Source organism: Cnephaeus nilssonii (assembly GCF_951640355.1).
Source record: "Cnephaeus nilssonii genome assembly, chromosome: 17".
Classification (NCBI taxonomy): domain Eukaryota; kingdom Metazoa; phylum Chordata; class Mammalia; order Chiroptera; family Vespertilionidae; genus Cnephaeus; species Cnephaeus nilssonii.
In genome coordinates this window covers 1,471,805-1,532,372 of record NC_137088.1, presented here as the reverse complement: position 1 = coordinate 1,532,372, position 60,568 = coordinate 1,471,805, and the positions used below count along the sequence as shown (strand labels likewise).

At 66.2% G+C, this 60,568-nt stretch overlaps 6 protein-coding genes across 17 annotated transcripts; 5 read left to right on the top strand and 1 right to left on the bottom strand.

Annotated features, from left to right (window-relative positions):
- Positions 1-442: 442 nt before the first annotated feature.
- On the bottom strand, positions 443-5,908 carry KLHDC8B (kelch domain containing 8B). 2 transcript variants are annotated; one of them, XM_079795711.1, is made up of 6 exons: positions 4,954-5,908; positions 3,462-3,954; positions 2,339-2,503; positions 1,790-2,014; positions 1,605-1,706; positions 443-1,239 (listed from the first exon to the last, which is right to left on the bottom strand). In XM_079795711.1, exons 2-6 carry the CDS (start codon positions 3,835-3,837, stop codon positions 1,043-1,045), a joined length of 1,065 nt encoding a protein of 354 aa, XP_079651837.1. In that variant the 5' UTR covers positions 3,838-3,954; positions 4,954-5,908; the 3' UTR covers positions 443-1,042. The 2 variants fall into 2 exon arrangements, with proteins under 2 accessions (XP_079651837.1, XP_079651838.1); XM_079795712.1 differs by lacking the exon at positions 4,954-5,908 and having other exon boundaries at positions 2,339-3,025; positions 3,462-3,589.
- A 1,634-nt stretch (positions 5,909-7,542) lies between these two features.
- CCDC71 (coiled-coil domain containing 71) lies at positions 7,543-11,203 on the top strand. The gene is made up of 2 exons (XM_079794850.1): positions 7,543-7,605; positions 9,568-11,203. The coding sequence occupies exon 2, from the start codon at positions 9,620-9,622 to the stop codon at positions 10,979-10,981; it is 1,362 nt and encodes a 453-aa protein (XP_079650976.1). The 5' UTR covers positions 7,543-7,605; positions 9,568-9,619; the 3' UTR covers positions 10,982-11,203.
- A 156-nt stretch (positions 11,204-11,359) lies between these two features.
- LOC307113295 (laminin subunit beta-2-like) lies at positions 11,360-20,834 on the top strand. Of its 2 annotated transcripts, XM_079794849.1 has the most exons (22): positions 11,360-12,458; positions 12,556-12,767; positions 12,899-13,013; positions 13,093-13,166; positions 13,268-13,456; positions 13,523-13,586; positions 14,975-15,174; positions 15,259-15,379; positions 15,460-15,648; positions 15,736-15,915; positions 16,014-16,126; positions 16,966-17,045; positions 17,130-17,286; positions 17,524-17,691; positions 17,834-17,983; positions 18,065-18,186; positions 18,475-18,595; positions 19,051-19,243; positions 19,326-19,469; positions 19,540-19,771; positions 19,843-20,006; positions 20,282-20,834. In XM_079794849.1, exons 1-22 carry the CDS (start codon positions 12,299-12,301, stop codon positions 20,617-20,619), a joined length of 3,486 nt encoding a protein of 1,161 aa, XP_079650975.1. In that variant the 5' UTR covers positions 11,360-12,298; the 3' UTR covers positions 20,620-20,834. The 2 variants fall into 2 exon arrangements, with proteins under 2 accessions (XP_079650975.1, XP_079650974.1); XM_079794848.1 differs by having other exon boundaries at positions 16,966-17,286.
- Positions 20,835-27,833: 6,999 nt separating this feature from the next.
- On the top strand, positions 27,834-39,625 carry LAMB2 (laminin subunit beta 2). The gene is made up of 33 exons (XM_079794847.1): positions 27,834-27,952; positions 28,029-28,114; positions 28,230-28,402; positions 28,491-28,626; positions 28,707-28,780; positions 29,189-29,377; positions 29,458-29,521; positions 29,748-29,950; positions 30,043-30,163; positions 30,448-30,636; positions 30,825-31,004; positions 31,123-31,235; positions 31,457-31,536; positions 31,614-31,746; positions 31,895-32,050; positions 32,122-32,249; positions 34,309-34,429; positions 34,608-34,800; positions 34,881-35,024; positions 35,334-35,565; positions 35,646-35,809; positions 35,885-36,109; positions 36,192-36,409; positions 36,488-36,584; positions 36,672-37,044; positions 37,137-37,321; positions 37,392-37,633; positions 37,711-38,059; positions 38,382-38,589; positions 38,667-38,808; positions 38,888-39,064; positions 39,153-39,312; positions 39,392-39,625. Exons 2-33 carry the CDS (start codon positions 28,030-28,032, stop codon positions 39,526-39,528), a joined length of 5,391 nt encoding a protein of 1,796 aa, XP_079650973.1. The 5' UTR covers positions 27,834-27,952; position 28,029; the 3' UTR covers positions 39,529-39,625.
- Positions 39,626-39,785: 160 nt separating this feature from the next.
- USP19 (ubiquitin specific peptidase 19) lies at positions 39,786-50,681 on the top strand. Of its 10 annotated transcripts, none has more exons than XM_079794751.1 (27): positions 39,786-39,964; positions 41,256-41,518; positions 41,786-41,824; positions 42,160-42,288; positions 42,378-42,511; positions 42,595-42,894; positions 43,015-43,231; positions 43,350-43,506; positions 43,587-43,658; positions 43,762-43,877; positions 43,978-44,192; positions 44,269-44,464; positions 44,539-44,672; positions 44,780-44,938; positions 45,013-45,123; positions 45,529-45,639; positions 45,711-45,812; positions 46,472-46,612; positions 46,705-46,823; positions 46,964-47,101; positions 47,182-47,498; positions 47,585-47,695; positions 47,782-47,998; positions 48,082-48,234; positions 48,322-48,482; positions 48,570-48,748; positions 49,607-50,190. In XM_079794751.1, the coding sequence occupies exons 2-27, from the start codon at positions 41,392-41,394 to the stop codon at positions 49,832-49,834; spliced, it is 4,083 nt and encodes a 1,360-aa protein (XP_079650877.1). In that variant the 5' UTR covers positions 39,786-39,964; positions 41,256-41,391; the 3' UTR covers positions 49,835-50,190. The 10 variants fall into 10 exon arrangements, with proteins under 10 accessions (XP_079650877.1, XP_079650878.1, XP_079650875.1 ...); XM_079794752.1 differs by having other exon boundaries at positions 42,592-42,894; positions 43,972-44,192; positions 47,182-47,474; XM_079794749.1 differs by having other exon boundaries at positions 39,787-39,964; positions 43,972-44,192.
- Positions 50,682-53,539: 2,858 nt separating this feature from the next.
- QARS1 (glutaminyl-tRNA synthetase 1) lies at positions 53,540-60,314 on the top strand. The gene is made up of 24 exons (XM_079795274.1): positions 53,540-53,694; positions 53,822-53,969; positions 54,250-54,359; positions 54,492-54,567; positions 54,988-55,052; positions 55,603-55,656; positions 55,788-55,848; positions 56,157-56,228; positions 56,342-56,427; positions 56,601-56,687; positions 57,060-57,159; positions 57,269-57,347; positions 57,546-57,654; positions 57,750-57,880; positions 57,966-58,058; positions 58,161-58,298; positions 58,380-58,467; positions 58,550-58,693; positions 58,793-58,897; positions 59,034-59,126; positions 59,323-59,450; positions 59,539-59,605; positions 59,677-59,802; positions 60,183-60,314. The coding sequence occupies exons 1-24, from the start codon at positions 53,578-53,580 to the stop codon at positions 60,231-60,233; spliced, it is 2,328 nt and encodes a 775-aa protein (XP_079651400.1). The 5' UTR covers positions 53,540-53,577; the 3' UTR covers positions 60,234-60,314.
- The last annotated feature ends 254 nt before the right edge of the window (positions 60,315-60,568 follow it).

Here is a 60,568-nt window from a genome sequence, read left to right as displayed (position 1 = left end):
TAGCAGCTTGGCTTTCTCTGCGAGACTTCGCCTCTAGGGCCTGGCGGGTGGCCACAGTCCTGCCTGGGGACCGCTTCCCGCAGCCGGGACAGAGGGAGACTGGCCGCCACACCCCATGAGCCTCTGCAGGCAGCAGGGCTTTGCGAGACGCCGAGGCCCAGACCGGGAGAGCGCCCTGACCGCACGGTGTGTGGTCGTTTCTGCGCTCTTCTCTGCCCGTCCTGTGGGACCCCCACCATCCAGGACGTGGGGACAGCGGCCGTCCTGGGTCCCCACGAAGAATCTGAGGCTTAGGCGGGGCTGAGACACCAGAACACCGGGGGCAGTGGCCGATCTAAAGGCTCTTCTGGACCCTTATGCTTTGGAGAGCTGAGGCCCCCAGGACGGGCTGCGGGTGACAGAGGAGTCCACCAGGGCGTGCACCAGATTTTAGCAGCATTTTTACTTCCACATCTGAACTCCCCGCGTCCTCACAACAGCCCTGTGAGGTGGGAGGGCAGGAAGGTTCCGGAGATCCCCGTTTAGTGAGGATGCTGAGGCACAGAGGTGACATGACTGGCCCAAGGTCACACAGCCAACAGTGTAAAGGGCCCAGAGCTAACATGTTTGACCTTTTGGAGGTTCCTGCGCTCACTCTTCCATTCCCTCTGTGTCCCCCACCCTCTCCAACTCTCCTGGGTCCCAGGGGCCTCCAAGGCAGGCTGGCAGCCAGGACTTTTCAGGAATGGTCACTGGGAAGGCCGGGCCAACTCCAGGCAGGCACTGACCCTGCAGGGCATAGGCCGGCTCTCCCCTCCCCCACTTCCCAGTCGGACAGAAGGCCCAGTAGGTCCCAGAGCAAGGGTGGAGCGAGGCCTGGCCCGTTTGTGAGTGAATGGGGTGAGGGGGTGGAAGCGTAAGGATGCCCTACGCTAAGGATGACGCCTCCCGCCCCATCCCCGAGGCCGTGTCACAGCGCCCACGCCCTGCCTCCCTCATCCCTCAGAGCCACAGGCAGCTGCTCTGGCCCTGAGCTGCTCCCGTGGGAAGGTCCTGCAGGCCTTCAGACCCCATCACGCAGGCACAGAGCCTCCACGGCCTGGCTGGGGCCCTGCGCCACGCCCCCGATGACAAACAGCCGCGGCCCAGCCTGCAGACTGGAACAGGAGCAGCGGGCTGTGGGCATGGTGGGCAGCACCTCCCAGCGCCTCCGGGCGAGGCTGAAGCCCTCCGCGGAGCCCAGAGGGCACGGCTGGTTTCCTGCCGGAGGAGAGGGCGTTGGAAGGGCACCGGCTGCAGGGCGCCCGCTCTCTTCTCCCTGAACCGAGCGTGGCCAGGAGGCAGCGCCAGGACGGACTGTCAGGGCCTTGCTGCTGCTGCCCATGCACCACCCTCCCGTGTGCGCATTCCTGTTTCTATCTGCCATTCGGTCAGTGGCCCGAGGCCCCTGCTGGCACACGACTGAGGAAACCCCAGACCTGGCCCACACAGACCGCCCCTGGCTGGCTCCCACATTGGAAAGGGAAGCTCATGAGCCCCGAGCCCAGAGACGGCAGGTGGTGCTCACGCTGGAGGCCGCTCCTTCCTGCCCTGGGCTCCCTCCCATCCCAGCCCCGCCGACTCACCAAGGCCCCCGACAGCCACAATGTGGCCCCCAAGGGCGCCGACCACAAAGTCAGCCCTCTTATCCCTCATGCGCAGGCCGCGGGGCAGCTTGGTCCAGGAGCCTGGAGGGGAGGGGAGGGGAGGTCAGGTCAGGGCTGGCCCCACGGGCCCTCCACGCGGGAGGACGCCCAGGACCCCTGCTCACCATGCTCCAGGTCGAACGTCTCCACAGTGTTGACGAAGTGCGGGCGCGAGTAGAAGTTGTGCGGCCCAGGCTGCTGCAGGCCCCCCAGGCTGAAGACGCTGCCTTCGGCCATGGCGCAGCCAGCAAAGGCCCGGCGGCTGGGCAGGCTTGGGTGCCGGGTCCAGGTCCGGGCCTCCAGGTCGAAGGCCTCAAAGGCAGTCACGGGGAGCTTGCCCTGGCGGCCCCCTGCGATGGCATCAGGCACCTGGGCGGGAGCCTGGGCGCGGGCAGGCGCCTCCACCACCAGGTTGCTGAGCCTCAGCGCTGCCCACTCCTGCCACCACCCAGCTGTGCAGCCAGGGCCTGTCGCCCACCCTCCGCTGCCGGGCACTGAGGTTTGGTTTTCCAGTTCCAGCAGGGCCGCCAGGGGTTGGAGCCTCGGAGCAAGCCTGGCTCACCCCAACAAAGCCTCCTTGTCCTGCCCCCCCAAACTCAGCCTGATTCTAGCCAACTCACAGGGGTAGGGGCTCTGGACTCCGGGCCCCTTTCCCACAGCCCCCAGGTCCTTACCCAGCACATAGATCTTGTTCCCGTGCAGGAAAGTGGAAGCTCCGTAGCAGGGCGTGGGCATAGAAGGCAGCGAGAGCCAGCAGTCCTGGCGGGGCTCGTACACCCGAACCTGGGCCTGGGGGGCTGTGTCCGGGCCCATTCCGCCCAGAGCATACACCAGACCATCTGCACAGCAAAGAGCGGTGCAGACAGTACCCCAGGCTCCCCAGGGCACCCCACCCCGACAGCTCCCCTGGGGAGGCTGGAGACCCATGTTTGTGGTACCCTCCCCAGCAGGGGAACCCTCCCGCCTGCCTGGAGGGGGCGCTGGGAGAACCAGGATTCCTGCCCTGGCCAGGGCCCCTCCAAGTGGAGAGCAGGAGGCAGCAGATCTAATTATAATCTGTCTCCGTCTCCCTGGAGATGCTATGGCAACCAAGTCTGGCATTCAGGCAGATGCAGACCTGGTCAGACCTGGAGGCCACAAGATGGGGCCCCCCTGGGGGAAGGAGGTTGGAGGATGGTTTAAGCCAGGGTGGGGGAACCAGCTGGGGGGTTGGGAGAGGGGCTGGGGCCTGCAGGAGAGGAGTGTTGGCCACAAGCCTTCTGCCCGGGAGCCCCACCAGCACCTTTGCACCCCACCTTTTCACTAGAGTAAGTTCTTGCCCTCTTATGTGTTCAAGGTCAGCTGGGGGCATGTCAGGGGGCCTGGAGGAGACAGGCCAGTCAGCTGGGCGCTTCCATGGCAACTGTCCCCTAGCCAGGTTGGCCTTTGTCCACTCAGCCTCCCTGATGTGTGGAGGGGACAGTCTTGTCGGGCTCTGAGCCCAGGCTCTGCCCCCACCTGCTGCCCAGACTGTTTATAACCGGAGAGTCACTGGCCACCCCCTTGTCCCTGAGAGAAGAGGGATGGCCGGGCGGGGAAGTGGCTGGTCCTCCCTCATGCAGGGCCACCTCCCACCTCACAGCTGGGAAAGGCGGTGAGGGTCGCAGCCCAGCTCAGAGCGGGCAGGGAGGGCACAGGAGACGAAGCCCTGCCCAGGCACCCAGGCTAAAGCAACAGCTCTTGCCTGGTTCTAAGGGAAGGAGCCAAGTGGGAAACGCAGGGCGTGGGCACCAAGACCCTCCCTTGGGGGCAACTCACCTCTCTCCACAGTGGCGATGCCCATGGCGGCCTGCGGCAGGGCGGCCCGACGCTCCCAGCCGCCCTGGTCGGCCAGGAAGGCCTCCACGGCAGCTACTGGGCTCTGGCCCTCGTCCACACCTCCCACCACTAGCACCTGCTTGCCCAGCACCACAGCGGCCGCGCCAGCCCGAGCAGTGGGCAGGGGTGCCAGTGCCAGCCACGTGTGTGAGGCCATGTCCAGGGTCTCGGCGGTGTCCAGGGGCAGGCCAGCCCGGCCACAGCCCCCCAGCACTAGCAGGTGCCCATCCTGGTGTGCGACCGTGCCGTACACCCGGCACGTGGGCATGGGTGGGAACGCCTGCCAGGCAAAGGCCCGGCTACCCCCTGCAGCCATGGTGTTCACCTCATTGGCAGGCCGCGCTACTGCTCAGGCTGCAGGCCTCGCGATGCCAGCCTCATCCTGACCACCAGGTTAAAGGGGTGTCCGGCCGCCCAGGGCACGGGCCTCCTCCTGGAGGAGAGAGGGAGACAGGGTCAGGCCCCGACCTGCTCTCGGAGGCCAGATGAGCAGCCTGTAGCTCAGGGCCCAGAACCCTGGTGGGAAAGGCAGGAGACCCCTGGCTGGCTAGCAAGCCACCGTGGAGGCCCACCCACCTGGAGGGGGCAGGGGCGCAGCTCCCAGACCCCAGGCAACTCCCCCCTCCCATGGACCTGTGGGATTCCCTCCCGCCCCTGTCCCTGCCCACCCCCCCCTCCCCCCCGACTGTTTATAACCAGGAGAGTCCTTGGCCACCCGTCCTGGCCTCTGAGAGAAGGGGGATGGCCGGGCGGGGAAGTGGCTGGTCCTCCCTCATGCAGGGCCACCTCCCACCTCACAGCTGGGAAAGGCGGTGAGGGTCCAGCCCAGCTCAGAGCGGGCAGGGAGGGCACGGGAGGCGGAGCCCTGCCCAGCACCTCAGAGCTCCCTGGTCACACCTGGGTCCAGATGGGAGGCAGGTGGCGAGGACAGGGCTCTCCCTCTCAGGGCGGACTCCCCCCCCCCCCCCCCCCCCCCGCTTCCTCTGTGCCCCAGGCAGCCGCCAGGTCTCCCACTACGGCCAGGGCCCAACTCCAGAGCACCCCACCACCCCTCTGGGAGCACTGAGCTCGGCCATTCCCACCAGCAAAGGCCAAGATCAGGGTGTTGGGGCCTGGAGGCCAGGGTCCGGCATTTTCCCCTCGAGGTCCACCCTCAGCAGTCGGTCCAGGCCAGGCCCCCAGAGGCCAGCCCCCCGTGTCCATATGGGGGAGGAGGATCCAGCAGGAATGGGCAACGGGACCTCTGCGCCCCTCACAGCAAACCCCAAGTCCCCCAGCCTATCCCTTTGGAGGGGCCACACTCCTGGACCCCAGGCACCAGAGCCTCCCAGCCCCAAACTTCCAGCTCGCGGGAGGGCGGGGGGCGGGTCCGGGCGAGCGCGCTTGGGGTTCACCCTGCGCCCCAAACTTCCGCAGTTCCCGCGGGACTCACCGGCTGGGGCTCCGGCGCCGCCCGGGCGCGGGGTCCGCTGTTCGGGCTCCGCCGGCTCCGGCTGGGGCTGCGGCCGGGCTCCGCGGGGCTCTGGCTCGGCTCCGGCGCGGGGCGGGGCTGGACGGGGTCCGCCCTCTCCCCCCTCCCGACTCGGGGACACCTCCCCCACCCCCACCTTAACCCTGCACCTGCCACGGCTGCGGCGCGGCGCCTACCACGGTCACACGCAAACGGGTGAACGGAGAGATGGACGAGTGGACACTGGGCCTTCCCAGAGCGAGGTCCGACCCTGGGCGGGGGAGTGAGCGGCGGGGAGCAGCACGCACGTGTGCGGTGGGACCGCCCCCGGGAGCAGCCGGTGGAGGGAAGGGCGTGGGGCCTGCAGAACCGGGCTTGAGGGGCGGGGCGCCCACTGCCGTGAACTTGGAGGAGCCCGACCACAGGCTCCCAGGCGGCGCCTCCCGGAGGTCCCTTGGGGCGTGGCCTGATCTCGGGGTGCGGCGTCTGAGTGGCCCTCCCCAGGCACCGAGCGGGCACTGAGCAGGTCCCAATAGGCGGAGGCCGCAGGGGCTGCGGAGCGGGGAGCGCTGTCCTCAGTACTGACGGCCTTTCTGCGGGCCTGCGTGGGGATCCTGGGGTTGAGGGGGAGGGGGGGAGTAGTTCTGACAGGGATGAACTTGAAGAGTCAGAGGCCAAGGGACCTTCCAGGCGGGGCATTGGGCCTCATTCTGCTGGGCCCGGGCTGGCTGTTCTGGGACCCAAGTCATTTTGTGACTGTCCATTTTCAGGGTCCTGGCCCCGCCTCTAGCCAACACTGGGGTGGAGCGAGGGCAAGTTGGCAGACAAAGGACTACCCGCCTCAGACCAGACCCTGGCCATCTCTGAGCACTGGCTGAGTGTGGGAGCGGGCAGGCATTCGTACAGGTCACGGCTGCCTAGAAGAAGCGGTCCTGCCCTGGCCGATTAGCTCAGTTGGTTAGTGTCCCCCTGATTCGCCAAGACTGCAGGTTCACTCCTGGCCGGGGCACATACAAGAATCAACTGATGAATGCCTAAATGAGCGGAACAACAAATCTCTCTCTCAAATCAATAAGTAAAAACGTTAAAGAAAGAAGGAGAGGTGCTGTGGGTGTGTGTGCTTGCTGCGTCCTGTCTCCTCCATGGACAGTGTCTGTGCCTCTGGGTGTCCCTAGAAGCACACCTGGAGACAAAGGTGCAAGTGCACATCGTTAATGAAGGAGGCGAGGCAGGACGCCGCGCGAGGCGTGGCCGGAGAGGGTCAGCAGCTGGTAAAGGTGTGTCATCAGCAAGACAGCACTGCCAGCAGCTGGCACCAAGGCCCGCCGGGGGCAGTGTGGCACGGGCCTCACATTATGCCCCAGAGTGCGGGCAGAGCCTTGTCCATGAGCAAAGAGTCTGCAGCCACTCAGAGGCCAGCAGCTGGAGAACCTGCCCGGAAACGGTGGTGCCAAGGTCAGTTTCAGATCCTGGCCCGGCTCTGTCCTTCCACTCCACTTGGCCCCCGACTTGCTCACCACTTAGGGAACTCTGTTCCCTTCCTCCTCAGGTGGTTCATACTGCTCTACAGACCCCCTCACATCCCCCACTATCCCCTTTCTAGGCCTCTTCCCCTCTCCTTTCCAGCAATTAAGCACTTAAAAGCCGCCTAGCTTTGGAGGCCTCCCAGCACCCAAAGTCCCTCCAGCCTCTTCTTCCTCCCGCCAGTCAAACTCTTGAAGCCATCTGTCCTCACAGGTCCCACCGCCTTGCTACCTGCCACCTCATGTCTGCTGCCACTGCTCCCCCAAACTGCTCTTGCCACAGTCACCATGGAACACCATAAGCCAAAACCTAGGGGTCTGTGTGTCAGCGGAAATGTCGCTGGGATCCTTGTGACTGGCTTCCTCCTGCTGCTGTGCTGTCTCTCTGAGCCTTCGCCAGCCCCGCTTACTCTTCATCCCCAGGAAGTGGCCCCTCAAGACCTGCCCTTGCTTCTTTCCTTTGCACACAGACTCCCTCTGGGGTTGGTCCCTCCCAGGCCACTGGCCTCCCTCATATCTACATCTCCACCAGGTCCCTCTGCTCAGGTGGACATGGGCCTAGGGCCCATCACTCAGGGCTATAGAAGATGCCACACGGAGAGCAAGGCGTGGATTTGGGGAGGACCCGAATCATCCCTCTGATCCCCGTTACGCCTACAGGGTAAGCACCCGCCAAAGTCCAGGCGAGTCAGACTTTGCTCAGACGAAAGCTCCCAGAGTTCCGTCTGGGACATACGGAACCAAAAGACAGAGGGCCAGCCTCCCGGTTCCCAGAGCCCTAATCTCAGCCCCTCTGTCCCCCCTGGTTGGTGTCTGGAGGGGACGCAGCCCTGCCTGGGGTCCCGCCGGGAGCGCCCCGCTCCTCAGGCTCCAGCACAGACGGTCCCCGCGGCTACTTCCTCCAGGAGCCCCCACCCCACCCCTTCCCCCCGTACCCACCGGTCCCGCCCTCCAACTTGGGGGAAACCAGGGTCTGGGGGGGTCAAGGGTCACCAGGGCGGGCCAGGTCCCGGAAGCGGAAGCGCAGCGCACTTCCGGCGCTCAGCGGGCGGCCATGTTGGAGCAGCGGAGGCGGCGCAGAGGTGCGTCCTGGGTCCCCGCGGCGGCGCCGGTAGGTTGGGGCCGTGGGCCGCGCCGCGCCGCGGAGGGTGTGCCCGCGAGACGCGAGGGCGGACGGCTCTGCCGACCCGGCCGCGACCCCCTGCCCGGCCCTGCGGCTGCGCGACCCGTCGGGCTGGCCCCGCGCGCCTCGCCGCCTCACACCCCGCGCCTCGGGCCCCGGGGATCGGGTTCCCAGCCCGCCCGCCCGCCCGCCCGGGGCCGTGGAGGGGCCTTTCCCTCCTCCCCCTCCCGCCCACTCCCCTGCCGGCCCGGGGGCGGACACGCAGGGAAGGCGGGGCCGGGCTCCCGTTTCTGGAGCTTCTCGGAAAGCCCACAGGACCCTCGCCAGGGCGCAGCCGGGTCTCCCCTGTACCTGTGGCTGGGGTCAGCCCCTCCCGGTTCCGTGCCTCACAACCCGCACTGCACCCCGGAAAAGTAAACTGCTGCCGCCACGTGCAAGGGCTGTGCTGGGAGAGTGGCCTCCGGAGAGGGAAGTGCCCGGACACCTGAGGATCCGGGAATGTTTGCACACAAAGCCCAGGCCCCCCTCAGGGCGCCCTGCCTCAGGAGCGGGGGGGGGAGCGCGGCCTGGCCCGCTGGTCCCTTCACCCCCCCCCCCCCCCCCCCCCCGTGCACAGCGAGCTGCCGCCCTCACTGCCGGGCGCTGGCCTTAGTCAGACTGACCGCCTGCAGCTTCTTCAGGAGCTGGGCCGCCCCGTCTGGCTGAGCCCAGGTCGGCCCTCCGCCCCCTCGTTAGGACAGCGCCCATCTCGCCGCCCCCCTCCCTGCCCGCCTGCTTGGGCCTTGGATCCCGCTGCGAAACCGTGGGCTCTTGGTCTGGCTGCTCGGCCCGGCTGCCTGCCTGTTAGAGCTGTGTCCTTAGTATGTGCTGCTCCCCGTCTTTTTAGCTTCTGTTGAAGGCGGGTCTGGCTGGTCTCCATGACTCCAGTCTAGGGCCTCCACGTGGCCTGTCGGGCACTGAAAGCAGAACTTCTGGTGGGCAGGGAGGGTCGCGGGCTCCCGACTAGCTGCAGCTTGAGGGACAGAAATGGGCATGGACGTGGGGTAGGTCTGGACCCTTGGGCGGCATTCAAGGCTTGTGTTGTCCTGCTTCCCCCGTTCTTTGGCACTCAACCTCCCAGCCCTGACCTCAGACTCCAGCCACACCACGGAGTCACTCTTCCTCACGCTGGAGCCATCGCATAGCTGCTCCCCTTGCATTGCCATCGGGTCCTTTCCTAGCCGTCACTCATGTCCCAGGAACCCTTTCCTGACCCCTGGGGAGCTAAGCTGGTTCCAGTGTGCCCTCCCGCCGCCTTGGTGGTGTCTGTCTTGCCTTCTGTGCAGGGCTCCTTGAGGACAGCTAGTCACTGGTGTTCCCAGGGTTGAGTCTAATGCCAGCTTTCTGGCTTCAGGAAATACAGACTTGAATTAAAACAGGCTGGCTGAGACCGAGTCTCGCCAGGGACGCAACGGCGGGTGGGTGGCTCTGAGGCGTTTGTGGGCAAATGTCCCGAAGGAGCTGCCTCTGACCCACCTGGGTCTTCTCCCACCCCCGGCCCCACCCCGCAGCCAGCAGGGGTCAGGAGGACGTTTTGCTTCATGGAGTGGCTCACTCTGGCCAGGCCTCTGTCAGCGGATGCTCTGGAGAGTGCGAGCCCTGACTGCCCCGTCGGCCTGCCCTGACCCCTGCTCCATGCTGTTCTTTTTTTTTATATATATATATATTTTATTGATTTTTTACAGAGAGGAAGAGAGAGGGATAGAGAGCCAGAAACATCGATGAGAGAGAAACATCGATCAGCTGCCTCTTGCACACCCCCCACTGGGGATGTGCCCGCAACCAAGGTACATGCCTTGACCGGAATCGAACCCAGGACCCTTGAGTCCGCAGGCCGACGCTCTATCCACTGAGCCAAACCGGTTTCAGCATCCATGCTGTTCTTACTGACTCGTTTCCTCTTCCTTGGAGGTGCCGAGCGCTGGTTTGCAGAGAACGCGGTCAGCCCTGCAGCGCCAATGCCATGAGCGTGGTGCAGCATGTGGAAGAGAAGGCTGTGCACGCGTGGTCCCGGATCTCCACGGCAGGGAAGAAGGCCCTGGAGGAGGCGCTGCTGGTCTTTAACCCCATGAGCCAGGATCTGAGCGCCACGGAGGCCCAGCTGGTGGCCTTCCTGCAGGGCCTGCGAGATGATGGCTTCCAGCCTACCGTCCTGCGCAGCGGTGACGTCTACGGCTATAGTTCGTGCACAGCCAAGCCCCCAAGCCAGACGAAGCTGCATGCTCGCGCCCCCATCCCAGCCACCACGTCACCCCCAGCCGGTGCTCCCCGAACTGCGATGCGGCTGCCTGCAGGCCGGGCCACGCTGCTTCCCATGCCGCTGTCTGGCAGGCTGGCCAAAGCGTCCACACCAGCCCTCGCCAAGCATGCTACCACCAACCTGCTCCTGAGCTCCCTGAAGGAGTCCAGTGCCAGCCATGCCCGGGGCACAGCAATGGGCTTCCCCACCCACCTCTATCCAGGTGTCTACCCTGCCATGCGGCTCTCCGTTGTCCTAGAGGCCCTGGTTCCACTCAAGACTCCCATGCCCCACTTGGGTGCCAAGCACAAGACACAGCCCCTGCAGCTCTCCCTCGCGGACGCTCCCCTGAAGCTGCGGAAAGGTCCAGGAAAGGGGCTGGGGGCTCCCAGGAAAGTCACAGGCAAGGGCCCGAAGTGTGTGATTCGCAGAGGCCCCAGGGCTGGACCCCAAGAAAGCACTGGGCCTCCGAGCAAGACCTGCAAAGCCGCTGGATCCCTCCTGGGCCCACAAATGAAAGGTGTCTCTGCCTCGAGCACCAAGGCAGCCCAAGCCAAGGCAGCTCAGACACTGGCCAGAGTTGTCTGTGCCCAGGCCAAGGTGGCTCACACACAGGCCAAAGCTGCCAAGGCCCGGGCAAAAACGAAGGCAGCAGAGATCAAGGCCAAGGCCGCACGTGCCAAGGCCAAAGCAGCATGGATCAAGGCCAAGGCCAAGGCCGCGCGGGCCAAGGCCAAGGCTGCTCGGACCCAGCCCGGGGGCCGGGGCCGGGGCCGGCTGAAAGGGTCTGTTCAGGCCAGGACTGCAAGGAAAGGCCAGAAAGGCAGCCCTGGGACTGGGGGGCAGAAGAGGAAAAGGACTGAGGAGGCAAAAGACCACCTTCCCCGGAAGAGGACACGGCTGGGGGCCCGAGGCCCTAAGGCACGCCTGCGTCTTGGGACATCAAAGCTACTGAAGTTCCAGGCCATCAAGGTGGACAAGCGGTCCTCGGACGACGAAGTGCGGCAGCAGGCCCAGCGCGCCCTCCGTGTGAACCTCTCCCCTGTGATCCGGCTCCAGCCCTTGCTGCCGTACCCCGTGCCCTGATCTCCACCCAGCAGTGTTCGGGGACTGAGTCCGTGTGGTCAGGGGCACAGTGTGCAATCCTGTGGACTCCACAACCTTGAGGACTCGGGGGGCCTCTCCAGGGCCCTGGCAGCCACCAGCCTTCCAGACAGCAGGGTGGGGGGCCGGGGGGCAATGCACTGTGACTTGCTGCTCTTCAGGTTGTATGTCCACGTTCCATCCATCACGTTTTATACCTTTCCACCTCCCGGCCTCCCTGCGTCCATGTCTGTGTGTGGCTGCGGGAGGCAGCCTGAGCTCCCAGGGAAAGAAGCCAGGAGGGTCCTGGTAGCCGAGGGCGGGTCGTCCCTGTGAGTGATGGGCCACCGGGGGAAGGTAGCGCCCAGGCCCTGCCCTCTGGATACCCTGCCCTCTGGTGCAGGGCAGCTCCTCAGGGCAGGGCAGAGCCACTCAGATGGTTTGTTACCCAGATTGAACCCCATGCAGGAGGACAATGGGGAGCTGGGGGAACCAGGCACCTTGCCAGCTTCTAGGCCAGGGCAGGGGCTTTGTGGTCCTGCTCCCCAGGTGGTGCGGGCAGCCTGGCTTTGGCTTCCAGCCTCCTTTGGCTGAAACTTCGGGCTTTGCCTGGGTTCTTTGGGCCCAAAATGGCTGGCGGACCTCTGCCTCTCCTCCCCTTGCTCCTTCCAGAAGAATGGCTAGCCTTGATTTCCCCAGTTACCAAGGACTTGGGGTTGAGTCAGAGGTCAGAGCTCCGGTTGTGGGGCCACAGTCCGCCCTCCCTGATCAAGCAGTTTTCTCCTCGGGTCGGTGGATGCTGCATCCCCAACTGCCCCCATGAGCAGTGCTTTCTGCGGGTTCCCGTGCTCTGTCTATCCACCGGCTGGACGGTTCAGATAGTATCAGCTCTTCCTGCTTTGGAGTGGGGGCTGGGCTTGGCCCTGAACAAAACTCCTCCCTGCCTGCCCATCTGCCGGTCTTGCTGGCTGCCCAGCCTGAAGGCAGTGGCTGGGCCGCCGGGAGGCATTCCCCAGAGGCTCCTGGAGACAGCCTTTCAGGGCTGGGGGTGGGGCCTCATTTGAATGAGAATCGGCCTTTTCTGTCTGGGTTAGTCTGAGCCCTGGCCGCACTCCCTGCCGAGCTGGGCCTGCGGCTGCACCTGCAGAAGCTGCTTGCTCCTGTGCCCCTCCCCACCTTGCATCCTTCCCCTGGGCGCCCACTTCCTTGGTTTCCCTGGCTCTGGGGACCCCTTTGCTCCCCGCTGCATGGTGGCCCCACAGCCCTGCGCGCCGCTTGCCTTTGGTGGCCCTGCTTTCACCCACCATGTGAGTATGGGGAATGGCCCAGGGGCCACACAGCTCCTCAAGGGGGGCCGCCAGCGTGGGGCCCACTCTCCTCCTCTCTCTCAGGCCTGATTCCAGCGCCCACCGCCCAGGCCCCCTAGCTGGGCTAGGCCCCCTCCTTTCAGTGCTGCTGCTGCTGCTGCTGCCACCCCTGGGTGAGAAGTCTTCAGGCCGCCCGGTGGGGTGGGGTGGGGTGGGGTTAGGTTGGAGGGGGTGCCCCTAGGATCCCCACTCAGACCTTACCCCTCCCAGTCCAGGCTCCCAGAACAATTGCCCAGGAAGTGCCAGACACGCTGACCCCACCTGGCTGCCCGGGCGGCAGCTGCCACCCGCCCACTGGCGACCTGGTAGTCGGTCGCGGCCAGAGCCTTCGGAGCTCATCCACCTGTGGACGCCGTGGCCCCGAGCGCTACTGCCTTGTCAGTCACCCCCAGGCGGGGGGGCGGGGGAGGCCTCTGCACCAGGTACCTCAGTCTTCCTGGGAGCTCGGCCTGGGGGAGTCAGGTCACTGGGGGCTGGAGGGAGAGGCGGAGCTGTGAAGTTTGGAGCGGGGGCACCGCCATGCACCTCCTCCCTCCCTCCTTCAACACCCCAGGACTCTGAACATTGCTTCTTTTGCGACTCTCGGGACCGGGGTGGCCATGGCATTGAGAATGTGATATCCCGGAGTGGTCGCCGTGGCAACCAGACCTGGTGGCAAGCTGAGAGTGGTGAGGGTGCTGGTGTGCCTGGGTGGGGGTCTGGGGTCTGGGTCAAGGTCTGGTCACGCTGACCAGCCTGTGGTTGCAGGTGTTGAGAACGTCACCATCCAGCTAGACCTAGAGGACACATTCTACTTCACCCACCTCATCATGACCTTCAAGGTGACTGCTGTCCTGGCCTGAAGGCTGGCCATGTGCCTCCTGGCCTGACGGCCACCCGTGGTGCTTGCCCCTGGTAACCCGATGACCCCTCCTGTCCCCAGACATTCCGCCCAGCAGCACTGACCCTCGAGCGTTCGGTGGACCATGGCCGCTCCTGGCGTGTGTACCGGTACTTTGCCCACAACTGCTCAGGCCTCTTCCCTGGCGTCGCTCGGGCCCCGGGCCACAGTGCCAGCGATCTCGTGTGTGACCAGCGTTACTCAGACATTGAGCCTTCCACCGAGGGCAAGGTCAGGCCCAGAGGAGGTGGGGTGGGGGGCTGTGAAGCCAGAGGCTCAGGCTTGCTTCTTCCTCAGGTCATTTTCCAAGTTGTGGACCCAGCCCTTCTGGTGGAGAACCCACACAACCCCGAGATTCAGGGTAATTCTCGGCTGTGAGGCCGGCAGGAACCGGGGAGGGGACGTCCCGCCTGGGGGCCAGCTCAGTACCCCAGCATCGTGCTCCAGCTAACCCTTCACAGTCCTCTATGTGGTCCCTGTTGTGGCCTCCATTCCTGCCCCTCACTGCTCACCACGTGCCCACTGCATAGGGGCCGGCATGGGTAGCAGTTCCATCTCTGCCCCATCACTGGACTCGGGCCCATGTGGTCCCTGTCACTGCTCCCCCTGCCAGCCCCCATGTCTCTGCACCTGTCACTACCTCCCAGCTCCCCTGTGAGCCCCCATCACTGCTCCAAGCATGGCCCCGGTCACTGCCCGCCCCTCTGAGTCGTGATTCTGGCCTTAGTTGGTGCCCTACATTCCGCAGCTGCCTCTGGGTGACTGCAGGGCATCTCTGGGGGTGCCCTTGTAAAGCAGGAGCCCCGTTAAAGAGCAAGAGAGCCGGCTGGCGTGGCTCAGTGGTTGAGGGTCAACCTATGAACCAGGAGGTCATGGTTCGATTCCCGGTCAGGGCACATGCCCGGGTTATGGACTTGATCCCCAGTGTGGGGCTACAAGAGGCAGCCGATCCATGATTCTCTCTCATCATTGATGTTTCTCTCTCTCCCTCTCCCTTCCTCTCTGAAATCAGTAAAAATATATTTTAAAAAACAAACAAGAGAGACATAATTCAACAGGGTGGCCCAGAGCCAGGCCAGGCAGTAACACAGCAGGAGGATAAACCCCAAATTAGCTTTTTCTCTACACGCACCCACCTTGACGGTGATGACCAGCTGCTCACCTGAACCCCCACACGAGGTCCCGGAGCAGCTGTTGCCCGTCCCTTGGATCAGGAGAAAAGGGAAACGTGGCGAAGGAGAGCCGGGAGGTGGCCTTGGCCCGGTAACTGACAAGCTGTGGAGCAGGAGGAGCCTCGGACCATCGGGCAGGCGTCTTCTGGGCAGTGATGAGGCAGAAAGGGAAACCTACCCGTGCCAGTCCCTACGCAATGGGCACAGCATGGGGAACAGTCATGGGACAGGAATGGGGCCGTAAGTGGGGAGCAGGCATAAAAGAGAGACAGCTGATAAGCAAACCAATGCCTGCAGGGTTTGGATGTCAGGTGGGGAAGCAGGTTCCAAGTATCCAGAGACGTGGGACGGGTGTCCAGGCAGGGGGACGCAGAGGGCTCCGCCCAGGAGTGGTATCGGGGTGGAGCAGGGCAGAGATGGGACTGCCACGTTAGGTTGTCCTGACGCGTACCCAGAGGAGCAGGGGTGCTGGAGGAGGTGGCTGCGATGACGGAGAGGGGAGACACCCCGTCCCCCCTCCTGTCCAGCCGTGGAGGAAGGACTGGCGTGCCTGAGGCCTCTCCATCTGTGTCTCCAGAGCTCCTGCACGTGACTAACCTCCGTGTGAACTTCTCCAAACTGCACACCCTGGGTGACAGGCCCCCGGGGGGCCTCAGGGGACACCCCTTCTACTACTATGCCCTCTACGAGCTCGTGGCTGAAGGCAGCTGCCTGTGCCACGGCCACGCCTCTGAATGCAGGCCTGCACCCGGGGCCCCCGCCAGTGCGGAAGGCATGGTGAGCGCGAGGGCGGGGCATCCTGTGGCTGGGGGTGGGCAAGCGGGGGCACGGGGCCGCTCAGCTTGCCCTCCTTCCTGCCAGGTGCATGGCCTTTGTGTCTGCCGCCATCACACAGCTGGTACCCACTGTGAGCGCTGCCAGGACCTGTACCAGGACCATCCATGGCATGCAGCAGAGCCTGGGCACCCCCATGCCTGCCGGGGTAGGTGCCATACCCGACTGCCTGGCCTTCCTGGCCATGGGGCAGCCCACTCCATACCCACCTTTCTCGTTCTTCCCCAGAATGCGAGTGCCATGGGCATGCCCGCAGCTGCCACTTTGACATGGCCCTGTACCTGGCATCTGGCAATGTGAGTGGAGGCGTGTGTGACGCGTGTCAGCACAACACAGCTGGTACCCACTGCGAGCTCTGCCAGCCCTTCTTCCACCGAGACCCCCGGGCAGACCCCCGCTCCCTTCACTCCTGCAAACGTGAGCCCTCGGCCCCAGCCCGACCCCAGCGACCCTTCCCCTCCAGGGGGACCACCCCCTAACTGTCCTCACTGACTCCTCACCCAGCCTGCGACTGTGACCCTGTGGGCGCCCTGGAAGGCGGCTTGTGTGACGCCCACACCGACGAGACCCGCGGCCTTCTCTCTGGGCAGTGTCGCTGCAAAGCCAACGTCTGGGGCCGGCGCTGTGACTCCTGCCGGCCCGGGCACTATGGCCTGAGCCTTCCCCTGTCAGAGGGCTGCCAGCGTGAGTGACCCTAAGCGTGGACCACCCTCCCTGTCCTCCTGGCTCTGCCCTGTCACTGCCCTCAGCACACATGCACCACCTCCCCTGCCTGTGCTCAGCCTGCAGGTGCGACCCCCGGGGCCGGGGCCCTGGCGCGCAGGCCTGCGACCCCTCCAGCGGGGCCTGCCGCTGCAAGCGCTTTGTCTCGGGACGGGACTGCAGCCGTTGTCTGGTGAGTCTCGGCCAATCTGATTTGCTCTTGGGCACGGAGCTTCTAGAAGCTGGCAAGCACGAGGCTATCCTCAGGGTGACTGCCCTGAGCCTTGCACATGGCGGTGCCCTCCTGACCTGGTCACCAGGGTCCAGCGCCGCCATGATGAGCTGAGGCCGCGGAGCCCCGGGCTGGGACCGGGGAAACAGGAGGAAACGGGATGGAGTGAGTTACAAGTCGTGTCCCTGGGGCGAAAGGTTTCACACCTAACATGTCTGAAGGAAGAGAGTCCCGTCCCTCCTGGCCTTCCTGCGAATTGGCAAATGCTTTAACTTTTAACCCTGGCTGTGTCCTTGTCGTTCTTTCTTTTTTAAAAATGTATTATTTTATTGATTTCCGAAGGGAGGGAGAGAAACATCAACTATGAGAGAATCATTGATCGGCTCCCTCCTGCACGCCCCACACTGGGGATCGAGCCCACAACCAGGGCACATGCCCTGACCAGGAATCGAACCGTGACCTCCTGGTTCATAGGTCCACTTTCAACCACTGAGCAACGCCGGCCGGGCTCTCATCCTTTTTCTTACCCCCCTCCATGAAGCCTTGCCGGAGTCCGCCAGCATCTCCGCTTCCCCTCTCAGCCACAGGCACAACTCAGCCTCCTTCTCTGGCAACAGGCAGTTCTGTCCATGACCTCCCTAACCCTAAGGCTAACCCTAACCCTAACTCTAACCCTAATGCTAACCCTAACCCTAACCCTAATCCTAAGGCTAACCCTAACCCTAATCCTAAGGCTAACCCTAACCCTAACCCTGTCCAGCTCTTCCTGTCTTTCCTCCACCACCCCCTCTCTCTTACAGCCCGAGTTCTGGGGTCTGAGCAGTGACTCTCTAGGCTGCAGGCCCTGTGACTGTGACTTTGGGGGTGCCTACAGCAACAGGTACAAGGCTGAGCCTAGGAGTGGGGGTCAAGTGGCAAGAACTGGGTGTGGATTCTGTCCCCTCCCCGCCCCACGCACACTCAGGTGTTCTGCCCGGGAGGGCCTCTGCCTGTGCCGTCCCCATCTCCGCGGCCGCCGCTGCCAGGAACCCCAGTCTGGGTACTTCTGCGCTGCCCTCGACCAGGCCGTCACCGAAGCTGAGCTCGGCCAGGGCCTCCAGCCAGCTGACCCTCGGCTGCCTGTGAGTGTCCAGAGGGGCGGGGGCAGGAGGGAATCCAGGCTCAGACCTTGGGGCTCGGGGTGGGGGAATAGCCAGAGAGAGCTGGTTGGAGGAAGAGGCGGGCAAGGCTGGGAAGGTGAGGAAGTGGGGGTGTCAGCACGGCGGAGGTTTGGTGCCTTTGGAGCCCATATTCCCAGGACAGTGTGGCAGAGGACAGGGCCGGAATGCTGGAGGACACGGTCCCCCACTTGCCCCCAGGGAGCCCCCAGGCCTGCTCTTCCCCACTGTGCACCAGCCTCAGGGGCCTCCCCGGGTTGGCTCCTGTCCCGACTGCGGAGACAGCGTGACCCTCGGTGCGCCCTGCAGCCTGCCAGGCGAGCCCGCTCCAGCCGCCAGCTGCCCAGAGGGAGGAGCCTGCAGAGCAGGGTAAAGCCCCCAGGCCCAGGGTCTCCTGGGGAAGGGCCCGAGCCTGGGTTTGGGTCTCTGGGGTCTTGGGGGAAGGGAACCCAAGTCCTGAGGGCTCTAGGTCCTGGGGGCCTGGGCCTGGGAGTCTGTGCGTCCTCCCCAGGAGTCCAGGGCCCTGCACCTGGGAGCTGGCCCCCCACTGTGGCCTGGCTCAGGCTTCGCACGCGTGGTCGATGGGGCCGGCCTCTCTCTGCTGGCTCCCGCCGTGCCTCGTGCCCTGGAGTATGACATTGTCCTGCGCTATGAGGTCCAGGTCGGTGGCAAGGTGGTGGGTGGTGCTGGGTGGTGGGTAGGGGCAGTTCTGTGACTGCTGACCGCTGACCCCTGACCCTAGGCACCTGAAGACTGGCAGGCGTTAGTTAGGGTCCGCGCCCAGTCTCTGCCCAGCAGCACTCGCTGTGCCCACCCGCTGCCCCCAGAGCAGCTGTTCCAGGCCGCCTTGACCCACGCACACAGGTAGGCAGGACCTGGGGACTCCCAGCACCAACCTCTATTATGCTGCCAACACATTTGAAATAACCACCCAGACAAAATGGAAAATTCCAGCGTCATTCCCATGTCATCACATCCTAGAGCAATAGAAACAGGGACTGATTTAAGTTAAAACAGAGTGGCAGGTAGGAAGCTGGTCTTTTCCCCTTGGTCCCATGATGAAATGTGGGCTCCAATCACTGCACAGTGGAAATGGGGTGCCCACTTGGTCGTGCCCACCTTACCCTACCCTTACTCTCTCCCCTCCCGCAGAGCTGTGGTTCTATCTAGACCTTTTTGCTTTGAGCCGGGCACACACTACTCCGTGACCCTGCGGCTGTGGCGGACCAAAGGGGTGCGAAGGCCTGAGGGGGGCATCATCCTTCTAGATTCGGTGAGATCCTGGGGGCCCCACCCACATCTGGGGGAAACACAGTTCTACAGACAATGAGGGACAGGAGGCACGGAGGCCTGGGGTTGTGCCTGACTGAGACAGGTGGAGAGTGGAGGAGGAGTCCTGCGGAACAGGCCAACGCCGACCTCGACATCGTGGGACCATGTCGCCAGGAGAGGGAGGGGCTTAACCTCTCTCCCGGGAGAGTGGGGGCCATGGAAGGGACTCAGCAGAGAAGAGCTGGGGAGAAGGGACGGTGGCGGGAGGCAGCTGCCATGATTCTGAGTGAGAGGCGGTGTTGCTCGGACTAGACTGGGCCATCGGGGAGGAAGGAGACGCAGACCCAGAGAGAAACGGGAAGGGGCGGGAGGGCTGTGAGGGCCAGTGCGGGGCGGGGGAGTGGCTCCTTGTCTCCTGCCTGCCACTTCCTCCCCCACCCTCCACCCTTCTCCCAGATTGTGCTCCTGCCCCGGGTGAGGGAGCTGCCTGGGCTGCGATTGGTGGACCCCGGGGCCGCAGGGCGCCTGCAGGAGCTCCACGCCACCGGCTGCCTAGAGGCCGCGAGGACGGGCCGCTCCAGCTCCATGCCTGCCGCCTGTGGCCGCCTGGCGTGCAGCATCTCGGCCCTGCTCCACGGGGGCGGCCTCGGTGCGTGTGCCCCTAGAGGGGCTGCGGGAAGGGTGTCAGAGGCACCCCGAGGGTCACCTGACCTTGCCCTTTCTCCTGCCAGCATGTGAGTGCCACCCCCAGGGCTCACTGAGTGCCGAGTGTGCCCTGCTGGGCGGACAGTGCCCCTGCCGTCCTAACGTCACAGGCCGGACCTGTGACCGCTGTGTGCCTGGAACATACGGCCTGGGCCCCGGCGGCTGCAGAGGTGAGCCTCAGGCCGGGCGCAGGCTGGGGACACGCCTCCTGCACGGCTCCATGCCCTGTCGTTCCCACAGAGTGCGGCTGCCACTCCGAGGGCGCCACCAGCGCCGCCTGTGACCCGATGAGCGGGCAGTGCCCCTGCCGGGCCGGCCTGGCTGGTCGCCGCTGTGACCGCTGCCTCCAGGGCCACTGGGGCTTCCCGCGCTGCCAGCCCTGTGCCTGCAATGGGCACGCTGAGGCGTGCCACCCGCTTACCGGCGCCTGCCAGGCCTGCCTCGGAGCCACGGCAGGCTGGCACTGTGAGAGGTGGGTGCTGCCCGGGAAGCGTGGGGAGGGGTGGGAGGAGCGGCCGGGCCACCCATGTGCTGCTGCCCCAGGTGCCTGGACGGCTACTATGGAGACCCTGCCCTGGGCTCAGGCCAGCGGTGCCGGCCCTGCCGCTGTCCCGGGCCCCCCGGCTCCGGCTTCTATCACGGGACGTCCTGCCACGTGGCCAGCACGAGTGGGCGAGTCCTGTGCCTCTGCGGGCCTGGCTATGCAGGTGAGGCGCGGGCGGCGGGCAAACCCAGGGCCTGCTCCCTGTGCATCCCCTGAGGCCCCGAGGCTGGCCTGTGCCCGTGCCCCCTGCAGGCTCAGCTGCAGGCCGGGCACCTCTCCCGGGGCCCCGCAGGGGCGGGAGGGTCCCTGGGAGGAAGTACAGGCGCGGCACTTGGAAGCCAGGAGAGGGGCCTTGATGTAGCGATTGTGCCTTCTGCCCTCCCGGCCACTCCTTGGCCTTTCTGGGAATGGGGGGCCCACATGCACCCCGCTCTCCAGGGCCCCGCTGTGACCGCTGCGCCTCTGGCTACTTTGGGCGCCCGTGGCCGGGGGAGGAGCCCGGGAGGAGCCCGTGCCGGCCCTGCCAGTGCAACAACAACATCGACCCCCGCGATCCTGCCGCCTGCGACCCGCGCACTGGGCGCTGCCAGCGATGCCTGCACCACAGCCACGGCCCCGGCTGTGCCCACTGCCGGCCCGGCTTCCACGGCAGTGCCCTGCGCCCAGGGGGCTGCCGGCGTGAGTGTGCGGTGGGGTGGGCGAGCGGCCCAAGGGGGGTGGTGGGTTCTTTCCTCCGTCCCTGTCAAGCCCGCCCTCTCCCCAGGCTGCAGCTGTGACCCCCGGGGCACCGTCCCTGCGAGGTGCCCACCTGGGGCCGAGGCCTGCTTCTGCGACCCGGTCAGCGGGCAGTGCCCCTGCCGCCCCCACACTCTGGGGCGGGACTGTAGCCGCTGTGCCCCCCTCTTCTGGAACCTGGGGGGCCCTCGGGGCTGCGAGCCCTGCAGCTGCCATGCCCAGCACACTCTGCAGCCGGTGTGCCACCCAGTGAGTAAGCCCATGTGCACACGGCATGTGGCCGTGCCCGGTGTGAGTGTGTGCGCTTGGCGGGTGTTCACGTGACCACCAGCCCCGGGTACGTGCTGCCAGCCGCCGTGTGCGTCTGTGATGGTCACTGTGAGCGGGTGGCCGGGCCTGGGGGAGCCGCCATGAGCTGCATGTGCCCGACCCTGTGGGCAGCCCTGCGTTGGCGAGTCACCGTGAGGGGCCATGGCCCGCGGAATGAGCATGGGAGGGAGGAGGGGGAAGGGCTGGGAAGGAGGCTGAGGGCACAGGAGTGAGGCTGCGGCGGAGCAGGTGGTGGGAGTGCGTTTCCGGAGGAGTGTCAGCCGCTGATGAGGCCTCAAGTGTGTCCTGAGTCCTCGGGAAGGAGGCGGGGGACGGTGTGGACAGTGGGGTGTTCGACTCAGGACACGGAGAGCAAGGGGCAGCAGGCCTGGAGTCGAGAACTCCGAGGGTCCGTGGGAGCGAGGCTGGCCGAGTGGGGAGGGAGGGCTGGCCAAGGCTCAGGCCCAGGAAGCAGGAAGGGAGGTGCCCTGGGCCAAGGCGGGGTGCTGCCTGCGCAGGAGCAGGGCCGGCGGGGGGATGGAGCCGGGAGAGTGGACACCGGCCACCGCCTCCGAGCGCTCTGTCCCCCCTCTCCCCGGAGGCCCCGCTTCCTGCTGACCGGCCACTCTCTCCCCTCAGGTCACGGGTCAGTGCCCCTGCCGGCCAGGATTTGGGGGCCGCACATGCTCCCGGTGTGAGGATAGGTCCTGGGGTGACCCCGAGCAGAAGTGCAGAGGTGAGGGACGAGACTGCCCTGCAGGAGCCACTCGGTGTGGAGTAGCAGGGCAGGGGGTTTTCCTGGGGAGACCACGTATGCTTAGTGCTGTTCCCCAAAACTTCAGGAAGTACTTGTGAAGGCAGCTAGGGAAAGTGTTGGCAAAACCCTGTGGGTGCCCGGCCGGCGTGGCTGGGGGCTGAGCGTTGACCTAGGAACCAGGAGGTCACGGTTCGATTCCCGGTCAGAGCACATGCCTGGGTTGCGGGCTCCATCCCCAGCGCGGGGCGTGCAGGAGGCAGCTGATCCACGATTCTCTCTCATCATGGATGTTTCTCTCCCTCTCTCCCTTCTTCTCTGGAATCAATAAAAATAGATTTTAAAAACCTAGGCGGGTACACCTACAGGAAGGACACATTGGGTGGCTCTTTCCTGACCTGCCTGCCAGTCCTTGACCCCAGGTGACCCCTGCCTGGCTGCAGAGCGCTCGCCTCCCTGTGCTGTTTTCCTGCCCAAAGGCTGCCATGCCAGCGGCTCTGGCCGGGGCAGAGGGCAGGGCCGTGGTGGTCTGTGCAGTGGCTCGCGAGCACCCTCACCCTCTCCCGGGCTGCTCCTGGAGGTGGGGCGAAGTTGAACGCTGCCCGCCCCCTGCCCTGACCCTGTCTCTCCCCCACAGCCTGTGCCTGCGACCCACAGGGCTCCCTCTCGCCCAGCTGCGACCCTCACACAGGTGCCTGCCACTGCAGAGAGGGCATCGCCGGGCCGAGCTGCCAGGCATGTGCCCGTGGCTCCCGAGGTGCCTTCCCACACTGCTCGCCCTGCCCTCCCTGTTTCACCTCCTGGGACCAGCGCCTGGCTCTGCTCCGCCTGCGGCTGGAGGCTGTGGCCCAGGAGGCGGCTGCCCTGTGCCAGGGGATGCCTGGCTGGGGTGCTAGGGGCCCGGGCGGACCCCAGCAGGCCCTGGAGGGGGTACTCCATCAGGCACAGACACTCCTGGAATCTCCTTTACCCACGGCGGGGGCCCTGCGGCAGCTGACAGAGCGCATAGCTGGACTCAGGCAAGGGGTCGGGGTCAGCAGGGGAGAGGTCTCCAGCGAGGTTCCCAGGGTCAGGGGTTCTGAGGGCCATAGGCTGGCCTGTGGGGGCCCTGAGTCAGAGTCGGGGGTGGTTCCCGAGTGAGGGTCGTGGGGAGGACCTCGTCCGCCCTGCTGATGCTCTGTCCCCCGCAGGACAGAAATGACTGCACTGGCCCAGACGCTGTGGGCCCCGGGACAAGCTGTGGCCACAAGTGAGCCATGGCTGAGGAGGCAGTGTGAGCGGCTGGAAGAGCTGTCCCGGGAGCTGGACTGTGTCAAGGGCTTGGCCTGGCCTAGGAGGGCCCCAGGAGTCCCAGGTGAGGCCCCTGGCAGGCGTGTGGGCAGCAGGTGGGGCAGGCGCTGGGCTGGGCCAGGAGGGACCAGGTGCCCTGGCCTATGTAGCTAAGCCACCCTCTATCCCCCTCCCATCTTCTGCAGAGGCTGAGGCCCAGGCCTCCTCCGCTGCCCTGCTTTCCCAGGAGGCCACGCGTGGGGCCCAGGTCGTGGCCACACTTGGAGGACCAGACAGCCTCCTGGGACAGGCCCGAGAGGCCCGGCGGTGGACAGAGCGGCTTCTGCGCGGGACGGGCCAGCCTGGGGGCACCGCTGTGTGGGAGCCGGAACTGAAGGGGCTGGTCGACAAGGTCCAGAGGCTGCACCCACAGCTTCTGCGACTCCTGGTCACAGCTGGAGTGGTGTGTGGAGATGGGGGTCACTGGGGTTTTGCCAAGGCCAGGCCCCTCCCCTAGGGTCCCCTGGGAGAGGCCAGAGGGCGTCTGAGATGAGCATTCTGGGTCTCCTGTCTCGTTGGCAGGCATGCAGGGGCCCGGGCCCTGGGCTGGCCTGTGCCCCTGTGCCCTGCGCCGCGCCCCCGTGCCCGGGGACTCTGCCCACCGCCGGGTGGGCTCTGGGCATCTCCCGCAACACCTCCTCCAGCCTGCACCGCGCAGCCGCAGCCGTGGAGCAGCATCGGCAGCTGGTACAGAGCTACAGGGCCCCGGGGGGGGGCGTGCAGCCTGGCCATCGAGATACAGGAGACACATTTCACCTCCGCCCCGCCCCTCCCAGCTGCAGCACATCCGGGCCACAGCAAGCTCCACGGGAGTCCAGGCCCGGGAGACGTGGCGTCGTGCAAGCGGTGTCTGGGCTGAGGCCACCCTGGCCTCTGTGCAAGCAACTGTGCATGCGACCCAGCGTTTCCTCCTGGGTACGTGTCTGCTGTGCGTCTTCCCAGCCCAGGGCGAGGCAGGGGCATTCAGGCCACTGCGGTGACACTCCTTCCAGAACGAGGACTACCCAGGAGGGCTGAGGCTGACGGGTCGGGTGGAGCAGGGGTGTGAGGTGTGCAGGGGTGTGAGGTGGGCAGGGGTATGAGGTGGGCAGGGGTGAGGGGGGAAGGGAGGTGGGGCGGTAGGGGTGAGGGGGCAAGGGGGTGAGGTGGGCTGGGGTGAGGTAGGCAGGGGTGAAGAGGCAGGAGTGAGGGGGGCAAGGGGGTGAGGGGGGCAGGGGTGAGGGGGGAAGGGAGGTGGGGCGGTAGGGGTGAGGGGGCAAGGGGGTGAGGTGGGCTGGGGTGAGGTAGGCAGGGGTGAAGAGGCAGGAGTGAGGGGGGCAAGGGGGTGAGGGGGGCAGGGGTGAGGGGGGAAGGGAGGTGGGGCGGTAGGGGTGAGGGGGCAAGGGGGTGAGGTGGGCAGGGGTGAGGGGGCAGGGGTGAGGGGGCAGGGGTGAGGGGCCAGGGGTGAGGTGGGCAGGGGTGAGGGGGAGGGGTGCTGATGGCTGGCTGTGGGTCTGGGAGCTGATGGAATGCTTGTCAGTGTCCATGGTGTGAGTGACCCCACCACCGCGGATGGCAGTCTACCTACCATTTATTTATTATTTTAAATTTTTATTTTTATTTTTATTTTTATTTTTTTAATTTTATTTATTTATTTATTTTTATTTTTTTAAATATATTTTATTGATTTTTTACAGAGAGGAAGAGAGAGGGATAGAGAGTTAGAAACATCGATCAGCTGCCTCTTGCACACCCCCTACTGGGGATGTGCCCACAACCAAGGTACATGCCCTTGACCGGAATCGAACCTGGGACCCTTGAGTCTGCAGGCCGACGCTCTATCCACTGAGCCAAACCGGTTTCGGCTAAATTTTTATTTTTATTTTGTATTGATTTCAGAGAGAAAGGGAGAGGGGGAGAGAGATGGCAACATCAATGATGAGAGAGAATCGTTGATTGGCTGCCCCCTGGACGCCCCGCACTGGGGATGGAGCCCGGAGCCCAGGCATGTGCCCTGACCTGGTTCATAGGTCGACACTCAACCACTGAGCCCACCGCTGGGCTGCCTGCCCTTTCACACTGATCCACAGGATTCCTGCAAAGGTCACACCTGCCTGTTGTAAGCCGCCAGCACACCGTGCAGTCATGTCAGAGGCTGAGTCCGTGAGATGTTAGGGTCAGGGTCCGTGGGGTCAGGGATCAGAGTTCACACCCAACATCCCCACACTGACCCCACAGATGAAGGCGCGGATGCTGCGAGTGTGGAGCTGGCGGCACGGCGAGGGCTGGCGGTGCCCCGCCCCCAGGGTGGGGCAGCGGGCATCGCCCTCCTGCTGGCTCAGGTCCAGAGGGCCCTCCCTGCCCCGGGCGCTGGAGGGCAGGAGCTGCCCGAGGCTGACCGTGTCCTGCACCGGGCCCAGCAGAGCAGGTGAAGGGCCCGAGCTGGAGGTGAAGGCCGGGGCGGGGGGAGGGGGTGGCGGGGGAGGGGGGCGGGCTGCCCCTGATCACCTGCACCTTTCAGGGGCAGTACAGCCCGGGCCCAGGGCCGAGCGCTGCACGTCCAGGGGGTGCTGGCTGAGGCGGGAGCTCACACCAGGGCTGCGGAGCAAGGGCTGCAGGTGGCCGGACAGACACTTGGAGGCCTGGAGGCCAGTGTACAGGAGGTGACACCCCACGTACCCCTCTGACCTCTTGTTCAGGGGCCACTGGTCCCACTGTCCTCCTGAGGTCCTTGACACGCATGATACCATGAAGCTACCAAACACCCTGACCCTGGGAACACTCCACTGAGCAGCTGCCCTGCTGTGACCTCCCTGTGACCCCCTGACCTTTGCCCCAGGTGGCAGGGCGCCTGGCCCAGATGACACTGGCATCAGGTGTGACCCCGGACCTGGGGCTTCTGTCCAGTGCAGCGGTGGCTCTCAGGACCCGAGTGGCCCTGTGCCAGCGGCAGGCCCAGGAGGCAGAAGAGCGGGCAGCGCATGCCCTGGGCTTGGCTGGGGGCCTGGGCAAGGTGAGATGGGAGCAGTGGACGTTGGGGTGTCAGGGACCCCCCAGCACAGTGTGAAGTGGGGTTTGGGCTGGGACTGGGCTGTGCTGGGCTGAGGGAGGGTCTTCGCTCTCAACTCCCCACGCCCTGGGCACTGGGCGCCGTGCGTTTGGGTCCAGGGCGGGTGAGGCTTCGGGTCCGGTCCTGCCCCAGGAGCTGCAGGAGGCCCGGGCAGGTGTGGTGGAGCTGCAGGAGGGCACGCACAGCCTGATGGCCACAGTGCGGGACGCAGGGGAGAGGGTGCAGCGGACACGAGCTGAGGCCCAAGAGCTGCTGAAGTGGGTGCGGGACCGCTGGAGCCGCCTGGAGGGTGCGTGTCTGGGCCATGGTGGGTGGGGCCGGGGCCAAGTTGGGGTCAGATGGTGTCCAGGTCGGATTCATCTAGTGATGAGGGCTGGGTCAAAGTTCAGAAAAGGAGGTCAAATGTAGATTAGGGTTAGAACTTATTAGGGATGGGGCCAGGAGTCAGGGTCGTGGCAGAGGGGCAGAGTCGGAGGTTAGGGCCAGAGGTCACCTGGCTCAGAGGACTCGTCCCCAGGGCTGGAGTGCCGCCTGGTGCAGAATGAGCAGACCCTGGGCAAGAAGGTGGCCAAGATGCGGGCCCTGGAGCAGCGGGCAGCAGCGCTGCTGAAGCACCTGCAGCTGCGGGCCACCGCCTACGCCACCTGCTGACTCCTCTGTGGGCACCAAGAAGAGGGGCTCTGGGCCTGCCTGGGTGACTCAGGACCCAGGCATCTCCTGACCTTAAGGGACTGCAGACACCACTGGGTGACCCTCATGTGACACCCTGTGTCCTCCAGCGGCCCTCTGCCCCGGAGAAAGCTGAGAGATCATGTGAAATCCCCGAGGCCATCGAGGCCCCTGACCCTGACAGATCCGCGTTTCCGTTTCCGAGGGATGGAAAATTCGCAGTCACCTTAGTATCCCAGCCCTGGGCCCAGGTTGACTCGGGGCCTGCAGGGAGATGGGAGACCCCTGCTCCAGATTGACTGGCCTCCTTGGAAAGCCTGGGGGTCCCCCTGGAGAACCCCAGCTTTCTTTCCTGGGTCCCCAGCTCCGGGTGTTTTCCCCGGCCTCTGCCCCCCCTCCCCCCCCAATCTGGCCCCTCAGAGCCACCCAGTGAGCTGAGGTCCCAGCCCCGGTCCCTGGAGCCTGGGTGGGGCAGCTCGCAGCACATTCCAGCCGGAATTCAGCGCTCCCGGCAAGCTGGAAGGTCCGGAGCGGATATACGGCCGTAAGATCTGGATCCGCTCGCTGCTTCTCCGGTTGGTCTGTTGTGGCCACCCAGCACCCATTCCCATGCCCGAACGAAGACCGTGCTTCCCTGCCGGCCTGCTTTAGTGACTGGGGGAGCCGGAGGCCCTGGCACCGTGCCTCGGGCAGCAAGCGGCCTCTCTCCCCATCTCCCTCCCTCCGGCCAGTGTCCTGAGGCTGCCCGCCTTCCTGAATAGGGGGCTGGACGCCCTCGCGCATGCCCTCCCGCTCTCTACTGATGCTGGAGCCCTGGATCTGAAGGCCTAGTTGCTGTTGACCTCCACCTAGGTGACCATGACCCTGAGGACAAAGGCCAGGTTCCCGGGGCCGTTTGAAGTCTCAGACCAGACTCCTAGCCTTGGCTCATGCCGTGGCCCTCATTCAGTGCACCCCCTGACCACAGTGTCCTGAAGCCCCCAGCACCCCGCTTCCCCCTTGCTCTGCCGAGGTCTGGGCATCAGGACTCAATAAAAATTTGTAGCTGAGCTGACCCTGGTCTGGTTTCTAGAATGAGGGTCTTTTGCAGAGCGGGGTGGGCGGGAACCTCTGCACGGGGTTGCGATCCTGCCCGAGATCCACTCCATGCTTTCCTTCCTGCCTCGGTTCCCAACTTTGCTCAAAGTCGCCAGACTCCCAGCCAAGTGGAGGGACCTCCGGACCTGACCGAGTGGAGACTCAGCCTCGGACCCTCACGGGCAGGGTCAGCACGGGACCTCGGGGGAGGGTGCGGGCGGGCACGGCCCCAGACCTCTCATACCTACTCCCCTGCCCTCCAGGATGGAGTGGGCCGCAGGGAACCGAGGGAGGGACCCGCGGGGACAGCCGGGGCCCTGGGAGCTCGGCGTGGGCCTGCTGCTGAGCGGTGAGAGGCCTGGTGAAGGCTGGGGGTTTGGGGATGGGATGGCGGGGCTGGGGGGAGCCAGCCCTGGGGCCACCGCCTGGGGAGCACCGTGCAACAGGCTGACCCCTGTTCCCAGTGCTGGCCACCTCCCTGGCCCAGGCCCCAGTTCCAGACGTGCCGGGCTGCTCTCGGGGAAGCTGCTACCCTGCCACGGGGGACCTGCTGGTGGGCCGAGCGGACAGGCTGACGGCCTCCTCCACCTGCGGCTTGCAGGGCCCCCAGCCCTACTGCATCGTCAGTCACCTGCAGGTGCCGCTGGGCGAGGGCTGGGGGCCGAGTCCCATGGGGCTGGCACCGGTGCGACCCTGACCCTGACCCTGACCCTGACCCAACTCAGGATGAGAAGAAGTGCTTCCTGTGCGACTCCCGGCACCCCTACTCCGCTAGAGACAACCCAAGCAGCCACCGCATCCAGAATGTGGTTACCAGCTTTGCACCACAGCGCCGGGCCGCCTGGTGGCAGTCAGAGAATGGTGAGGCCATGGACGGGGCACGGGGTGAACAGGGCTGCCCACCAGTGGCCTTGGCCCCTGACCTCCACCTCCTGCCCCAGGTGTCCCTGCGGTCACCATCCAGCTGGACTTGGAGGCTGAGTTCCATTTCACGCACCTAATCATGACCTTCAAGGTGCCAGCATGCCTGGGAGCCTGCTTGAACCCCTGCTTGGCTCGCCTTTGCCCCTGAGCAGAGTCCCCGCCCTCAGCTCCCCCGAACTCAGATGCTGAGCTCTGGCTGCGTGGGCAGCTCCTTCCCCTCACACCTTCCATTGCCTTCCGCCTCCACGCTGTCCTGACCCCAGGCTGGGCCTGGCGCTGCCTCCCTGGGCCCCACGACCCTGAGCCGACCCCCTCGAGGTGGTTACCCTCCCTGGTCATGGCTTGGCTCCCTCTGGTCTTCCCCACCTGTCTGTGGGCTGCTTGAGGGCAGGGCCCAGTCCGGCAGAGCTCTTGATGGGCCTGGGCTGGACCCGGGTGCTGGGGCCCTCTGATCAGCCATACACCCCCCACCCCCCCCACCCCCCCACCCCGCCCACAGACGTTCCGCCCGGCCGCCATGCTGGTGGAGCGCTCAGCAGACTTCGGACGCACCTGGCACGTGTACCGCTATTTCTCCTATGACTGTGCCGCCGACTTCCCGGGAGTCCCGCTGGCCCCCCCACGGCGCTGGGATGACGTCGTCTGTGAGTCACGCTACTCAGAGATCGAGCCGTCCACTGAAGGCGAGGTGCGGCCGGATCCGGGCTGGGGCCGGAGGGGGCGGCCTGAGGGCAGGTCAGCCTCTCTGATGACCCCGCGCCCCTCCAGGTCATCTACAGAGTGCTGGACCCTGCCATCCCCGTGCCAGACCCCTACAGCCCGCGGATCCAGAGTGAGTGCTCCACCGGAGGCTGGCACAGCCCGCGTCTGGCTGGGGACTGTGTGGGGCCTCGGTGGCTATTTTGGGTGCTTCCCAGGGCAGGTGCCAAGTCCGATTTAGCTCAGAGAACAGCAGACGGGAGGTCTCCCCAGGTGACCTTGGCTGCTGCCGCCCCTGGGGGAGTCTGGGGCAGGGAAAGCCTGCCTGGCCAGCTGGCCCCCGCCCTTCCCGCACTCAGACCTGCTGAAGATCACCAACCTGCGGGTGAACCTGACCCGGCTCCACACGCTGGGCGACAACCTGCTGGACCCCCGGCGCGAGATCCGGGAGAAGTACTACTACGCCCTCTACGAGCTGGTGGTGCGCGGCAACTGCTTCTGCTACGGACATGCCTCGCAGTGTGCGCCCGCCCCAGGGGCACAGGCCCACACGGAGGGCATGGTGAGGAGCGCCGCTGGCTGGGGGCGGGGCTGGGGCGGGGCAGGTGCGGGCACGGCTGGACGGTGCTGACCGCGGCCCGGCCTCCCTCCCAGGTCCATGGCGCCTGCACCTGCAAACACAATACGCGCGGCCTCAACTGCGAGCAGTGTCAGGACTTCCATCACGACCTGCCCTGGCGCCCGGCCGAGGACGGCCACAGCCACGCCTGCAAGAGTGAGTGGAAGCCCGGCCGCGGGCCTGGGAGCTCTAACCCAGAGCCGATGGGTGATGGGCAGGCCCGGAACGCCCAGGCTGTGTCCGAGGGTACCCAGCCTTGATGCCCCGAGGACTCCCCCGCCCTCCTGACCATCTGCTCTGGGCAGGGACCCCGTGTGGTGCTGAGGCCTTCGAGCCCCTCAGCCCCCTGGCCTTGGGAGGGACCTGAGGTGGCACTAGGGCCTCTTATACCCTTACACGTGGGACACGGTCCCTCATGCCCTCTCCTCCCCTCCCCCAAGAGTGCGAGTGCCATGGGCACACCCACAGCTGCCACTTCGACATGGCCGTGTACCTGGCATCTGGCAACGTGAGTGGAGGCGTGTGCGACGGATGTCAGCACAACACCGCTGGGCACCACTGCGAGCTCTGCCGACCCTTCTTCTACCGAGACCCCGCCAAGGACCTGCGGGACCCGGCCGCCTGTCGCCGTGAGGCGGGGCCTGAGCGGGGGAGGCCGCCGTGCCGGGTGGGAGCTGGGGAGCTGGACTGCTATCAGGTGGCAGGGATGGGGGGGCATAGGTGAAGCCAGGCTGGGAATCGGGGGGCGGGGGAGGTGCCAGGTGAAGGGTGCTGGGCTGGTGTGGAGAGGGTGACCTTGCCTTCCTTTTGCCCTCAGCCTGTGACTGTGACCCCATGGGCTCCCGAGACGGTGGGCGCTGCGATCCCCATGACGACCCCGCACTAGGGCTGGTCGCGGGCCAGTGTCGCTGCAAAGACCACGTGGTGGGCCCCCGCTGCCAGCAGTGCCGGGACGGCTACTTCGGGCTCAGCGCCAGCGACCCCATGGGCTGCCAGCGTAGGTGCTTCCTGCCCTACTCATGCTGACCTTAACCCTTGACCTCTGACTCTTGACCCCCCTGAACACAAAGTGCTCCCCAGCTCCCCAGAGGCTGACGGGTCTCCTTCCCCTGCAGGGTGTCAGTGTGATGCCCGGGGCACAGTGCCTGGGAACACCCCATGTGACCCCAAGAGTGGAACCTGTTTCTGCAAGCGTCTGGTGACTGGACACGGCTGCACCCGCTGCCTGGTGCGCCTGGAGGAGGCTGGGGTCGGGGGTCAGCACTTAGCCTCAGGGCAAGGGTGAAGGGGCGGTGTCCGCGCCCACCACGTGGGGGTGCTGAGCGCTGAGGGTCCGTCCTGGCTAAGAGGCAGGTCTGGGAGGCGAGAGGCAGGGCTGAGAGCCATCATTGGAATCTGGGGGTGGCGAGGGGGTCTGTTCCTGGCCCCCAGCAACCTCCTCTCCCCCAGCCTGGCCACTGGGGCCTGAGCCACGACACGCTCGGCTGCCGGCCCTGTGACTGCGACGTGGGCGGCGCCTTGGACCCTCAGTGAGTGCTGGTCAGGGGCTCCGGGCGGGGGGAGGGGGGGGGCCGGAGGGAGGGTCTCTGATGGCCGTGCTCCGTAGGTGCAGCGAGGCCACGGGTCAGTGCCACTGCCGCCCCCACATAGTGGGGCGCCGTTGTGACCAGGTGCAACCCGGCTACTTCCGGCCCTTCCTGGACCACCTGACGTGGGAGGCTGAGGACACGCGGGGCCAGGTAGGGGCAGTGGGGGGGGCAGGACACGAGAGCAGGGGCGCTGGGGCCTTGTGCGGGCTGGGTGTCGGCTTCGGGCAGGGCCTCAGCTCGAGGGCGGGGCCGGGGCGCCGGGCTGGCAGAGCGGCGAGCCCACAGCCGGTCTCCGCAGGTGGCCGTGGTGGAGCGCCTGGCCGTCCCCGGGGGCGCCCCCTCCTGGACGGGCCTGGGCTTCGCGAGGCTGCGGGCAGGCCAGGCGCTGGACTTCCTCGTGACCTCTGTGCCCAGAGCCATGGACTACGACCTGCTGCTGCGCGTGGAGCCCCAGGTCAGACCCCTGTTACTGCCCCGGAGCTGCGCCTCGGGTGGGAGCGCCTCCCTCACTGTCCTGTCCCCCAGGTCCCCGAGCAGTGGGCGGAGCTAGAGGTGGCCGTGCAGCGCCCCGGGCCCGTGTCTGCCCGCAGCCCCTGTGGGCATGTGTTGCCCAAGGACGACCGCATCTCAGGGACGCTGCAGCCAGACGCCAGGTGAGGGCCGGATGGCTGGCCCGCGGATGGCAGCCCCTGGGGGGGCTGGAGGCCGGCCCCATGCCCCCTGTAGGGCTCCCAGAGGCCCTCACTGCCCTTCACTGGCCCCTCGTCCGCGTGCTGCTCCCAAGCGCTGTGTGCCGGGCGCTGTGGGCATGGCCCTGGTCAGAGGAAGGAAGTGGCAGAACAAAGGCAGCTCTCCCGGGCAGGGCTCTGAGTTCCAGCGGCGGGACAGGAACGCAGGGAAGCCGTGCCCCCTGCGGGGACGCCCGGAAGGAGGGCACTGAGCACCAGCAGCTGCGCCTGAGCTGGTTGCCGTCTCGTTACATTTTGTTGGTTTTTCGTTTGTCTGTTTGTTTTATATGTTTTTTATTGATTTCAGAGAGGAGGAGAGGGGGAGAGAGAGAAACATCAATGATGAGAGAGAGTCATCAACCGGCTGCCTCCTGCACGCCCCCCACTGGGGATCGAGCCCACAACCCGGGCACGTGCCCTGGACCGGAATCGAACCCGGGACCCTTCGGTCCGCAGGCCAATGCTAGGGCTGTCTTATTACATTTTGGATGGTGTTTTTTTTATGTCTACTTTTTCGCCACTTCTTTTTAGACATTTATCACGTAAATATTCAAATAGACACCGAAGCAGAGAGAATGGCCTAATGAACCTGGCTGGACCCATTGTAGACATGTTGCCAACCATGACTTGTGCTGCACAGAGACCCCCGGGCTGAGTGGAGAGGAGACGTAGGGGCCGCGGTGACGCTGGAGGCCCGGGGCAGTGGGTGGGCTGAGTGGCAGGGGCTGGACAGAGGCGTAGCAGTCGTGGTGGCAAGAAGAGCAAGGCTCGGGAGGGTCCGAGCGGCAGAGCAAAGGGTTACCATGTGGCGGGGAGGGGTGGACGGTGGAGGTGACTCTGCGCTTTGGGTCTGGGCGTCGGGATGGGGATGGGTTGTTTACTGAGGCGCAGACCTGGGAGGAGCAGTTCTGAGGTCTCAGGCCCCGGCAGCAGGCCGGGGGTGGTGGGGGTTCGGTTTCTCGCGTGGCGGGGAGGGCTGAAGTAGGAGATGTACATTTGGGACATGTCACTAAAGAGATGGGTTTAGAGCCACCAGCGTGGCTCAGGGGTTGAGCACCGACCTAGGAACCAGGAGGTCACGTTTCGATTCCCAGTCAGGGCACAGGCCCGGGTTGTGGGCTCGATCCCCAGTGTGGGGCGTGCAGGGGGCAGCCAGTTGATGATTCTCTCTCATCATGGATGTTTTTCTCTCTCTCCCTCTCCCTTCCTCTCTAAAATCCATAAAAATATATATTTTTTTAAGAAGAAAAAAAAAAGAGATGGGTTTAGATGAACCCACCAGAGGAAGGCAGGAAGGCCGGAGCCAGGCTTCGGGGACCCTCGTGTTAGGCAGCCGGGGAGGAGCCGGGGAGGAGGGGGAGCAGGAGTGAGGCAGGTCCCGGAGCAGAGGCGAGGAGCACATCTTGGGGAGGAAGGTGCGCTGACCTCATTGCTGCTGAATGTGAGCAGATAAGACGCGGCCGTGGCTGCGGGGCTTGGCTACGCGGAGGTCATTGGTGGCCTGGCCACATGCCTGGAGAAGGCCTGTTGGGACAGTAACGCCACTGGAATGGGCGGCTCGAGCGTGGAGGCAGGACCGTAGTAAAATTTCAGGAATGTGTGGGCAGGAGAGCAAAGACATGCTCAGCTGGGGGACACAGGGGTGCGGGGGGGCTGCAGGGGCATGGCGGGCCCTGGTGTGGTCTGCAGCCGGATGGGATGACCCAGGAGAGAGGGGCAGGGGAAGTGATGCCGCCGTGGTGAAGAAGAGCAGAGGTTGGTGGCGGAGGTCAAGGTCAGCGCAAGTGTGAAGAGGCCAGAGGGTTGCGAGGTTGTATGGAGGGCTTCTAGCGAGACTGCTCTGCGCAGGCGTGTGACCCCAGCGAGGAAGACACGCAGGACCCTCCGTCGGCCTGCCCAGCTGCTGCTCTGTATGTGGGGGCGGGCCCAGGATAGTGGGTACGGGACCCTGGGTGACTCCCACGCCTGACCTCCGCGCCCCCAGGTCCACGGTGCTGCCCAGGCCTGTCTGCCTGGAGCCTGGCGTCTCCTACAAGCTGCAGCTGAAGCTGCTGAGAACAGGGGGGCGTGCCGAGCCCGAGGCCCCCAGCCTGCTCATCGACTCGGTGAGCAGTCCCCTCCCCGCCAACCAAGATGGCCAGGCCCCTGGGAGGGACCCAGAGTGGTGGCCGGATGGGAGGAGCCGGGCAGAAGAGGCGGCCAGTGCGGCCACCTCGGTGATTGGCAGGCGGTACCCTCATGGCCCTGAGTCCGAACCTCGTCCGGCCCTGCCCACCTCCGCAGCTGGTGCTGCTGCCTCGGGTCCTGGTGCTGGAGATGTTCAGTGGCGGTGACGCATCGGCCCTGGAGCGCCGGGCCACCTTCGAGCGCTACCGCTGCCACGAGGAGGGCCTGGTGCCCAGCAAGATGCCTCCCTCTGAGGCCTGCGCCCCGCTCCTCCTCAGCCTGTCTGCCCTGCTCTACAACGGCGCCCTGCGTGAGTGTCTGTGGTGCGGGGGTAGGGGCACGGCGCAGGTGGGGGCCCCTCTGACTCCGCCCTGCACCCCCTCCCCACAGCCTGCCAGTGCGACCCCCAGGGCTCGCTGAGTTCTGAGTGCGACCCTCACGGGGGCCAGTGCCGGTGCAAGCCGGCCGTGGTGGGCCGCCGCTGCGACCGCTGTGCCCCTGGCTACTACGGCTTTGGCCCCGCCGGCTGTCAAGGTACCTCCCTCCCTGCCCCTTCCCGACCCACAGTTCAGCCCCGTCGCTGGCTCTCCCTCTCCCTTCCTCCACTCTGCACTGGCCCCCAGCTCTCAGCCCTGGGCCGCCCGAAGTCCTCTGCATCCCCTGACCTCCCACCCGCCCCACCCACACCCCGGCCCCGGCTCAGCCCTGCCTTCCCGCATCCCCTGACCTCCCACCCGCCCCACCCACACCCCGGCCCCGGCTCAGCCCTGCCTTCCCGCATCCCCTGACCTCCCACCCGCCCCACCCACACCCCGGCCCCGGCTCAGCCCTGCCTTCCCGCAGCCTGCCAGTGCAGCCCCGAGGGCTCGCTCAGCGGCCTGTGTGAAGGCACCAGCGGGCAGTGCCCCTGCCGAGCCGGGGCCTTCGGGCTGCGCTGCGACCGCTGCCAGCACGGCCAGTGGGGGTTCCCCAGCTGCCGGCCGTGCGTGTGCAACGGGCACGCGGACGAGTGCGACACCCACACGGGCGCGTGCCTGGGCTGCCGGGACCACACGGGGGGCGAGCACTGCGACAGGTGAGCGGGGCGGGGCGGAGCGGCTGGGTGGGCGGCAGGCCGCGCAGGGACGACACAGCTCCTCCTTCCCCTCCACGCAGGTGCCTCGCGGGCTTCCATGGGGACCCGCGGCTGCCACACGGGGGCCAGTGCCGGCCCTGCCCCTGCCCCGACGCCCCCGGGAGCCAGCGGCACTTCGCGACTTCGTGCCATCGGGATGGGCACTCCCAGCAGATCGTGTGCCACTGCAGGGCGGGCTACACGGGTGAGTGGGTGCGGGCGGGCGCGGGCCGGTGAGGCCGCTGGGCAGGGCACTCACGCCTCCCCTCACTGTGGGCAGGGCTGCGGTGCGACGCTTGTGCCCCCGGGCACTTTGGGGACCCATCCAGGCCAGGCGGCAGGTGCCAGCCTTGTGAGTGCAGCGGGAACATTGACCCCACGGACCCCGATGCCTGTGACCCCCACACGGGGCAATGCCTGCGCTGCCTACACCACACGGAGGGCCCACGCTGTGCCCACTGCAAGCCTGGCTTCCACGGGCAGGCTGCCCGGCAGAGCTGTCGCCGTGAGTGGGGGATGGGCGGGGTGGCCGGGGTGGGGCCCACGGCTCAGGCTCCCCTGACTACTGTCCATCCTGGCTGGCACAGGCTGCATCTGCAACCCGCTGGGCACAGACCCCCGGCAGTGCCCGTCCACGGACCAGTGCAGCTGTGACCCGAGCAGTGGGCAGTGCCCTTGCCTCCCCAATGTCCAGGGCGCGAGCTGTGACCGCTGTGCCCCCAACTTCTGGAATCTTACCAGTGGCCGTGGCTGCCAACCCTGTGCCTGCCACCCCAGCCGAGCCTCAGGCCCCACCTGCAATGAGGTACGGGGCCTCCCGGACCCTGGTGGGTGGGACCAGTGTCCGCCTCAGGCCCTGACCTCTGCCCTGCCCCCACTCCAGTTCACAGGGCAGTGCCACTGCCGAGCTGGCTTCGGTGGGCGAACCTGTTCTGAGTGCCAGGAGCTTCACTGGGGAGACCCTGGGTTGCAGTGCCGCGGTGAGGGGGCCAGCGGGTCCGGGTGGGTGGGGGCCGCCCAGGATGCCCGCCGGCACCTGATAACCCTGTGGCCGCCCTCTCCTGCAGCCTGCGATTGCGACCCTCGTGGGATAGACACGCCTCAGTGCCATCGCTCCACAGGCCACTGCAGCTGCCGCCCGGGTGTCTCTGGCGTGCGCTGTGACCAGTGTGCCCGGGGCTTCTCGGGGGTCTTTCCTGCCTGCCACCCCTGCCATGCATGCTTTGGGGACTGGGACCGCGTGGTGCAGGACCTGGCTGCCCGTACCCGGCGCCTGGAGCAGAGGGCGAAGGAGCTGCAGCAGACGGGTGTGCTGGGCGCCTTTGAGAGCAGCTTCCGGCGCATCCAGGAGAAGCTGGGCACCGTGCAGGGCATCGTGCTCGCCCGCAACACCTCGGCCGCCTCCACCGCACGGCTCCTGGAGGCCTCGGAGGAGCTGCGGTGCGGATGGGCCCAGATGCGTGGGGGAGGGGCAGCGGCCCAGGGGACCGGGGCTGAAGCCTCTACCAACGCCTCCTTCGCCTCTGGCACAGGCGTCAGATCGGGGAGGCCACCGAGCACCTGACCCAGCTGGAGACGCAGCTGACAGATGTGCAGGACGAGAACTTCAATGCCAACCACGCACTAAGCAGTCTGGAGCGGGACAGTCTGGCACTTAACCTCACGCTGCGGCAGCTCGCCCAGCACCTGGACCTGCTGAAGCACTCCAACTTCCTGGGTGCGTTGTTGGCCCGCGGTGCGGGGGCCAGGGCTGGTCTTCAGCTGACTCCTGCCTCTGCCCAACGTAGGTGCCTACGACAGCATCCGCCGTGCCCACAGCCTGTCTGCAGAGGCAGGACGTCGTGCCAACGCATCGGCCCTGGCAGTGCCCAGCCCCGTGAGCCACTCTGCAGGCACCCGGAACCGGACGGAGGTGCTGATGGGTACCCAGAGGGAGGACTTCAACCGCAAGCACATGGCCAACCAGCGGGCCCTGGGGGAGCTCTCTGCCCGCGCCCACGGCCTGAGCCTAACAGGCATAAACGAGCTGGTGAGGCGCCAGGGTGAGGTGGGAGGCGTGGGGTGGCTGCTCCTTCCACGGGGCCCTGACTGTCCTGTGCCTGGCAGGTGTGCGGGGCTCCAGGCGATGCTCCCTGTGCTACGAGCCCCTGTGGGGGTGCCGGTTGTCGGGACGAGGACGGGCAGCCCCGCTGTGGGGGCCTCAGCTGCAACGGGGCAGTGGCCATGGCGGACCTGGCGCTGGGCCGGGCCCGGCACACACAGACAGAGCTGCAGCGGGCACTGGAGGAAGGTGGTGGCATCCTCAGCCAGGTGGCAGAGACCCGTCGGCAGGCCGGCGAGGCCCAGCAGCGGGCCCAGGCGGCCCTGGACAAGGCCAACGCCTCCAGGGGGCAGGTGGAGCAGGCCAACCAGGAGCTGCGGGAGCTCATCCAGAGCGTGAAGGACTTCCTGAGCCGTGAGCCTCCCGCGCGCCAGGCCACGTGGTCGTTCCCCGTGTCTGTGTTTATACCTGTGTTCCCGGGTTCGCGCTTGGGTCGGGACCTGTACTGGACCTGTGTTCATTCATGATCCTGTGTCTGGCCCCTGAGCCCTCGCCCTTTGTGGCCCTCAAGTCCGTGACCCCGAGTCTGTGCCCACATATAGCCCCTGTCCTTGTGGTCACATCCTTATGCCCGTTAGCAAACCCATAGCCCTCGTGCAGCCCCGCGTCCATGCCCCGACACCGTGTCCCCACACCCATGCTGGGAAGGTGTCCCTAAGTCCGGACTGTCCCACAGAGGAGGGGGCCGACCCTGACAGCATCGAGATGGTGGCCACCCGCGTGCTGGAGCTCTCCATCCCAGCGTCCCCTGAGCAGATCCAGCACCTGGCTGGCGAGATCGCGGAGCGGGTTCGGAGCCTGGCCGACGTGGACACAATCCTGGAGCGCACCGTGGGAGACGTGCATCGGGCAGAGCGACTGCTGCAGGATGCGCAACGGGCACGGTCTGACCCCGACCTTGACCCCCATCCTTGGCACCTGGTCCTGATCCTTGCAGGCCCTGATGCCCTCTCTTCCGCAGGAGCCGGGCTGAAGGGGAGAAGCAGAAGGCAGAGACAGTACAGGCGGCACTGGAGGAGGCCCAGCGGGCACAGGGTGCCGCTCAGGGGGCGATCCAGGGGGCAGTGGTTGATACGCAAGACACGGAACAGACCCTGCACCAGGTGTGGTCTCTGGGGCATCCGAGGGCCAAGGTGATGGACACGCCTCTGAGACCTGGTTAACCCTAGCCCCCCACGGCAGGTGCAGGAGAGGATGGCGGGAGCAGAGCAGGCGCTGAGCTCTGCAGGGCAACGGGCTCAGCAACTGAATGGCCTCCTGGAGGCTCTGAAATTGAAACGAGCAGGGAACAGCCTGGCAGCCTCCAGGGCCGAAGAAACAGCAAGCAGTGCCCAGGGTCGTGCCAGGGAGGCTGAGCAGGTAGGCTGAGGCAGAGCCCGCGAGGGGGGAGGGTAGAGGCTGGGTCTCCACTGGGCCACCACCCTGCTCCTGCCCTCCACATCCCCAGCTGCTGCAGGGCCCACTGGGCGACCAGTACCAGACAGTGAAGGCCCTGGCTGAGCGCAAGGCCCAGGGGGTGCTGGCTGCGCAGATGCGTGCAGAGCAGCTGCGGGATGAGGCTCGCGGCTTGTTGCAAGCGGCTCAGGACAAGCTGCAGCGGCTGCAGGGTGAGGACGGGGGCGGGCACCAGAGCCGGGAGTGGGGGGCGCGTGGGAGTGGACCTCGGCTGAGGCCTGCCTCTCTCAGAGCTGGAGGGCACCTACGAGGAGAATGAGCGCGCGCTGGAGGGCAAAGCGGCCCAGCTGGACGGGCTGGAGGCCAGGATGCGCAGCGTGCTTCAGGACATCAACCTGCAGGTCCAGATCTACAACACCTGCCAGTGACCCTGCCGCCGCGCCAGCCCGGCCGGCCGCACAGCGTGCCCTCTGCACGGACCGTTCCCAGCCCGGCCAGGCCCCAATAAACCCGTGTGAACCCCCACTGCGTGGTCTGGACTCATTTGGGGAGGGCGGGGCCTCTGGGCGGGACCGCGGGGCTGCCACCAGCGGGGCGGGGCGGGGCGAGGGCACCGGAGCCCCGCCCCCTCCGGGCCGCCAGGAGCTGCCCCGCGTGCCCGCGCCGCCGGAAGTGCGTCACGGGCTCCGCGCTCGGCCACCCGGGGCCACAACTCGAAGTAGAAACAAAACCAGCTGCCGAGGCGGTGGCGGGGGAGCCGGGGCGGGGGAGGAGCGCGCCGGAACCGGAACCGACTTGACGCCGGAACCGGAACCGAGAGCGGGTTGCCAGGGCCCGAAGGGCTGGCGGCGGCGGCCTCGCTCGGTGAGTGGTTCGGGCCGCTCCCCGCCGGTCCGGCCGGAGCGGGGAGGGCGCGACGGGGCCCCGGGCGGCCTGGTCAAGGTCACGGGTCGCGCCAGCCCCGCCCTCGCGCCCGGGCGCGCCGGGCCCACCGACGCCGGGGCAGTTACGCTGCGCCCGCGGCGGCCTCCTGCCTCCGAAAGGGCTGGGGCGAGCGAGGGCGACTTCCTGGAGGAGGCGGCGGGCGCAGGTTCGGGCTGGCGCCGGGCAGCAGCCCTGCATGGCCCTCCGAGGCCGGCGCGGGAGGGACGCGACCTTCGGCTGCGGCCGGGGCGCAGAGGCGGAGGGTGCCCGCCCGGCCCTGGACCTGTGGTCACGGGAGGCCCGGCCGCCCAGTCTCACATCTGACCCATCGAGTGAGGTCGCCCCCACGTGCGCCGGGACCAGCTGCTCCCTGTCCGGCCGCTGCTCAGCCCCGGGGGAGGCAGCCAGGGGCCCGGATGCACGGCTCATCCGCACCCTCTCCCAGCTGAGAACTTCATTGTGGGTGGAGCGGCAGCCCGGAACTCCCTGGTGGGCCCGTGGGAAACGGGGTAGGAGGTCTCCGGCCCAGCTGATGAGGGAATGGACCGAGACCGGCGGGGATGATCTGTTCCCGTCTCCCCTGCGTGCGCCCTGCGGCCCCGGGCGTTTGCTGCTGACGTCCGGATGCCCTTCTCACCCCGGTGGCAGCCCCCGCTTGGGAGAGCGGAACCGCCCCGGGACGTGGGGGAGAATCCCCAGCAGCGCCGCAGAGGTGCCGAGGAGGGCGGGAGCTGGCGCAGGTGGGGCGTCTTCGCCCGGTCCTTGCCTGGGCAGTGGCAGCACCTGGGCTGGGTCCAGTTTCAGCCTCGGAGCCGGGCGGTCCTGCTGCTCGGTTGCCTCTCTCTGTCCTGCCTCCCTCCTCCACCTCCTCCTCCCGGTGGTGACTAAGCAGCCAGTGAGAACGAAGGAAAAGCGAGGCCTGTGGGCTGGGCCTCGGCTCCTCTCCCGGGTGGTGGAGGCGCCTGGTCCCAGGCCGCGGCTGCCTGGACCTGGCGGCTCCTCAGGGAGGCTCGGGCCGCCGGTCTGGGGAGCGGGCCCCCCGGGGCTCAGCCAGAAGCGGTGGCTGCCCTTGCATTCTCTATTCCCCCTTCAGAGCCGCCTGGGAGTGCCGGGCCGCCAGGGGGTGGGATTGCACTGTAGGGTTAGGGCTATCCCAGGTTGCCAAGCCCTGGCCGTCACCAAGGAGCAGACTGCTGGGCCTTGGTAACGAGACCCGGTCCCTTCTCATTAGGTTGTCACTTCCTTGCTGGCGGATTTGGCCACAGATAGTTGCCAAGATAGCTGGGCCGGGCAGAAAGCGCCGTAGCCCTGACCCAGACGCCGTCGCCGACCCCGGGGCACTCTGGCTGTCGACCAAGCGTCTCAAGATGTCTGGTGGGGCCAGTGCCATGGGCCCGAGGAGAGGGCCCCCCGGGCTGGAGGAGGCCACCAGCAAGAAGAAGCAGAAGGACCGCGCCAACCAGGAGAGCAAGGATGGAGACCCTCGGAGGGGAGGTGACGGCACCCCGATGCTCGAGGCCCTCCCTTCCTGTTGAGCATGCACAGTGGGGGCGGGGACGCGGCTCCCCTGCCCCTTCCGTCCTGCTCTGCTGCTGAGAGGACTCGGGATAAGCGGGGTCTGGGTACTTGGCTGAGATCCTAAAAACGGTGCTTGTGGGGTGGCAGGGCCTTGGGCTGCCTTCTCCTCCTCGTTTTGTCTTTTTTAAAATTTTTTTATTGTTTATGTTTTCCTCCTCCCTTTCCTCTTTCCTTTGTCGTCAGGGTCTGTGTCCACTCCTCAAGAGGAGCAGGCCAAAGAGGGTGAGTGACCAGCTGCTCGGGTGCAGGGTGCTAGGGGAAGGGGGCGGCGGGTGCAGCCCTCACCTGTAGACCCTCACAGTCTTTTGTTTTGTCTCTTTTTAAAAAATGTTTTTACTCATTTTAGAGCAAGGAAAGGAGCGGGAGAGAGAGAGGAAACAGCAGTGATGAGAGAGTCACCCATAGGCTGCCTCCTGCACGCCCCCTGCTGGGGATCGAGCCGCAGTGCAGGCCTGTGCCGTGGCCAGAATGAAACCGGGACCTCCTGGCGGGTGGGTTGACACTCAACCCCTGAGCCTGCCGGCCCGGCCCTCAGTCTGACTGGCCTCTCCCTGCAGAGGTGCTGCTCGACTGGAAGCAGAATGCAGATGAGGTGATGGTCAAGCTGCGTGTGGGAGCCGGCCCCCTGCGGCTGGAGGAGGTGGACGCTGCTTTCACAGACACAGACTGCGTGGTGCGGTTTCCAGGTGCGCCTGCCGTGTGCGTGTGCGTGTGTGTGTGCGCGTGTGCGTGTGATCCCTGACGCCCCGCCCTGCTCACTGCGCGCTCTCTGCAGGTGGTCAGCAGTGGCGCGGTGTTTTCTATGCCGAGATCGAAAGTTCTCGCGCCAAAGTGCAGGCTCGAAAAGGTGGCCTCCTCCAGCTGGCGCTGCCCAAGAAGGTGCCTCTGCTCACCTGGCCTTCTCTCCTGGTGAGTCCAGGGCGGGGCGGGGCGGGGCGGGGCGGGGGCACCCGGGTGTGGGCAGGGCCTGACTGCTGGATCTTTGACAGAAGAAACCTCTAGGGATGCGAGAGTCGGTGCCAGGGCTGCGGTGCCAGGAGAACGGGCAGGAGTCCTCTCCCATTGCCCTGGAGCCAGCCCCTGAGCCCCGCCGGGCAAAGCAGGAGGCCCGGAATCAGAAGCGGGCCCAGGGCCGCGGTGAGGTGGGGGCGGGGGCTGGCCCCGGGGCCCAGGCAGGGCCCAGTGCCAAGAGGGCTGTGCATCTCCGAAGAGGGCCAGAGGGGGAAGGATGCAGAGAAGGCCCTGGGCCCCAGGGCGAGGCGCCCCCCTTCCTGGCTGAGGCAGCCACCCAGGTGAGCGTGGAGCGCTGGGTGGGCGTGGGAGATGGGGGAAGGGTGTGGACTGCAGTGGAGAGGAGGGGGCACCTGCCTGGTTGGCCCGGGGCTGATCTTGCCCACAAACGCCATGCACAGGCGGAGGCCGAGGAGCAGCTCCGGGTCCCACCGCTGGAGCCCCAGCCCTGCCTCCTGGGCTCGGAGGAGAAGCCAGCGCTTGTGGCCGGAGAGAAGGCAGCGTCCCCCAGGAGTGACCCGGTCTCTCCAGCCCTGACCCGGAGCAGAGCCCCCGAGAAAGGTGACCGTGCCAAAGAGGAGGTGGCAGTGGCAGCAGGCGCTGCGTCCTTGGTGGATGGTAACGGTGGGGCTGGGGGGGCAGAGCCCGAGGGGGGCTGCTCGGTTGGCGGGCAGGTAGGGAGGCGAACAGTGACGGGTGGGGCTGGTGGTGGCGCTGAGCCGGGCTCTCGATGCAGAGCCGGAACCCATGGTGAGCCTGGCGTTTGTCAAGAACGACTCGTACGAGAAGGGGCCTGACGCGGTGGTGGTGCACGTGTACGTGAAGGAGATCCGCAGGGAGGCCTCGCGCGTGCTTTTCCGCGAGCAGGACTTCACGCTCGTCTTCCAGACCAGGTGGGTGGGCGGCCGCGGGCAGACCCGGGGCCTCAGGCGGGACTGGCTCTCACGCTCTCCTCCCGCGCCGGCCTCCGCAGGGACGCGAACTTCCTGAGGCTGCACCCGGGCTGCGGGCCCCACACCGTCTTCCGCTGGCAGGTGAAGCTCAGGTGGGTGGTGCCCGGCCCGGCCCTGTGCCTGCCTCCCCGGGCTCGTCTCCCCGGCCCCTCGGCCCTGCCGGCCGGCCCGGCCTGAGCTCCGCCTCTCCCGCAGGAACCTGATTGAGCCCGAGCAGTGCACCTTCTGCTTCACGGCCGCCCGCATCGACATCTGCCTCCGCAAGCGGCAGAGCCAGCGCTGGGGCGGCCTGGAGGCCCCCGCTGCACGAGGTCTGCACACGAGCTCCCTTCATCGCCCGGCCCGCACGACCGGCCCGCCTGCCACGTGCTGCTAACCACCGGCTCTCTCTTCCCCCTTTTTAAGGTGCAGTGGGTGGTGCAAAGGTTGCCGTGCCGACAGGCCCAACCCCTCTGGACTCGACCCCCCCCGGAGGTGCTCCGCACCCGCTCACAGGCCAGGAGGAGGCCCGGGCCGTGGAGAAGGAGAAGCCCAAGCCTCGAGCTGAGGACACGGGGCTGGACGGCGTGGCAGCCCGCACCCCCGTGGAGCATGGAGCCCCCAAGCCAGAGCCGCACTTGGCCTCAGTGAGATCCCGGGTGGGAGGGCGAGGGGGGCGCGGGAGCCTCTCGGGCTGCTCTCACGCCCACTTTGCTCCCTCAGCCCAAGCCCACGTGCATGGTGCCGCCCATGCCCCACAGCCCTGTGAGCGGGGACAGCGTGGAGGAGGAGGAGGAGGAGGAGAAGAAGGTGTGCCCGCCGGGCTTCACCGGGCTGGTCAACCTGGGCAACACCTGCTTCATGAACAGCGTCATCCAGTCCCTGTCCAACACCCGCGAGCTGCGGGACTTCTTCCACGGTGAGGGCCGCCTGGCTGCGCGCGGACCCGCCCCCCGCCCCCACCCCTGCTCACACTGTCGCTGCTGTCCCTAGACCGCTCCTTCGAGGCCGAGATCAACTACAACAACCCGCTGGGGACCGGGGGACGCCTGGCCATCGGCTTCGCCGTGCTGCTCCGGGCGCTGTGGAAGGGCACCCACCACGCCTTCCAGCCCTCCAAGTTGAAGGTGACTGTGGCCACGCCCTCCCTTGGCAGGGGAGGCTGGGAGGCCAGCCAGCTGGGTGCACGGCCGGTGCCGGGGCTCCGTGCTCAGCCCCCCCCCCCTGCTTCCAGGCCATTGTCGCCAGCAAGGCCAGCCAGTTCACAGGCTACGCCCAGCACGACGCCCAGGAGTTCATGGCTTTCCTGCTGGATGGGCTGCACGAGGACCTGAACCGCATTCAGAACAAGCCCTACACGGAGACCGTGGACTCCGACGGGCGGCCCGATGAGGTCGGTGGGGAGAGAGGGGGCGTGGCCCGGGCACCGCCCGTCCCCGGGGCTCGGCCTCACCGCTCTGCCCTCAGGTGGTGGCTGAGGAGGCGTGGCAGAGGCACAAGATGAGGAACGACTCCTTCGTCGTGGACCTGTTCCAGGGCCAGTACAAGTCGAAGCTGGTGTGCCCCGTGTGTGCCAAGGTGCGCGCTGCTCTCCTGAGGCCCTCGCCTGGCCTGGCCAGTCCGGTCAAGCTGAGGTCAGAGGCCGTGCGGCGGAGGCGCTGCAGGCCAGGTTTGGGCAGGGCGGCCGGCGGGAGGCGTGGGCTCCGGTGTGGGCTGCAGAGGCCGGCCCGGCGGGTAGGCTTCCCGGCTGAGGTGAATGATGTTGGGGCTCAAAGGGCCGTGAGGAGGGCAGGGGTGTGGGTGGCCTGAAAGGCACGTGGGGAGAAGGGGGGCCCTTGATGAAGTGACCAGGCTGGGCAGGGCCTCGCGTGCCCGGAGGGACTGTGGTCTCCTGGCGGCCCCCCTGGGCTGTCCGGGGCTCCGAGGGCCCCTGAGGGCCGCCTCCCCTCCCTGTGGGCCACCCAGTGCCACCTGTCTCCCCAGGTCTCCATCACCTTTGACCCCTTCCTCTACCTGCCGGTGCCCTTGCCCCAGAAGCAGAAGGTCCTCCCCGTCTTCTTCTTTGCCCGGGAGCCGCACAGCAAGCCCGTCAAGGTGAGGCCTCGCTCCTCCTCCTGCGCCGCCCGGCCCGGCCCGCGGCCCACGGACTCCCTCTGTCCCCGCAGTTCCTGGTGAGCGTCAGCAAGGAGAACTCCAGCGCCGGCGAGGTGCTGGACGCCCTCGCACAGCGGGTCCACGTGCAGCCCGAGAACCTGCGTCTGACCGAGGTGCGTCCGGCCTCCGGGCTCTGAGCATGTGCACACGGACGTGTGGATGTGTGTGTCACGTGGCCGCCTGGGAGCAGGTGGTGGCACTGGTTGAGGCTGCACCACCAGGCACCCAGTCCCCAGCCGTCGGGGGGTTTACCCCGTCGGTGGCGGCCCAGCGGCTTCCCCCTGAGGAGCCGGGGTGCAGAGGTTCCCCCAGATCGTGCTGGTGCTCCCGCAGCGCCTTGGCCTCCCGCCTGGCGGCGCCCTTGTTCTCTCTCTGAATGTAGGCCCCCCTGATAACCAGGGTGCAGCCCCCAGGGCCCGCCAGGGAAGAGCCGGCAGAGCCGCGGTGCGGAGCGCAGGGTGCTGACGCCGGCCCTCAGCAGCACAGGCTCCCTTTTTATTTCACGCCCGCAACTGAGCACGTGCCCTGGACAGGGACGGAACCCGAGATCCCTCCGTCCGAGGGCCGATGCTCTGTCCACTGAGCCACACCGGCCAGGGCACCAGGCCCCTTACTCCATGGCACTAAGGCTGGAGCCAGCAGAGGCCCACGCTGCTGCCACGTGCCTCCTGCTCCCCTGTAGACCTAGGATCAGAGCCCGGCCCCACCCCCCCCCCCGTGTCGGGCGGGGCTAGGGGAGGTCCGTCCTCACCCAGGACTGCTCCCACGTCAGGTGATGAAGAGCCGTTTCCACCGCGTGTTCCTGCCCTCCCACTCCCTGGACAGCGTGTCCCCCTCGGACCTGCTCCTCTGCTTCGAGCTGTTGTCCCCAGAGTTGGCTAAGGAGCAGGTGGTGGTGCTGGAGGTGCAGCAGGTGAGCGGAGGCCAGGCCGCTGGCACTGGGCCCGGGGGCGGGGGGGCATTCCTGCCTGGCCTGGCCTTGCTGAGCCGGATGACGCCCCCCAGCGCCCCCAGGTGCCCAGCATCCCCATCTCCAAGTGTGCAGCCTGCCAGCGGAAGCAGCAGCCCGAGGACGAAAAGCTGAAACGCTGTACCCGGTGCTACCGCGTGGGCTACTGCAACCAGTGAGCACCCTCGGCCTGCCCAGCCCTCCCCCCCCCCCTGCCCCCCCCCCAGACCCTACCCCAGGGCCAGGGCTAGCCCCCAGGCAGGGTCACCAGAGGCCCCTGGGGCTAAGACTCTCCCCCCTCCCCCCTCCCTCCAGACTCTGCCAGAAAACCCACTGGCCTGACCACAAGGGCCTCTGCCGCCCGGAGAACATCGGCTACCCCTTCCTGGTCAGCGTGCCTGCCTCCCGCCTCACCTACGCCCGCCTCGCCCAGCTGCTGGAGGGCTATGCCCGGTGAGCGCCCGGTGGCGGGATTGGGGTGGGGAGGTGCGGGTGGCCGGTCAGGGTTCCTAGCGCCTTGCTGCCTGTTGCAGGTATTCCGTGAGTGTCTTCCAGCCGCCCTTCCAGCCGCCCTTCCAGCCCGGCCGCATGGCCCTGGAGCCCCCTGGCTGCACCGCGCTGCACTCCGCTAGCTCTCCGGAGGCCGGGGACAGCGAGAGGGACTCCATGCCGCCGCCTGAGCTCCAGATGGTGACTCCCGTGGCAGAGGGGGACATGGTGCCCCGGGCGTGGGCTGCCCCTGATCGGGGACCGGTGCCCAGCACCAGCGGCATTTCTTCGGAGATGCTGGCCAGCGCGCCCGTTGAAGGTGGCTCCTTGCCTGCTGGTGAGAAGGTGCCCCGGCCCGAAGGTACGCGTGTGGGGGGAGGCTCTGCAGCCGGGGCGGGAGGGGAGCGGGGGGACGCTTGCTCGGGCTCTGATGTCGTGCTCTCACAGCTGCTGTGCCCGGGTACCAACACCCAAGTGAAGCCGTGAATCCCCACACGTCCCAGTTCTTGATCTATAAAATCGACGCAGCCAACCGAGAGCAGCGGCTCGAGGATAAAGGTGCCTGAGGCGGGGGAGCGGGGAGGGGCTGCTGGCTGCGCTCCACAGCTGACCCCACCCCCACCCCCCACCCCCCCCCGGCCCAGGAGACACCCCGCTGGAGCTGGAGGAGGACTGCAGCCTGGCGCTCGTCTGGCGGAACAACGACCGCCAGCAGGAGTTCGTGCTGGTGGCCTCCAAGGAGCTGGAGTGCGCCGAGGACCCCGGCTCTGCCGGCGAGGCCGCCCGCGCCGGCCACTTCACTCTGGACCAGTGCCTCACCCTCTTCACTCGGCCTGAAGTGCTGGCCCCGGAGGAGGCTTGGTGTGGACGGGCACGGCCGGGGTGGGGCAGGGCGGAGCGGCGTGGAGGCCTGCGGTCTGACCTCCCCGTGCCCGCGCCGCCAGGTACTGCCCGCAGTGTGAGCAGCACCGCGAGGCCTCCAAGCAGCTGCTGCTGTGGCGCCTGCCCAACGTGCTCATCGTGCAGCTCAAGCGCTTCTCCTTCCGCAGCTTCGTCTGGCGCGACAAGATCAACGACTTGGTGGAGTTCCCCGTCCGGTGAGCAGGGCCTGTGCCGGGAGGCAGGGCGTGGGCCGAGGCGGGCACGGGCACCGGCGGCCTGGCTCACCTCCGGTTGGACCACAGGAACCTGGACCTGAGCAAGTTCTGCATCGGCCAGAAGGAGGAGCAGCTGCCCCGCTACGACCTGTACGCCGTCATCAACCACTACGGCGGCATGATCGGCGGCCACTACACCGCCTGCGCTCGCCTGCCCAACGACCGCAGCAGCCAGCGCAGCGACGTGGGTGAGGGCATGCGGCCGGCAGGACAGGCGGGGGGGGGGGGGGGAGGCGGGGGCGCGGTTTGCTCACACTCTGCCCACCTTGCCGCAGGCTGGCGCTTATTTGACGACAGCACGGTGACAACAGTGGACGAGAGCCAGGTCGTGACGCGTTATGCCTACGTCCTCTTCTACCGCCGGCGGAACTCTCCTGTGGAGAGACCCCCCCGGGCAGGCCACGCTGAGCGCCACCCAGACCTGGGCCCTGCAGCCGAGGCTGCTGCCAGCCAGGTGAGGCCTGGGAGGCTCGCGAGCGAGTGGGGCCCGATTCACAGGCGGGAGGGGCCGGGTGCAGCTTCCTCTCCTCCAGCCATAGGCCCTGCAGCCTTGGGACGGTGAGAGGAAGATGGGTTCCCTCCCATGAAGCCTCAGCCAGAGGGTCACCATGGTGCAGGGACACAGGTGCACACACCACGTGGCCATTGGCACGCACATAGGCACCACGTGGCACAGGCGTGTCTGCTCAACCTCCCTGGGCGCGCTGCCATGAACTGACTGTACCTGCTGGCCTCCCAGCCTCCCCCTGCACCCCTCCCCCTCGCAGCCCTCCCCCTCGCTGTGATTGCCCGTGCACTCGGCACACGGCCTAACCTGGCCGGGGCTGTCGCCCGCTCCGAGGGGCGTGTCTGTCTCCGCTGAGCCTTCAGGGTCTTCTGTCTCCTACGTCCCTGGGTGCCCAGGGCCTGGCTTGTGGGCACAGCCACCTCTCCTGTGCTGGCCGCCTCCTCGCTGCCCTCCTGCCTTGAGCCTTCTCCGCTCGCACTCGGAGATGCCCTCGAAGACACGGTCAGGCTCTGGCTGTGGGAGGAGCCAGGAGGTCCCTGGGCTGCAGGTCTGTCCTCCAAGAGCCAGTGCCCGCGTGGGCGGCCGGCCCAGCCCCGGGCTGCCACGCAAGTGGCACGTTGAGTGGAAATCTTCTCGAGGCCAAAATGCTGCCAGGAGTCGCCCTCGCGCCCCTGGCTCCTGCCCGCTCACCTTCCTGCTGCCTAACCTGGGACGTCGGCTCAGCACCGTCACCCCGGGTGGGAGTGTCGTGCCAGGGGCCTCGGGGACTCTGGGTCACCCCACCTCCCTTTCCGCACACTGTAGGCTTCCCGGATTTGGCAGGAGCTGGAGGCCGCGGAGGAGCCGGTGCCCGAGGGGCCTGCGCCCCGGGGTTCCTGGGGGCCCCAGGACTGGGTGGGCCCCCCGCCATGCGGCCCCCCCACCCCAGAGGAGGGCTGCCTCCGGTACTTTGTTCTGGGCACCGTGGCAGCCTTGGTGGCCCTCGTGCTCAACGTGTTCTACCCTCTGGTGTCCCAGAGCCACTGGACATGAGCCGCCCCCCGCCCCCAGGCACGCCTGCCTCGGGGACCAGCTCTGGGCTCGGGCCTCGGTGTGTGCCTGAGGGAGAAGGGTCTGTGGCTCCTGCAGGGGCAGAGCAAACGAGGGTGGGTGTCCATCCAGCTGTCCGTCCGTCCTGCTGCTCTGACCTTGGCCTGGGCCTGGCCCTGCCCACGCAGCTTCCTGTATTTAAAGCGTTAATAAAGCGAGACTGTCCAGGCCTGATCTTGTCTCTCTGTCTCAATGCGCTGCTGTCCGCGCCTGCCGTGGGGCCCTCGGGTGCGGAGCTCCGAGCCAGCACCCAGGGATGCCAGGCAGCACACTGGGCAGCCCCCAACCCTGTCCTCATGTTCTGTTGCAGGGACTAGGCTCTGGCCAGGCCCCCGAGGTGGCCCCCACGCGGACAGCCCCTGAACGCTTCGCCCCCCCTGTGGACCGCCCAGCCCCCACCTACAGCAACATGGAGGAGGTCGATTAGCAGGTCCCTGGCTGGTGGGGGATGGTTTGGGAATCCTCCATAGAAGGCCAGCGCTTTGCTGCTGCTCCTTCTCTAACCCAGAGGACACCGGCTTCATCGGGGGGGCTTGGGGGTGACAAGGGTGGGAACCTCACAGGTTGAAACCTCTTGTCAGGCTGAACCCCAAACCAGTGAGCCTGGGCTCCGGCCACCCTCAGTACTGCGGGATTTGAGTCTCAGTTGTACCTTCAGTTCTTTCTGATTCGCATTATAAACATCATAATTTTATTCTAAAATTGTAATTTTTTTTTTTTTTTTTTTTGCATTTTGGAAGTGATTGCTGCTGTTTAAATATATTTTAAAAATAAACGCTAAATGAGCAGACTTAGTGACTGATGCGCCCGGCCCCTCCCTCCCCACTGTTTGGGGGGGGTGTCCTCGTGTTGAAGACCCTGGAAGCTCTGGTCTGGAGGGAGGGAGGGAGGGAGGGGGAGGGGGGTGGGGGTGGGCCCCCCAGCCTCAGGCCCAGTGCGTCATGGCGCCCCTGTGCAGTCCGTTCTCTGGGGCCTGCCTGCCGCCCTTGGATCCCACTGTCCGGGTTCGCGCGGAGGCGGCTGTGGTCGGCATCCTGTCAGCGCCTCACACCAGGCCGAGGACCCCGTGAGGCCCCAGCAGCTGACGGGTCGGGGGCTTGGAGGACCGGGGGTTTGGGGGCCTCCTCCTTGCCCGTTCTCAGGTCTTTGCTGGTTTGAGGACCAACGGGGTCGCTCCGGGAGGACGCAGCAGGGACGGCCTGTGGGGAGGAGACCTTGTGCCAGAAGTCGGAGAAAGGGCCAGAGGCTGTCTCCGTGGGCTTGCCTGGAGAGGGAGGGAGGCTGTTTCTTCCCCGAGTCCCTGAGACCTTGCTCCTGGCACGTGCCCAGGCTGTGCACCCACAGGAGGCCGGCAGGCTTGTCCCAGCGAGCCTTGGTGGCGGCGTACACGCACAGAGCAAGGGCAAATCCGGCGAGAAGCCTCCTGGCCTCTCCGGGGTTAAGGCTGCCCCCTCCTCTCCCGTTCCTGGGGGCACCTCCAGCCGGAGGGAGATGGGGAGCAGGTACTTGTGAGGCCGGTGCCAAACGCCAGGCAAAGGCAGGCAGGCAGAGGGGCACAGGTCCTGGCCGTCCTGTTCGTCACCCCACCCGCATGCCCACAAGCAGCTCACCGGCTGGAGCGCCCGGAGACGGCTAGCCGGTGACCAGTGTTGGCCATTTCCTGTGGGGACAACACCGGAGCCACGTGGGGCTGATGGCCTTGGAGAGGGACCTGGAGAGCTGGTGAGGCCGTGCAGCGGGTAGAATAGCCGGGCTGGGGGCTGGTGCTGGCGTACTGCGGCCGGCCTGCTAGGTAGGATGGTGTGCGACTCGACAGTGCCGGCCCTCCACTGGGCAGCCCCGCGCCTGTCCGCCAGGGGGCTCCCTGTGCTGGAGGCACCCATCAAGGGGTGCGGTGTGCCCCGGACCACAGCCCTGCGGATGCCACGCCTGCCACAAACCCTCTGGGCGTCAGCAGACGGCTGCTGTGGCCTCTCCTGCCTTGATGCTCCTGGTTGGCCTGCACCGCAGGGACCTGTCCGTAGCCTGGCTGCTGGCCCCGCCTCTTTCCAGGCCATGGCCTTCCTGGCTGCCGCCTGGCTTGTCTCCTTGCTCACCTTTCGGTGGATTTTCCTGGAAGTAGTTCCCGGGGCTCATGCCAGCAGGCCACCCTCCCCCCCGCCCCCCCCGCCGCCCCAGGCTGTGCCCATAGGCCTTCATGTTCTGCTCTGTGCAAGTCACAGGGCTCCAGAGGGCTGGCTGGCGTGCACTGCCACTTGGGCATTCTTGGTAGCGCTACTGCCTCATCGTGTGACAGGAGTCGCAGGCTCCACAGGCAGCTACCCGAGGGCAGGGACGGTGCAGGCCTCACCCCACTGAGGGGGCGTCACCGGGCCTGCAGGGCTCACGGTGGGGCTGTGTGAACCCTTCGGGGGATGCAGCACGGAGGGGATGGGAACTCACTCTGCTCATCACAGGCACCTTGGTCGGGGCCTCAGCAGCTGCAGCTGTGAACTCAGCACAGGGCTGGTGTGGCTGTGACTGCTTCTTGGTGCCCATCGGTGGCACCACTGCGCTGTGGTATCCCCTGCTCACGGCGGGCACTTGGCCTCGGCTGGGCATCAGGCTGCGGCGAAGGGGCCATGGGGAGGTGGGGAGCCCCAACACACAGACTGGACTGGATCCTGATGCAGTGCGTGGCCCCGGGCAGAGCCTGGCATTTGGTCATCATGTGGGACCCAGATGTAGACCCAGACACGGACCCGTCATTACTGGGATATGGCCACAAAGCCGAACACAGAATACGGATACAGACTGTGGCCAGGATCCTGCCCAGACCTTGAAGGCCCAGGAGTATTAGCATCACCAAGGCCTCCGAACACCTGAATTCCAGTTTTCTGTTTTTTTAAGGTTCCAGATTCAGTGATGGAGATATCCTCACCATCCCACCCCAGCAGCTCCAGTTCCTCCAAGAAAACTGAGAAGCTGTGGAGAGACCCCCCAGCCCAATGGCCATCTTCATGCATCCCTGTATCTTGTCCCGCAGCACCCCAACTTCAATGACATATCCTGTCAAATGCCTGCGGGTGGATGTCAAGGTCTAATTTGCTTGGGATTCTCACGGCATTTGCATGTGTGGGCGTGGGACGGTCAGTGAGCCAAGAGATTTTAAACTAAACCATCGCAGGACTTCTGCGAGGTCCCTCCTGGCCAGGGGTGTCCAGGTAAGCGCCCGAAAAGCGCCAGTCTTCCTGGGGCCCCTTGATCAGCCGTTCAGCACGGGCTCTGCCCTGGAGTCTCAGCCGGATTTCCAGGGCTTTGTTTTGCTCAGTGATTTCCGGGACGACTCCAAAGCCGCGTTCCAGAAACGCGATAGCGACTCACAGTGGCTCCCGAGGACAGATTGGGACGGTCCCCGGGTGTCCAGGGCGGAAGGGGAAAGCCGAGGCAAAGGGCCAGGCCCCCCTCCGCCTCCGGCCCCTTCCAACGACCCGTAGCGCCGGGCCGAAACGCAGCGCCCGGAAGGGCCGGCGGGGGCGCACCCGGCCCTTTAAATGGCGCCGACAACCTCGGAGAGCCCCGCCCCCTCTCGCCCAGGAAGGACGTCATTGGCTCGCCCCGGCGGCTGCGCTCTCCTATTGGCCAGTGGGCTAACGTCAACATGCAGATTGGCCCCGGCGTTTCCTTTCGGTTTCCGGGTTCCTGCCATGGCGACCGCGGACTCGGTGTCGCTCTTCACCGGCCTCGGCCTGAGCGAGCACAAGGCCCGCGAGACGCTCAAGAACGCGGCCCTGAGCGCGCAGCTGCGCGAGGCGGCGACCCAGGTGCGAGCGCCCGCCCTGGGCCGGGGGCCGGGGGCCTCCCGCGGCGCCGGGGGGCCCGATCCCCGTCTACCCACCCGCCTCGCGAATGCGCGTCTCAGTGGCCTTCCCTCCCTCCCTCCGACCGCAGGCACAGCAGACCCTGGGCTCCGCCATCGACAAGGCGACCGGGACCCTGCTCTATGGCTTGGCCTCCCGCCTCAGGGATCCCCGGCGCCTCTCTTTCCTCGTGAGCTACGTGGCCAACAAGAAGATCCACACGGAGCCCCAGCTGAGCGGTGAGCCCCCCCTTCCTGCCACCGCCACCGCCAGCCCCAGGCCAGACCCCTTTCTGCCGAGCCCCCCAGTGTCTCTCTAGATGCCTCGTTCCGGCCTCCTGTGCGAGTCCGGGGACCTGGGAAGGTCTGGGGGAGAAACTCCCTCACCCCAGGCTGCTTTCCCGTGGCCCCAGGGCTGCGGTGGGGGGGGGGGGGTGCAGGGCTTAACCAGCTGTCACTGGGGTGCGGGCCCCCCTGACCTTGGCGCTGAGGTGCCCCGCTCATCGCCCTCCTTTGCCAGCTGCCCTTGAGTATGTGCGAAGTCACCCGCTGGACCCCATCGACCCCGTGGACTTCGAGCGGGAATGTGGCGTGGGCATCGAGGTGACCCCGGAGCAGATTGAGGCGGCTGTGAGTCCTTCCCCCGCACCCCCGCCTGCTCCCCGGGAAGGAGTGGCTCCGCTTCTCCGGCTGAGGAAGACCCGGGGCGGGGGGTGGTTCTGGAGGACACGTTCCTGAGCCTCACCGCTTGGCTTCCCACAGGTGGAGGTCGCCATACATCGCCACCGGCCCCAGCTCCTGGAGGAGCGGTACCATTTCAACATGGGCCTGCTGATGGGTGCGCAGGGCGAGGGAGGGGACTGCTGTTGGGAGTGATCAGAGGGAGGTGGTGGAGGGGTAGGAGCCCCTTAAAAAGGGCCTGGCCCTGGCTGGTGTGGCTCAGTGGATAGAGCGTCGGCCTGCGGACTGAAGGGTCCCAGGTTCGATTCCGGCCAAGGGCACATGCCCGGGTTGCAGGCTCGATCCCCAGGAGGGGGTGTGCAGGAGGCAGCCGATCCATGATTCTCTCTCATCGTTGATGTTTTTATCTCTCCCTTCCTCTCTGAAATCAATAAAGAAATATATTAAAAAAAAAAGGGGGGGGGGTCTGGCTGGGCGGGGGCTCTGGTTCCTGAGGTCAGCCTGGACCCCTTCCTGGGAAAGAGGGTGGGAAGTGCCGCCTTTGCCTTTCTGCAGCTCCTTGTGCCCATGTTTCTAGGAGAGGCTCGGGCTGCGCTCAAGTGGGCAGACGGCAAAATGATCAAGCACGAAGTGGACATGCAGGTGGGCGCCTCCTTGAGCTGAAGCAGGCAAAGGCCTGCCACGCACAGGGTACAGTCCCCTGAGGGGTAAACAGAAGCCAGGGCGGGGAGACTGTCCCTGTTCTGCTGGTGAATAGGGGAGCCTGGTGTGGAGGAGGCAGTGAGAGGCAGGGCCTCTGGATTGAGCCTCATTTGGGCCGAGTCACTACCCTGAACCTCCATTTCCTCACCTTGTAAGTAGGGTAGCTCTCACCTCATTTGAAGTCAAGATCTCCATTGAGGATGCTGGCATACAGGGACAAGAGGGTGCTGGCTGAGCTAGGTCGCTTATCTTGATGCTGGGCCCATAGTGTCTCCCTAAATGGCAGTGTTACCTGAAACCAGTATGGGCTCTCAGGAGGCGAAGAGCGTTTGGGCCAGAGAGCTGTGTGAGGAGCAGGGTGGGTGGGCCAGGTGGGCTTTTCAGTGGTTCTGGTGGGCTGGCCAGGAAGTGCTGAGGGTTGTGGGTGGGGTCAGTCAGGGGCTCCTGGAAAGGACACTCCTGTCCAGGCCTAACTGTGGTCTCTGCTCAGGTCCTCCACCTTCTGGGTCCCAAGAGGGAGACTGATCTGGAGAAGAAGCCAAAGGTAGCGGAGCATGGTCCCGGGTCCCTGGGGTTTCTGTGGTGGAGGGTGAGACTTCAGGCCGGGAGAGGGAGTGGCTGACCCCAGTGACCCCAAGTCACCACCCGAGAGAGCCCTGACCCAGCTTTTCTCAGGTGGCCAAGGCTCGGCTGGAAGAAACAGACCGGAGGACAGCCAAGGACGTGGTGGAGAATGGTGAGGGGCGCGGGCCCGGCGCGCCCAGCTCCCTGGCTTCGGGCTGTCCACCTGATGGGCTTTGTCCCCTCAGGCGTGTCCCGCCCACCTGGCTTTCTGCTGTGAGACTCGAGGCCCGCAGTCTCCTTTGTCCCCTTCACCCAGAGACGGGCCTCAGGAGGCCCCAGAAGCCTGGCTCTGGCTCTGGGTTAGGGGAAGAGGGGCCGGTAGGCTCTGTTCTGGTTGCAGGGTGTGAGTAATGCTGACAGTGCCACCTGTGCTGGACATGGGAGCGGTGTCCAGAGGGTAAGTGTTCCTTGTCTCCGCAGGTGAGGCTGCGGGCCAGACCCTGTCTCTGATGGAGCAGCTCCGGGGGGAGGCGCTGAAGTTCCACAAACCTGGTGAGCAGGCAGGCAGAGCCGAGGGGCTGGGCTCGGGAGCAGCGCTTGCAGCCGGGCCCGGGGTGGGAGCCGGGGCTGCAGCCTGGGCCTCAGGCTCGTTCTGGTCCTGGCAGGCGAGAACTACAAGACCCCGGGCTATGTGACCACTGCACACACCATGGACCTCCTGAAGCAGCACCTGGACATCACTGGGGGGCAGGTGTGTCGTGTGGCCAGGCCAGCCAGGGCGGTCCGCCTTTGCCGTGGGCTTGAGCTGCGTCCCTGTGGCCCATCCCATCGGCCCCCAGGCCTCCCTGAGAAGGGGCGCCTGTTCCTCCAGGGTCGTGGCCGAGCGCTCTGGCCTAGCTCCCCTGCTCCCATTCCTCACCTCAGGTGCGCACCCGGTTCCCGCCAGAACCCAATGGCATCCTGCATATTGGACATGCCAAAGCCATCAATTTCAACTTTGGCTACGCCAAGGTGAGTGTGCCTGGGACCCGGTGAGCAGGCACCACCTGCCGCTCCCATGGCGATCGCAGAGGCGTCTGCCTTCCCTGCCCTCTGGGATGTGCCCCGAGCGCTAGAGGCCACGGAGGGACCACGTGTGTCAGACACCGAGGAGCCCCTGGCTCCTGGGAGAGCTCTGAGGTGGGCAGTGAGTCCAGATGGGGAACTCCTAGGGCAGCCTCTCGTACCGAGGTGGTGTGAGGTGCCGCGTTTAGGGCGTTGAGACGGGAAGGCGAGAGGAACGCAGACGTTTCCAGTTCTGAGCGGGAGGGCGGGACGCGCCGTGGGTCGAGCTGCGCTGTGGGAGCCGGTGGTGTGGCGCTCACGACACGGTGCCTCTCCTAGGCCAACAACGGCATCTGCTTTCTGCGCTTTGACGACACCAACCCTGAGAAGGAGGAAGCCAAGTTCTTCACCGCCATCTGCGACATGGTGGCCTGGCTGGGTACGGGCTGCGCGGGGCCTGGGCAGAGCGGGTGGTCAGTGGGCCTCTGCTTGGCCGTGGCCTGCCGCTGGGGTCCCTGGCTGGTTGCTCACACTGTGTCACTGCCCAGGTTACACACCCTACAAGGTGACCTATGCCTCTGACTACTTCGACCAGCTGTACGCCTGGGCCGTGGAGCTCATCCACAGGTAAGGCCAGCCCCGCGGAGCCGGCAGGCTGACAGACAGCCACGGGGCGCTCACACCCTCCCCCACAGGGGCCAGGCCCGTGGACCCGGCAGGCTGACAGACAGCCACGGGGCGCTCACACCCTCCCCCACAGGGGCCAGGCCCGTGGACCCGGCAGGCTGACAGACAGCCACGGGGCGCTCACACCCTCCCCCACAGGGGCCAGGCCTACGTGTGCCACCAGCGAGGAGAGGAGCTCAAAGGCCACAACCCTCCGCCCTCGCCCTGGAGAGACCGTCCCGTAGAGGAGTCACTGCTGCTCTTTGAGGTGGGGTCCGGGGGGCAGGTGGGTCCGGGTGGGCCGGGACGCCGAGGACGAGACGCGCCGTGCCGAGAGGCGGCCTGAGCCCTTGCTCCCCGCAGGCAATGCGCAAGGGCAAGTTTGCGGAGGGTGAGGCCACCCTGCGGATGAAGCTGGTGATGGAGGATGGCAAGATGGACCCTGTGGCCTATCGAGTCAAGTACACGCCACACCACCGCACAGGGGACACCTGGTGGGTAGCAGCGTGGGGCGGGCTGAGGGGCCACGGGGAGGGCAGAGGGGGCTGGATGGTGGGGCCCACGACCTGTGCCCCGCAGGTGCATCTACCCCACCTACGACTACACGCACTGCCTCTGTGACTCCATCGAGCACATCACCCACTCCCTCTGCACCAAGGAATTCCAGGCCCGGTGAGGGAGCTGGCCCGTGGGATGGGTAGGAGCCAGGGGACTCCAGCGGCCTTCCCTGTGGTCTCACCTTGGCTGAGGCCCTGACTGTGCCCTCCACCCTAGACGCTCCTCCTACTTCTGGTTGTGCAACGCGCTGGACGTCTACTGCCCCGTGCAGTGGGAGTACGGCCGCCTCAACCTGCACTACGCCGTGGTCTCCAAGCGGAAGATCCTCCAGCTCGTGGCAAACGGCGCTGTACGGTCGGTGTGCTCGCTTAGCTCTTCAGGTCTGGTGGTCCCGGGCCGTGTGCCGCCAGAGTTCTCACAGCCTCCTTGCCACAGGGACTGGGACGACCCGCGGCTCTTCACGCTCACAGCCCTGCGTCGGCGGGGCTTCCCTCCCGAGGCCATCAACAACTTCTGTGCTCGGGTACGGCCCAGGGCGGGCAGGGCCGGGCGCAGCGCTCCGACGTGTGGCTGTGGCTGGGACTGACGCTGCCCTTCCTCCTCAGGTGGGCGTGACGGTGGCACAGACCACGATGGAGCCGCATCTGCTAGAAGCCTGCGTGCGTGATGTACTGAACGACACGGCCCCACGGGCCATGGCTGTGCTGGAGCCATTACAGGTCGTCATCACCAACTTTCCTGCTGCCAAGGTAGGGGCGTGTGTGTGTGTGTGTGTGTGTGTGTGTGTGTGTGTGTCCGGGTGGGGGCCTCCAGCACCCAGTGACTCAGGCACCCATTTCTTGCGATAGCCTTTGGACATCCAGGTGCCCAACTTCCCAGCTGATGAGACCAAGGGCTCCCATCAGGTTCCCTTTGGACCCATCGTGTTCATCGAGAGGACGGACTTCAAGGAGGTGAATAGGAGGGTGGAGGGTCTTGCTTGCTGCTGAGCCGCCCTGAAGTCCCTCCTCCCTGCTTCAGAGGAACCAACCCCTCCCAACACTGGGGTGGGAGAGCAGCCTCTTGTGGCCACCCTGCTTCCTCCTCTAGGAACCAGAGCCCGGCTATAAGCGCCTGGCGCGGGGCCAGCCTGTGGGCCTGAGGCATACGGGCTACGTCATCGAGCTGCAGCGAGTCATCAAGGTGAGAGCCAGCTGCAGCCTGCCCACCGCAGTGCCTGCTGGGGGAGGGTCTGGGTGCAGCCTGCCCGCCGCACTGCCTGCTGGGGGAGGGCCTGGGTGCAGCCTGCCCGCCGCACTGCCTGCTGGGGGAGGGTCTGGGTGCAGCCTGCAGGCCTGGTCCCAAGGTCTGATTGAGGCCTCTCCCCCTTGACTCAAAGGGCCCCGGTGGCTGTGTGGAAAGCCTGGAGGTGACCTGCAGGAAGGCAGATGCTGGAGAAAAGCCCAAGGCCTTTATTCACTGGGTGTCACAGCCTCTGACGTGTGAGATCCGCCTCTACGAGCGACTGTGAGTGGACAGCAGGGGTGGGGCAAAGAGAAGACGGACATGGCCTGCGGTGGCTGCCCCGCCGGAGCCTAACCTTCACTCGCTACAGATTTCAGCACAAGAACCCCGAGGATCCCGCCGAGGTGCCTGGTGGATTCCTAAGTGACCTGAACCCGGTAGGCTGGCGGGGATCGGGGGTGTGGTCGGCCTCCCTGGCTGGATGGCCGCCTGAGTTTCCTGCCCGCAGGCGTCGCTGCAAGTGGTGGAGGCCGCGCTGGTGGATTGCTCTGTGGCCCTGGCGAAGCCCTTCGACAAGTTCCAGTTCGAGCGCCTTGGCTACTTCTCTGTGGATCCAGACAGCCACGGGGGACAGGTGACGAATTTACCGCCTGGCCTTCCCCCCTGAGAGTGGTGGCTTCCACTCACTGTGCCAAGCTCTTGGCCTACGTCCCCTTAGTAATCCTCACCACCTGAACTGGGGTTCATGTTCTACTGATGGGGACACAGGTTCAGAGGTTAAGTCCATGCACAAAATTTTGTATGGATCCTGCCTTTCTTCCTCCTGAAGGAAGGGGGCCGGCACAGGGGGTATTATAACCCTTATAAATGGAGGCCCAGAGCCATCGAGTCCCTCACCCAAAGCCATCAAGTTACTGAGCACCCGAGGCTCCTGACCCTCCGCACCTCTGGGTCAGTGAGGTGTGGGGTATCTGTAGGTGGTTTGGTGATCATTCTTCCCCTTCTGCCCTCCAGCTTGTCTTCAACCGGACCGTCACCCTGAAGGAGGACCCAGGAAAGGTGTGAGCTGGAAGCCGTCGACTTACCTCATCCTCTGGAAGCTGGGGGTACCTAGACTCCATGTCAATAAAGAGCAGCTGAATCTCCCCTGGAGTCTGTGTTACCTGTCTGCCCTCCCAGCACCTGCGGGCCTTAGAGACACGCTGGGGTGGGGGTGGGGGGCTGATATACTGCACACAGCCATTGTGCGCAGGGCCAGGGGCCTGATTTGACAGAACCTCTGCATCCAGTCAGAGGGAATGGCAGTGGCCCTGGCGTGCAGCTCCACTGTTTGCAGCCTGTGCCAGAGGGTTCTGCAGTGTGTGTTCGCCTGCACGCCTGCCTAGGTAGATGGAGAGCGG

Bases quoted from the DNA above. Each gene is read 5' to 3' on its own strand.
- KLHDC8B (XM_079795711.1), bottom strand. From the start codon at position 3,837: ATGGCTGCAGGGGGTAGCCGGGCCTTTGCCTGGCAGGCGTTCCCACCC. The intron at 2,015-2,338 runs GTAAGGACCTGG...ATGCCATCGCAG, and splicing joins GAACAAGATCTATGTGCTGG to GGGGCCGCCAGGGCAAGCTC. The intron at 1,240-1,604 runs GTGAGTCGGCGG...CTCCTCCGGCAG, and splicing joins TGTGGCTGTCGGGGGCCTTG to GAAACCAGCCGTGCCCTCTG.
- CCDC71 (XM_079794850.1), top strand. From the start codon at position 9,620: ATGAGCGTGGTGCAGCATGTGGAAGAGAAGGCTGTGCACGCGTGGTCC.
- LOC307113295 (XM_079794848.1), top strand. From the start codon at position 12,299: ATGGCCCAGGGGCCACACAGCTCCTCAAGGGGGGCCGCCAGCGTGGGG. The intron at 12,459-12,555 runs GTGAGAAGTCTT...TACCCCTCCCAG, and splicing joins GCTGCTGCTGCCACCCCTGG to TCCAGGCTCCCAGAACAATT. The intron at 19,470-19,539 runs GTGAGCCTCAGG...TCGTTCCCACAG, and splicing joins GGGCCCCGGCGGCTGCAGAG to AGTGCGGCTGCCACTCCGAG.
- LAMB2 (XM_079794847.1), top strand. From the start codon at position 28,030: ATGGAGTGGGCCGCAGGGAACCGAGGGAGGGACCCGCGGGGACAGCCG. The intron at 28,627-28,706 runs GTGAGGCCATGG...CTCCTGCCCCAG, and splicing joins CTGGTGGCAGTCAGAGAATG to GTGTCCCTGCGGTCACCATC. The intron at 28,781-29,188 runs GTGCCAGCATGC...CCCCGCCCACAG, and splicing joins ACCTAATCATGACCTTCAAG to ACGTTCCGCCCGGCCGCCAT.
- USP19 (XM_079794747.1), top strand. From the start codon at position 41,392: ATGTCTGGTGGGGCCAGTGCCATGGGCCCGAGGAGAGGGCCCCCCGGG. The intron at 44,939-45,012 runs GTCGGTGGGGAG...CTCTGCCCTCAG, and splicing joins CCGACGGGCGGCCCGATGAG to GTGGTGGCTGAGGAGGCGTG. The intron at 47,696-47,781 runs GTGCCTGAGGCG...CCCCCGGCCCAG, and splicing joins GCAGCGGCTCGAGGATAAAG to GAGACACCCCGCTGGAGCTG.
- QARS1 (XM_079795274.1), top strand. From the start codon at position 53,578: ATGGCGACCGCGGACTCGGTGTCGCTCTTCACCGGCCTCGGCCTGAGC. The intron at 56,428-56,600 runs GTGTGTCGTGTG...TCCTCACCTCAG, and splicing joins TGGACATCACTGGGGGGCAG to GTGCGCACCCGGTTCCCGCC. The intron at 58,059-58,160 runs GTGAGGGAGCTG...CCTCCACCCTAG, and splicing joins ACCAAGGAATTCCAGGCCCG to ACGCTCCTCCTACTTCTGGT.